The sequence below is a fragment of the Lissotriton helveticus genome, chromosome 1_1 (assembly GCF_964261635.1).
Source record: "Lissotriton helveticus chromosome 1_1, aLisHel1.1, whole genome shotgun sequence".
Lineage (NCBI taxonomy): Eukaryota > Metazoa > Chordata > Amphibia > Caudata > Salamandridae > Lissotriton > Lissotriton helveticus.
This window is the reverse complement of record NC_136057.1, coordinates 75,897,471-75,969,559: the sequence shown is the minus strand read 5'-3', so window position 1 is coordinate 75,969,559 and position 72,089 is coordinate 75,897,471. Positions and strand designations below refer to the sequence as shown.

At 47.6% G+C, this 72,089-nt stretch overlaps 1 protein-coding gene and 1 pseudogene across 1 annotated transcript; one reads left to right on the top strand and one right to left on the bottom strand.

Annotated features, from left to right (window-relative positions):
• Positions 1-30,091: 30,091 nt before the first annotated feature.
• On the bottom strand, positions 30,092-63,058 carry LOC144830573 (uncharacterized). The gene is made up of 2 exons (XM_078688925.1): positions 62,957-63,058; positions 30,092-35,030 (listed from the first exon to the last, which is right to left on the bottom strand). The coding sequence occupies exon 2, from the start codon at positions 34,336-34,338 to the stop codon at positions 32,578-32,580; it is 1,761 nt and encodes a 586-aa protein (XP_078545051.1). The 5' UTR covers positions 34,339-35,030; positions 62,957-63,058; the 3' UTR covers positions 30,092-32,577.
• Positions 63,059-69,213: 6,155 nt separating this feature from the next.
• LOC144758555 (fructose-bisphosphate aldolase B pseudogene) lies at positions 69,214-70,376 on the top strand (annotated as a pseudogene).
• Positions 70,377-72,089: the final 1,713 nt, after the last annotated feature.

Sequence of the window (72,089 nt, the reverse complement as noted above, 5' to 3'; positions counted from 1 at the left end):
CCTCTCTTCCTCTGCACCCCTGGACAAGCCTCGCCTCCTCTGCACCCCTGGACAGACCTCTCCTCCTCTGCACCCCTGGACAGACCTCTCCTCCTCTGCACCCCTGGACCGGCCTCACCTCCTCTGCACTCTAGACAGGCCTCGCCTCCTCTGCACCCCTGGACAGGCCTCACCTCCCCTGTCCCCCTAACAAGCCTCTCATCCTCTGCACCCCTGGACAGGCCTCACCTCCGCTGCACTCTGGACAGGCCTTGCCTCCTCTGCACCCCTTGACAGGCCTCACCTCCTCTGTACCCCTGGACAGGCCTCACCTCCTCTGCACCCCTGGACAGGCCTCTCCTCCTCTGCACCCCTGGACAGGCCTCACCTCCTCTGCACCCTGGACAGGCCTCGCCTCCCCTGCACCCCTGGACAGGCCTCACCTCCTCTGCACCCCTGGACAGGCCTCACCTCCTCTGCACTCCCCTGGACAGGCCTCACCTCCTCTGCACCCCTGGACAGGCCTCACCTCCTCTGCACTCTGGACAGGCCTTGCCTCCTCTGCACCCCTTGACAGGCCTCACCTCCTCTGTACCCCTGGACAGGCCTCACCTCCTCTGCACCCCTGGACAGGCCTCTCTTCCTCTGCACCCCTGGACAGGCCTCACCTCCTCTGCACCCCTGGACAGGCCTCTCTTCCTCTGCACCCCTGGACAGGCCTCTCTTCCTCTGCACCCCTGGACAGGCCTCACCTCCTCTGCACCCCTGGACAGGCCTCTCCTCCTCTGCACCCCTGGACAGGCCTCACCTCCTCTGCACCCTGGACAGGCCTCACCTCCTCTGCACCCCAGGACAGGCCTCACCTCCTCTGACCCCCTGGACAGGCCTCACCTCCTCTGACCCCCTGGACAGGCCTCACCTCCTCTGCACCCCTGGACAGGCCTCTCTTCCTCTGCACCCCTGGACAGGCCTCACCTCCTCTGCACCCTGGACAGGCCTCACCTCCTCTGCACCCCTGGACAGGCCTCACCTCCTCTGACCCCCTGGACAGGCCTCACCTCCTCTGCACCCCTGGACAGGCCTCTCTTCCTCTGCACCCCTGGACAGGGCTCACCTCCTCTGCACCCCTGGACAGGCCTCACCTCCTCTGCACTCTGGACAGCCTCACCACCTCTGCACCCTGGACAGGCCTCGCCTCCTCTGCACCCCTGGATAGGTCTCACCTCCTCTGACCCCCTGGACAGGCCTCGCCTTCTCTGCACCCTGGACAGGCCTCAGCTCCTTTGCACCCGTGGACAGGCCTCACCTCCTCTACACCCCTGGACAGGCTCACCTCCTCTGCACTCCCCTGGACAGGCCTCTCTTCCTCTGTACCCCAGGACAGGCCTCTCCTCCTCTGCACCCCTGGACAGGCCTCACCTCCTCTGCACTCCCCTGGACAGGCCTCACCTCCTCTGCACTCCCCTGGACAGGCCTCACCTCCTCTGCACCCCTGGACAAGCCTCTCCTCCTCTGCACCCCTGGACAGGCCTCACCTGCGCTGACCCCCTGAACAGACCTTTCTTCCTCTGAACCCCTGGACAGGCCTCACCTCCTCTATGTCCCCCTGGACAGGCCTCTCCTCTCCTGCACCCCTGGACAGGCCTCACCTCATCTGCACCCCTGAACAGGAATCTCTTCCTCTGCACCCCTGGACAGGCCTCACCTCCTCTGCACCCCTGGACAGACCTCTCCTCCTCTGCACCCCTGGACAGGCCTCACCTCCTCTGCACTCTGGACAGGCCTCGCCTCCTCTGCACCTCTGGACAGGCCTCACCTCCCCTGTCCCCCTAACAAGCCTCTCATCCTCTGCATCCCTGGACAGGCCTCACCTCCTCTGCACTCTGGACAGGCCTCGCCTCCTCTGCACCCCTGGACAGGCCTCACCTCCTCTGCATCCATTGACAGGCCTCACCTCCTCTGTACCCCTGGACAGGCCTCCCCTCCTCTGCACCCCTGGACAGGCCTCACCTCCTCTGCACCCCTGGACAGGCCTCACCTGCGCTGACCCCCTGAACAGACCTTTCCTCCTCTGAACCCCTGGACAGGCCTCACCTCCTCTATGTCCCCCTGGACAGGCCTCTCCTCCCCTGAACCCCTGGACAGGCCTCACCTCCTCTATGTCCCCCTGGACAGGCCTCTCCTCCCCTGAACCCCTGGACAGGCCTCACCTCATCTGCACCCCTGGACAGACATCTCTTCCTCTGCACCCCTGGACAAAGCCTCACCTCCTCTGCACCCCTGGACAGACCTCTCCTCCTTTGCACCCCTGGACAGGCCTCACCTCCTCTGCACTCTGGGCAGGCCTCACCTCCTCTGCACCTCTTGACAGGCCTCACCTCCCCTGTCCCCCTAACAAGCCTCTCATCCTCTGCACCCCTGGACAGGCCTCACCTCCTCTGCACTCTGGACAGGCCTCGCCTCCTCTGCACCCCTGGACAGGCCTCACATCCTCTGCACCCCTGGACAGGCCTCACCTCCTCTGCACCCCTGGACAGGCCTCACCTCCTCTGCACCCCTGGACAGGCCTCTCCTCCTCTGCACCCCTGGACAGGCATCACCTCCTCTGCACCCTGGACAGGCCTCACCTCCTCTGCACCCCTGGACAGGCCTCACCTCCTCTGCACCCCTGGACAGGCCTCAGCTCCTCTGCACCCCTCACCTCCTCTGCACCCCTGGGCAGGCCCCACCTCCTCTGCACCCCTGGGCATGCCTCGCCTCCTCTGCACTCCCCTGGACAGGCCTCACCTCCTCTGCACCCCTGGACAGGCCTCTCCTCCTCTGCACCTCTGGACAGGCCTCTCCTCCTCCGCTGACCCCCTGAACAGACCTTTACTCCTCTTCACCCCTGGACAGGCCACACCTCCTCTATGTCCCCCTGGACAGGCCTCTCCTCCCCTGCACCCCTGGACAGGCCTCACCTCATCTGCACCCCTGGACAGGCATCTCTTCCTCTGCACCCCTGGACAGGCCTCACCTCCTCTGCACCACTGCACAGACCTCTCCTCCTCTGCACCCCTGGACAGGCCTCACCTCCTCTGCACTCTGGACAGACCTCGCCTCCTCTGCACCTCTGGGCAGGTCTCACCTCCTCTACACCCCTGGGCAGGCCTCTCCTCTTCTGCCTCCCTGGACAGGCCTCACCTCCTCTGCTCCTCTGGACAGGCCTCTCCTCCTCTGCACCTCTGGACAGGCCTCTCCTCCTCCGCTGACCCCCTGAACAGACCTTTACTCCTCTTCACCCCTGGACAGGCCACACCTCCTCTATGTCCCCCTGGACAGGCCTCTCCTCCCCTGCACCCATGGACAGGCCTCACCTCCTCTATATCCCTGGACAGGACTCTCTTCCTCTGTACCCCTGGACAGGCCTCTCTTCCTCTGCACCCCTGGACAGGCCTCACCTCCTCTGCACCCTGGACAGGCCTCGCCTCCTCTGCACCCCTGACAGGCCTCACCTCCTCTGCACCCCTGGACAGGCCTCTCCTCTGCTGCACCCCTGGACAGGCCTCTCCTCTGCTGCACCCCTGGACAGGCCTCACCTCCTCTGCTCCCCACTCAGGCTCAGCAGGAGGAAGATCCATGGATTAATAAATTGCAGCCAAGTGAGTTAGCAGCTCTCCTACCTGAGCAGAAACCGGTCCAGGCTCTCTCCTCCTCCTGGGGATGGGGGCGGGCAGCAGATCTGGGGTCTGAGGGGGGTCTGTGAGGGTCTGAAGATGAAGGTAACTGCACAGACAGACAGGGCTCCTTCCTCCTCTGCAACAGGCTGGACACAGAGCAGAGGGAGGAAGTGATGTCAGCATCCGCTGCTAGTGCTGTCTCTGCCTCCGCTAACCCGGAAAAGTAAACCCTTCTCCTTTTCATACGAAGTGCAGCTCAGTGGGTTTCATCAGCAGGCGAGGACCGCCCTCTGGTGGCCGCTGACGGAACCGCCGCCTCCAGGCTCCAGCAGTGAATACATTTCACACAAACAACCATTGGTGCCTGTAAAGACCTGGGATTTCAGATGTCACAGACGTGAATGTTTTTAACAGTCAGACAGTTCAAGTACAAGGCCTCACACTTGGTTGCAGCTGTAAAAAAGTATTTATAGCTTCACTTCAGATGAGCATCTTCGAAACACTGATGTAAAGGACTAAAGTGTATTTACAGAAAGTTGACAACTGGAAATGAAGGCCTTTATTTCAATGAATATATCTGTATTTCAATGAATATATCTGAGCATATTGGTCTGTTTTCCAATTAAACTGGGCAGCTTATTTATTCTTTTAAATAATTTATTTGCAGTTTTTCAAATCCACAACGTGCTAGATAGAAAAGTAAACAGAGGTAAATACCATGGAGTTTTAAACACCATATCAGTGACAATGAGGCATAAGTCATGTGTCATAGCGACAATTGAAGGAACAGCTTAATTTTAATTTTCCTGTGCCTGTGGCTTATTCCTTATACTTAATAAGGTTTTATATCCTCGAACAAGACTGAATTGTAGGTTCTAATTAGGTTTTGAGATTCTGGTTTAAGAGGACAACTGTCTCCTAAAATATTAAGATATTGGTCTCTTGCAGGCTTTGTTTTTTTGTTTACAGTAACCACCATCCTCTCTCAACAAAGATGCACTGACAAAAATAAAGCAATATATCTTTGAAACAATTAATTCCTAAGATAGTACAGTGATGGTTGCTGTTACGGTGTTAAAGATTAGACTTCCATGTTTATGTTGCACTAGGATGGGTCGACTAACTGTTTGTAATTTATGCTGAGTCTACGGGGTGGGAGGGGGGTGGGTGTGGAAATCGGTTTAGTTTTTCTTTTTTTATTATATAATTGGAAGAAACACGGTCACCAAGAACTGTTATCTTGAACAGGTCTATGACATTAAAAGGTCGACTAAGCTGGGATCATAGCGAACAGCGCTCGAAGAGTAGAGTGCAGATGTGATTACCTCCATTTGTTATATATCACCTGCTGTCCAGTTGTAAACTCGGGCAACTGCTTTGCGATACGCTTCCGCAACTGTTTCTTCTGAGACTCTTCATGCTGCCATATGGCTGGATTGACTAATGTCTTCTGATGTATTGTTTTATGTATATATTCCATTAAAATAAGTTGGTAAAAAAATGGTGGAGTGGCACAGGATCATGATCAGAGGTACTGTTTGGGAGGATCAAGGCGTAAACGTTTACGATGTGCGCAGTAGGGGAAAGTATGGTCTGCGTCCCTCAGGTGCGTCAATCACCATGGATCCATCAAGGCATGATCATCAATAATGTCAGAGAGGATGAACCGGCCTCGGGCTGCCTGGTCGTATGGTTTCTGGACTTGTCAAGGTGCCATATTCCAGCATTCCCCCCCCCCCATGAATGCCCCGGCTGTCCAAAGAGAGCAGGAGTTTGATCAGCAACCGGGGCATAGATAGAGCCCATACACAAAGACTCATTGAGAATCTGAACCTTGACAAAAATATATCTGCCCTGGGGGGTCCCGCCACGTCCACAGTGTGCAAACCCTCAGGGATTTGTGAAATAAGATGTCCAAACCACTCTCCCTATGTTCCAAAGGAGTAGATGGGTGTGTAAGGGTAGTCTGGATCCTGCTGGCATGTAGTACCGTACTCATCCAGTCCCTTCAGAGTTTATCATGTTCAATAGGTGACAGGTGTGTTTCCTGGAGCAATGCTACATCAAGGCGGTGCATCCTCTGAAATGAGAGTATTTTCTGTCTCTTGATAAAATAGGTCAGGCTGTTGTCATTAAGGGGCATATTTACAAGCAAGTCGAGGAGCGCGGCGCTCTCCACTTCTGAAATGCAGGGCTGCACCGTATTTACAAGAATAAGCTGCAGCCCTGCGTTTCTCCCTGTGCTGGTGCTAAATTTAGCTGCCTAGCTCCAATGCAGACAGTCTTGCACCATAGTTCAAGGATTCCTGCGTTGAGGGGAACAGGCCTGACAACTACCACTCATCACAGGTTAGACTAACACATTTCAATGTGGTGTTCCGCATCACCGTACTGAAATGCAAAGTCCCATATTTTTATGGTTTTCTGAGCTGTCAAGTGCTGGAGCGCTGCTATAGAAATTAGAAGGCAAACTGAGAAAAGCTGACAGTGCATGTTTAGGGGCTGGCTCAGCAGGACTTGTTCTGGTTTAGCTACATTCAAGGACAGCACTCCTATCCGTCATGTGAGACTGCAATGATTTGCCCAATGGTCGAGCTGTTTCGGTTTCCTGTTGGGCCGTGGCTCGCTCTGTCACACTAGTGCCTGACACAACCGGTATTCATGTCCTACAGCCCCAATCCTGGGGTCGGGGGCACTTGCATTCTGTTGTTGATTTTACTCTGGTCTGGGTTCTGTTGCAGGCAAAAAAAGTCCTAAATCATGATTAGTAGCCGAGTCAGCCCGTGTCTTATCGGCGTGCATGGCTGCACCTCAAATGTTGATAATGTAACTGCCATCACCTGCGGACAGCGCCAGGCACATGTGGATCCGTGGGGCAGCGCCTTACCTGTTGATATGGTCTGGCAAAGCTTGCCACGCTTATTCATAATTGCCCCGAAGCAGACATTCCAGAACCTCCCCAAAGGGCCATTAGCTTTGCAGATGGTGTGCTCGAGCCTGCCATGGTCAGGTTGAGAGAGCAGTCGGTCTGCTGCATCCTAGCGCCAGATATGAGAGTGACAACTTGGACGACTTCATGTCTGCAGCCAGCAGACTCTCATGCAGGTGGACTTACAGCAGCCCTGAGCTGGAGCCTTAGCACATGCACCACTGCCACGTCACCAGTGAAGCGCTCAGATGGGCAGACACACTCCCCCAGGCAATTGTGAACTGGCCGCCTGGGGGAGTCCGGCACTTAGGGCCCGATTCACAAAGGTAAACTGAGACAAAGGTCTATCTTTGCCACTTCCGGTATTCACAAAGGGCATTTATGAGTAGTAAAGATAGACCTTTGTCTCAGTTTAACTTAAGTTTTGGTCTTAAGTCTAACTGAGTGCAAACTTAAGTTAAAGGGAGAAAATAGTCTAACTTTACTACTGGTAAGCTTCCGACATGACGTACATCCAGGCATTATCAGTTTGAGAACTTTAAATCATATACATCTTCAATGTACACACATTGTTCGATGTGGCTTTTTGTTTTTAATTTTATCGGGAGGTATACAATTTGAATTTGCTTGAATACGATTTTGATTTGCTTGAATTTGAATCTGCTTGAATCACTTTTCCTTGAACTCAAATGGCGGTGGTGCAACTCCACCGCAAAGCCTTCATTTCCCCGCTCCAGTGTTTGACAGTGGGTGGGGCAACTTACTCTTTTCTCTTCTAACGCTTAAGATGTTGAAAGCCAGATGTGCCACTGGTGGACTGAAGGCATGCCTAAGGCATGCCCATCTGCGCCCGACAGCGTCCTGGAAGTAACCAGATTCTAGCACATCAGACAACGTCAATGGGAATAGCAATTGCTCCTGCTGCAGATAATGTCTTACCAATGCCCAGTGCTTCGGGGGCAAAGAAATGCATGTGATAAGAGAGATCTGGGTGTCAAGTGGGACTTAGATCTATCTTTTGAAACTCACATCCACCATGTCTCATCTGTCTGCCTTGGCAAACTGAAAACTTAAAAAAAGATTCCTGCACCTCTTGCCAGAGGACAGTAGGAGGACAATAGTCCATGCAACGGTGACATCTCATCTAGATTATGCCAACAGTCCGTACCTGGGATTACCCAGATATTTAATTCACAGACTTCAGATGATTCAGTACGCGGCAGCAAGATTTATTCACAGAGTGCCTTTCTGTCACCGCATTTCCCCTCTCATCAAGCTCCTTCATTGGCTCCTGGTTGCTAAGCGCATCGAATTGAAGGCCTTGACCCTTGCTTTTAGGGCAATGTATAATATAGGACCTAGATACCTCAGAAAGAAACTCCTCCCGTATCAATCGGCACGCACTCTTACGTCGAACTCCAAGCACCTCCTGTGCATCCCCGGTTTTCCAAGGCCAGAAAGGGAGGTAAGGCCTTCTCAGTCAGGATAGCTATGCTATGGAATGCACTTCCTTTACATCTTCACATACTGGACTCTGAATCTGACTTTCGCAGGTACCTGAAGACGTGGCTCTTCGGCTAGGTCAGCTCTTACCTATTCACCTGACTGCTGCTCAGCGCCCGGACGCCTCTGTGTGCGCTGTAGAAGTAACACTATTACTATTATTATCATCTATAAATGGTCTGCATGTTCAGTTTTTCAGCACAATCTAAAGAGAAAGGATTCTTGACTCTTCATGAAATACACATCAACGGCGAGATAAATAACAACTGAGAAGGGCTCCTCCACCAGGCCCCATGCATGGTCAGGACCGCAAGTTTTCTATTCACTACAGATTGGTTACTATAGATGACTGCATTAAAGAGCTGGTACTGGACATCATTACTGATATAATTGTTTTTCTAGGTTGATACAGTCCCCGTGTTTTGTCTGCATCCCACCTTGGTCCAGGTTGATATCTCTGACTCACGTACGCTGTTGTGAAGTTCCTTTAAATCTATATAGGATCTGCACATTTAGACAACATAAACTGTGGGATTGATGTCCAGACTGATTCCAGACACCCCCACCGGGTATGTTCGCCTGTATACCAGCTAGCTAGCAGTGCCAATATTCTTCAAGGCTTTATTTCGATATAAAAAAAGTATATTAAAAGCACATAGCAATTAATATACAATACATTTTTGATTAAAAAAAAACAATATGCCAATATGAACTCCTCTTACCGAGGAGAGAATAGTTTCTGGCAATTATCGAACATGAAAACTCGGTCCCATCAGGTATCATGAAAACAGTACAGTACTTTTCGCTTAGTCACTCGAACTCACTTTGTCTCAGAGAGATACACAGAATAAACAGTGGGGACATTTCAATAAGCATTTATTGAACAAGCATGGGTGCTAAAACAACCATAATATAGAAACAGATATAAACGATTATAAGCACCAACAGAGTAAATAGATGGTAGATTCCTACCATAGTGCTAAAACAATGAATATATGCAAGCTTATAAATACATAACAATAATAATGCGTACTCCTACGATGCAGACGCTAATTAGATGTGCATTAATGAACCTAGCATGTATGTATGTGTACAGCCAGGAATCCCCCTAAGATAAAACCAACCCTATTACCTGGTGTGAGACAATTAAGTCTCCCGTCTTGGTCTCAAGATGGACACCGCGCGAGGGATGTCAGACCACTGCGTGCAGGAGTATCTGCGTGCAGGTACCTCAGTGTCTCACGTCAGGGTTTCAGCATGGAAGTCTTTCTACTCTGCCCGCCCCGGCAAAGATATGGTGTTCACATACTCAAAAGATACCCTCGGGGGTTCTACCTTGCTGTGTCTTGTCGGCCAAGAATGACGAAAGGGATGACCCTTATACATAGTTATTATGCAAAATATGGTAATCCTGCTGTGATTCTGAGAATCATCATGCATAATAAATGAGGCTAGATTTCTAGGAAAACAACACAACATTTATGCAGCACCTAAATAGGTAAAAGTTCAATACCAAAACCTGTTATGTGGTACAATGACAGGGAAAAGGTAGGTGGAAGGTTAGGTGACTGCCCAGGCCGATATTGGGGTACATTATAAATCATAACACACACCCTTCATCCGACCTAACAATATACTAAAAACTATGAAATGTCGTTCTAATCTATCATAAAAACATTGTTAAAATATTCAGATTAAACATTTCTAAAGTTTATAAAAAGAAAAATGTGTAAAAAAGCTCTATAAATCCTTTAAAATATGTTCACATATAAAGCTTGAACAACTGAGTGAGTCTAAAAGCCATGGTGCTCAGTAATAGTATCAAAGAAAAGAAAAAAAAAGATTTTGTTTAAAATTCCAATTTTGGTTGTTTTGGAAAAAAGTCAAATTCTTCACAGCACACTGAGAGCCAAATGTTTATGTGTCCTGTGTGGGAGATGAACCATCACTGCTGCTTGCTACATATACAAAATCCTCTGCTCACGTTCAAAAGTAAATCCATAAAGTTACTCTAAATATCACAATGATGATGCTGGTCTTTATATTTTCAGATGTCTTTAATTCAAGATATGTAATCCTTAGTGAACACGTGTTCAGCTTCTGTGTCTCCTGCCCTTTTGCTAGGGACCGGTCAAGGAAAAGATTTTTGAGTTGCTCTTTGAATTTTGCGAAAGAGGAGATAGTTCTCATATGAGGGGGTGTAGCGTTCCAGATTTTGGGCGCGTTTCCCGCGAAGGATCGGGCTGCGTTTTTTTGTTTTCGTGCTTTCATTGGGATGAGTAGTAGTGTGTTTGAGCTCCGGAGGGACCTGGTTTGTTCGGCTTTTTTTCGTTTAGAGGCCAAGTATTCGGGTTTGCCTGTGTGAAGGGCTTTGTGGGTGAGGCAGGCTGTTATGAAACTGGCACGCATTTCAACTGGAAGACATTTTAGTTCTCTGAGTGCGGGTGAGATATGGTCAAATTTCTTCACTCCTGTGACCATTTTAGCTGCTGCGTTTAGTGTTGTTTTAAGGTGGGCCAGGTGCGCCTTTGCTGAGCCTGACAGTGTTGCGATCCCATAGTCTAATCTGGATAACACCAGTGATTGGGTAACTTGTTTAAGGTCCTTGGCTGGGATGAAAGGTTTTATTTTGTTCAATAACTTTAAGTTCAGGAAGGCACTCTTTGCCGAGACCTTAATGTGTTTGGTCAGTTTCAGGTCTAAAGTGATGCCTAATGATTTTACAGAATCCGCCAGGGTGATGTTTCTGTCGAGTGTATCGATTGCAGCTAACCATTCTGTAATTTGAGGGTTCTCTTCTTTGTTTGAGATGAGGAGTATTTCAGTCTTGTCTTGATTGAGTTTTAGGTGGTTCCTTGATAGCCAGTGTTGGACTTCTCTGAGCGTGTCATTAAGTCTCTGAATGTCGTCAATGGATGTGGTTTCCAGGTAGATCTGTGTGTCATCGGCATAAAGGTGATGATGCCGGATTGCAGTGAACTGTTAATGATCTTGCACCACAGCGGGGCAAGGGAGAGTTTAAGCTTTTTGGTCAATTGAGGCGGCAGAGGATCTAGAGCGTGTGAGGTAGGCTTAGATGTGGAGATCAGGTTGACTATCTCGTCTTCATGTATAGGGCTGATAGATTTCCACTATTTTGAAGGAGGTTTGTATGGGGCGTCCTTGATCGGGGTGGGGGATCTTGCTGAGGTTATTGATGTTGATCTCAAGTGAAAGTTTGATCTTGTTGATTTTTTCCTCAAAGAAGATTGCAAAGTTATCACATAATTCTTTGGAAGCTTGCATTGCGGAGGTAGCAGGCTTGGAGGTTTGTTGTCTAATGATGCTAAAGAGTTCTCTAGGCCTGTTTTTTGCATTATCTAGTGCAGTGCAAAAAAATGAGGATTTTTCGTTCTCAATGTGTTTTTTGTACTTCCCACGAGCTTCTTTGAGTTGTTCGCGGTGTGTGACTGAGGGGTTGTGTCTCCATAGTCTCTCTGTTGCTCTTAGTTGTCTCCATTCTGAGTTAATGTCGGAGTTAAACCAAGATCTGGATGGAGTACTCCTGCTTTTTTTTTATTTTAGAGGAGCTATTTAATCGAGGATGGATGTCATCCTTGAAGTGTAGTGTGAGGTAAGTTCCGTTGTTGAAAGATGATCAGAGAAGCTAGGGAGGAGTGCACGTATCTTTGTATCTAGGTCTGTTAAAGGAATCGGAGTTAGATTTCTGGACCATTTGGGGGGGGTCTAGCAAGGGAGGCTGAAGAAGAGTTTTTTGGTTGATGTGAAATAGGATGTTGTGATGGTCGGACCAGTCTACGGGAGGACGTGGTCAATCGTCACTGTGTCATTTTGAGCGATAATTGCATCCAAGTTTGCCCCATTCTTGTGTGTTTCTTCAGAGCAGAATTGAGTCAAATTGTTGTCCAGAAGAAGATTGTTGAGGGTCAGAATTTGTGGATTGTTTGCCTCATTCCAGTGTACGTTGAGGTCACAGAGAATTAGGTTATTTGCATCGCCGAGTGAGCAGTGGGCAATCATATCTGACAGTTGTTCCCCGAAAGTGGACGTGTTGCCTGGGGATGGTATAGGAGATGGCAGAGAATTGTTCTATTGTCATTAATCTTGATGGTTGGCGGTGAGACATTCGATGGAGCTGTACTTGAAGGAGTCCTTTTCTGAGATGGCAATGATATTCTTATGTATGATTGCTATGCCTCCGCCTCTTTGGTCATTTTTGTCCTTGTCATTTCTGTCCTTGTTGATGATAGTGAAGCCTGGGGGCACCAACATGTCTAGGATTGGTGTGGAGAATTTGTTTAGCCAAGTCTCAGTTATAAATGCAATGTCTATGTCATGCAAGAGGATGGTTTCCGCAAGTTCTGTTGCGTGTTTGACTACTGATCTACAATTTATGAGCATGCATTTGGTAGTGCGTTCCCCTTTGGGGTGCTTCTTTGTGGGGGAGGTTCTAGGAATGGGAGTGAGGGGGGCCGGAGGTCTTGGAGAATTCGAGGAGTGGTGGTCTCTTCCGAAACCGGTGATCACTTGAATCTTGGCTGTAGGGGTATCTGTGAGGGGAGTGTTGTAGGTTAGGGATAGCTCTATCACCTCCTTAGAGGACATGACTGCTTTGGTTCTTCTAGGTCTCTGATTTCTATGTTCTAGGTCAGTTTTTCTGGGTCTTTGTGTTAGGATCACATGGGTGGGTGGGGGTTCCCAGGGTTTCTGCGTTTGATATTCAGTATCAGCTTCTCTGGATCTTTGTGACAGTGATGCATGGTTGGTTGGGGGTTCACTGGGTCTCTGGATTTGATACCTATTATTGGTTTCCTTCTGTCTATGTTTCGAGCTCGCCAGGGTGGGTGGCAGCTCATTTAGGTGTAGTGATTTGTTCGATCTTGGATGGGGGGAGCTAGTTGAAGTTTGAGATTGAGGCGGAGGCAATCTAGTCGTACAAGCGACAAAAAAATGTGTTGGCTAAGAAAGCTTAAAGATCTTGAATAAAAGACATCTAAAAATATAAAGACCAGCATCATTGTGATATTTAATGTAACTTTATGGACTTACTTTTGAACATGTGCAGAGGATTTGTATATATAGCATTAGTGGTCTGCTGACCACAAACGTGGGGATTTGGTGGTTTTTTCCCTACCTTATGCGCCGTGCCAGATTACCTGCTTTAAGTGATTTGTACTTGTGAAAGACGTTAGAGCACCATCTTCGCTTATTACTGACCACCGACTGTTTAACTAATATCACTGCTGCTGGCGTTCGCGGACAATGGTCCCTGTAACACCTCACAGATCAGGTCGATTCAGCAAAGATGATTTTCTTCAGTTCCCACAGCCAATGCTAGGGAAGTATTCGAAACATCCAAAGCCTGTGTGCCTGTAGTAGAGCCGGTATCCAATCCAACTAGAGCTGAAGCATCCAGTGGTTGCTCTAAGAATGCAGACATCAACATGGGGATATGCTGAGGACACTGCACTACGTAGGCCTTTAACGGGTCCAGCAATACATCCACGTCCCCAAAGGCCAGGTCAGATACGCTTCTTATATGCAATCTATAATGAAATTTGGAAAATCTCTCAACAAGAAGCTGCAGAGCGATTGCATGAAATTGACAGAGTTAACTTAGGAAAAGCTTTAGCTGTGGTTGACAATGGAATGACCACACCGACATCCAGGATTTATTCCCTGGGCAGCGTTGGATCTTCGGCTATAGGCCGGGGAATCAGCTCAGGCTTACCCGCATTTAAAAGGTATTTTCACCCGCACTTGGCGGGATACAGCTAGGCTAGCGGGTCCGACCGCCATCTTGGGTTGGGGTGAAGGCGAGGAGTACTCCGGGCGCCATCTTGCTGAAGGCAAGGGACGCCGGAGGCGGACTTCCGCATTTGGTAAGCTTTTTAAAGGCTGCCTGACCACTGCGCAGGTTAGATCTTGCACCAGCGCGCTTGTAACTGCTGTTGTTTTTACTGTGTTGCTTTTTTAATACTACTAGCGCCGCTGGCATAACGCTACTGAGCCACTAAAGGGCACAATTAACTCTGCTGCTAATTTCTATCGTTTTAGGGGCGCAATCTTAGGCCCGGGAATCAGCTCAGGCTTACCCGCATTTAAAAGGTATTTTCACCCGCACTTGGCGGGATACAGCTAGGCTAGCGGGTCCGACCGCCATCTTGGGTTGGGGTGAAGGCGAGGAGCACTCCGGGCGCCATCTTGCTGAAGGCAAGGGACGCCGGAGGCTGACTTACGCATTTGGTAAGCTTTTTAAAGGCTGCCTGACCACTGCGCAGGTTAGATCTTGCACCAGCGCGCTTGTAACTGCTGTCGTTTTTACTGTGTTGCTTTTTTAACACTAATAGCGCCGCTGGCATTACGCTACTGAGCCACTAAAGGGCACAATTAACTCTGCTGCTAATTTCTATCGTTTTAGGGGCGCAATCTTAGGCCGGGGAATCAGCTCAGGCTTACCCGCATTTAAAAGGTATTTTCACCCGCATTTGGCGGGATACAGCTAGGCTAGCGGGTCCGACCGCCATCTTGGGTTGGGGTGAAGGCGAGGAGCACTCCGGGCGCCATCTTGCTGAAGGCAAGGGACGCCGGAGGCGGACTTCCGCTCGGTTGAATACCTCATAAGGATGGCAGACCAAGCGCGCAGCGGGCGCGACGTAGGCGCGCCGGAGGTGCGCCAGAGGTAAGCCCGTTTGCGCCCGTTCGCGCAACGGGCGCGCATAGGGCCGCTACCTATGGCCATCCGATTTGTTGGAATTAAGACCGTCCCAGGCTCCCGTGACACAGAGGGCCATTGATCCATCTCCGCTCCAATCTCTGTCATGTGGGCTGCTCAACGTTCGGTCGCTTTGCAAGCACCACACGGAGATTGCTTTCCTGATCGATTCTTCTGGGTTGGACGTGCTGTTTCTATCCGAAACGTGGACTCGGGAGGACTGCCTAGTTGAACTGGGTTTGGCCTGTCCCCCAGGTTTTAAAATCATCCACACCCCTCGGCCGAAGAATCGTGGTGGCGGAATTGGTATCATCTATCGCGAAAAGCTGGGTTTTTCCCAGCTTAAAATCAGCGAGGTATCGGGCTTTGAGTTGATGGGATTCTCCCTCAGAAACCTGGAGAGAACACTGATCTCGGGGGTGCTGTGTTATCGGCCGCCGGGCTCGGCTTCCTCTCTTTCAGAGTTCCTTGACTTAGTGTACGATCTATCAAATACCCATTCGAAGTTGTTAGTCCTGGGTGACTTAAACTTATGGCAGGGGGGTCCTTCAGACGGAGCGTTTACATCACTCTGCCAAGCTCTTGCTGACATCCAACTGCAGCAACTGGTCTGCTCGGCGACTCATAGGGGCGGTCATGTTTTGGACTTGATTTTCGCTGGCGCTCATTCGGCAGTGATTAATGACATCTTAGCCCAATGCTGGACCGATCATGCGCTTGTGGCTTTCTCCCTATGTTTAGGGGACCACTCCTCTGAAGCCGCCGGGGTGGGACTTTCGAAATTGGGCAGACCTTGGTCCCGACTACTCAGCTCATCTCCTATGCCCTCCTTAATACCTGCTAACTTCTGCTTGAGTAATTCAGTGGAAGAAAGTTATTCCTCTTTGTGCCGGTCTATCACTGACACGCTTGACAAGATGGTGCCCCTCCGCAGATCTAGAGGGAGAGTGAACCGGGCTTTTCCCTGGTACACGGAGGAGCTACGACAACTGAAGTTGAGCTGTAAACGGGCGGAGAGAGTGTGGAGGAGGGAGTACTCCACCTCGGCTAAAGCCTCGTTTAGGCTTGCACTGAGAGGCTACAAGGTACAGATCAAGCGGGCCAAGGCGGCTTTCTTAGAAGCTTCCCTGACTCAGGCGCCTAATAAATCCCAAGCCCTGTTCAAAATTGTCAAGGACCTGTCACACCCTGCTTGTGCGGCTAATACGGTTCGTGCGTCGCAGGCTCTCTGTGACTCGTTGGCTTTCGAGGAGAAGACTGCTAAGATCCTTGAGGGTTTAACGCACCCCTTACCTGCTGCTTCCGGCCCGGGAGCTCCGGTTGGCTCGCTCAGTCGACCCCAGCCAACTGCTCTCAGCACTGAGTTGGGAGCCCCGACCGAGTCATCCAGTCGACCCCGGTCGACCGTCCCGGCCCTTTTTTTAGGAGCACGTGGCATGGGAGCTCCGGTTGACTTGCCCAGTCGACCCCAGACAAGTGCTGCTGACCTTGGTCTGGGAGCTCCGGGCAGCTCACCCAGTCGACCCCAGCCGATCGGTGTGGGAGCTCCGGCGGAACTGCCCAGTCGACCCCAGACGGGTACTGTTGCCCTTGGTCTGGGAGCTCCGGGCAGCTCACCCAGTCGACTCCAGCCGATCGGTGTGGGAGCTCCGGCGGAACTGCCCAGTCGACCCCAGACGGGTACTGTCGCCCTTGGTCGGGGAGCTCCGGGCAGCTCACCCAGTCGACCCCAACTGAATGCCCCTGACCCCTGTTTGGGAGTTTCGGATATCCCCTCCATTCGACCCCAACTGAGGTTTTTCCCTTCTCCCTCCTTTGAGGAATTTTGTAAGGTGGCAAATTCGGTGTCCTCAGGGTCTCCGCTTGATCCGCTGCCCCCCAAATTCTGGAAGGCTTTCCACGCAGAACTCTTCTTGCCTTTGTTCTCGATCTGTCTCCAATCCTTGGAATCGGCATCGGTGCCAGAGTGCTGGAAGTTAGCAGTAGTGTCACCTCTGCTAAAAAAGCCAACTTTGGACCCGGCCTGCCTCTCCAATTACAGGCCGATCTCCTTGCTCCCTTTCCCGATTAAGATCCTGGAAAAATGGGTGACCCACTCACTCTCAGGCTTCCTGGAGAACATCGGGTGGTTCGATGAGGCCCAGTTTGGCTTCCGCCCCGGACACGGGACGGAGTCCGCGCTGGTGACCGTGTTGGACAATCTCCGCTCGCGTGTCGACAGTGGTCGGGCAGCCTTTTTAGTGCTGCTCGACATGTCGGCCGCGTTCAACACGGTCTGCCATCGGACCCTGGTCAGGAGACTGGAGGAGTGTGGGGTCACTGAGGGGGCTAGAGACTGGCTGATATCCTATCTTGGTGGCAGGCAACAGTTGGTTTCACTTCCGCCATTTAGCTCTGTGCCAAGAAGCGTAGGACAGGGGGTTCCACAGGGCTCGGCCATCAGCCCTAAATTGTTCAACCTGTACCTTCGCCCTTTAGTCCAGCTAATAAAATCTTTCGGTGTCTCGGCATTTAATTATGCCGATGACACCCAGCTGGTCTTTTCTCTGGAAGGGAGCAATGCGGTCTCGCTGGATACTTTCCATCGCTGCATGGCAGCTACAGCGGACTGGTTACGAGCTAACTCCCTTCAATTTAATAGCTCTAAGACGGAGGTGCTCCATTGTTCCATTGACCGGATTCCGCGGGCACTCCCAGGGAACTTTTGGCCCAGTACCTTCCTTGAGCCAGTGTTGGCAGCGGAATCAGCCCGTAACCTGGGGGTGATTTTTGGCCCTAACCTACAACTTGACTTACACATCAATAAAACTACTGCTACGTGTATGATGCTGCTACGCATGCTACGCAAAGTTCTGCCCCTTCTCCCCGCTCAAGCCAGGCCAGAAGTAGTCCGTGGGACCATACTAAGTCGTCTTGACTATTGCAACGGGCTTCTTCTGGAGGCTCCAAAAAACCTGACGGGGAAGCTACAGCGGGTGCAGAACATGGCCGCCAAGCTGGCTCTCTCTCGCCCTAGGTCCAGCTCTTCCACTCTTGCTCTACGAGAACTACATTGGCTCCCGGTAGGTTTGCGGGTACAGTTTAAAGCTGCATGTTTGGTGTTTAGAGCTGTACACCTTCAGGGCCCTATTTCTCTGCAAAACATGTTTACATGGTACTCTGCTCCACGGCCCCTCCGCTCCTCATCGGCTCATCTTCTTGTGGTTCCGAGGTTTCATAGAGTGAGGATGGGTGGCCGCTCTTTTAGCGTGGCAGCGGCCAAATTTTGGAACTCCCTGCCACTCTCTTTGAGGAGTCACAAGGACTATTTTCCATTTAGAAAAGCGTTAAAAACTTACCTATTTCCAAAAACGGCTTGAGTGGTTAAAGTGTACGGCTCCTTGATTAAAGCGCCAGGATGCCCTTTGGGTGACAGGTTCTGCGCTCTATAAATATATTAAATAAATAAATAAATAAATAATGGAACAGGATTTGTCCATCTTACAACACGGACAGTTACGATCCATTCTATTATTAAGCTGACGCTACAATCTTTGCGCTCTGGTCATGTGCCCCGGCAATATATTAACAGTACGTCTCTATTCTCCGCATATAATCTATCAGAGAGACAAATGAGAATGGCACAAAGAGATGCAAAATATACAATGCTGCACATTGAGAAATTAGACCAAGTACCTTTCACTGTGGCAGAGTCAAAATCCACAGAATGGTTAACTCATGGCCATATACCATTGCCAGTTACAAATTTATGTAAAGTCTTAGGAGCAGGATGTTTGGTTAATGGGGGATAAGGGTGGGGAATAATTTAAAAATATCTATTACATTTTTTTTTTTTTTTGAATTTTATGTAAAAAATTTGGAGCAGGATGTTGGGTTTATAGGGGGTAAAAGTGGGAAGTAATTTAAGAATGTTGTTTACAAATACATTTTAATAAAACAATTATAGAAACATAAATATTTTTTTCAAAAATAAATCTTAATTGTAACACGTTCTAAACTTTGGAAGGTTTATTTTTGGGTGCTAATATTTTGATGTAAATTGTATAAAATATTTTATAAATATTTTTTTTAATTGATAAAATATTTAAATAAAAACACAATGTACAAAATATGGCGGTGCCATACCAAAAGAACCAGCGGAAACCAAGTTGCTTGAAGGTTGGTTGGTTTCCTAGCATCAGCTCTAACTGCAGTGGTTTAGGGAACGTGACTCTTCCCCCTTCAAGAGTTTGACACCAGCCTCTGTACTAGTGATACGTGTACGGTCAATAAATTATTGTAAGAGGGCCAAGGGTCATAAGCACTCAACACACATGGGCTGCCTGTCTCCTATAAACACTAAGCATTTCTGGGCAAAAACCGGTGAAGTTTCTGCCCACACATGGGATCGAACTAGCCTTTGTGGATCGCACGCTGGGCCTGCGATCGGGGTCAATCAGCAGCCCTAGTTTTGTTGCATTTGCTTGAAGTGTTCACCCACCCGTCTTCTCCAGGTGTTGTTGAAAAGGGTTGGAATAAGGTGGCGTTGACAGAGGGAGTGTCTGTTGTTCGCTTACAAGTCTTCTACAGGTACTGCTGTAGAGTTTAGAATAGGTTGGGTTTGTGAGAGAGTGCTTAGTGTTCACTCACCAGGCATCTGCAGGTCCTGCTGGAGAGAGTTAAGAATAGGTTGGGTTTGTGAGAGTGCTTAGTGTTCACTCGCCAGGCATCTGCAGGTCATGCTGGAGAGAGTCTACAATAGGTTTAGGTTTATGAGAGAGTGCTTAGTGTTCACTCGCCAGCCGCCGGCAGGTCATGCTGGAGAGAGTCTACAATAGGTTTGGGTTTGTGAGAGAGTGCTTAGTGTTCACTCGCCAGCCATCTGCAGGTTTCTGCTGTAGCGACTAGAATAGGTTGGATTTGTGTGAGAGTTCTTAGTGTTCACTCACCAGCCGTCTACAGGTCCTGCTGGAGAGAGTTTAGAATAGGTTGGGTTTGTGAGAGAGTGCTTAGTGTTCACTCGCTAGCCGTCTGCAGGTCCTGGTCGAGAGAGTCTAGAATAGGTTGGGTTTGTGAGAGAGTGCTTAGTGTTCACTTGCCAGCCGTCTGCAGGTCCTGCTGGAGAGAATTAAGACTAGGTTGGGTTTGTGAGAGAGTGCTTAGTGTTCACTCACCAGCCGTCTACAGGTCCTGCTGGAGAGAGTTTAGAATCGGTTGGGTTTGTGAGAGAGTGCTTAGTGTTCACTCACCAGCCGTCTATGGGTCCTGCTGGAGAGAGTCTAGAATAGGTTGGGTTTGTGAGAGAGTGCTTAGTGTTCACTCGCCAGCCATCTGCAGGTCCTGCTAGAGAGAATTAAGAATAGGTTGGGTTTTTGAGAGAGTGCTTAGTGTTCACTCGCCAGACGTCTGCAGGTCCTGCTGGAGAGAGTCTAGAATAGGTTGGGTTTGTGAGAGAGTGCTTAGTGTACACTCACCAGCCGTCTGCAGGTCCTGCTGGAGAGAGTTTAGAATTGAGAGAGTGCTTAGTGTTCACTCGCCAGCCGTCTGCAGGTCCTGCTGGAGAGAATTAAGACTAGGTTGGGTTTGTGAGAGAGTGCTTAGTGTTCACTCGCCAGCCGTCTGCAGGTCCTGCTGGAGAGAGTCTAGAATAGGTTGGGTTTGACAGGGAGAGAGTCACGGTATGGCTGACCTTTTCCATGGTGGGGCACTGTTAGCAGATAAATGTACACACTCTTGCTAGTAGTACTAACTGTGTTGATCAAGACTTGGCATTGCTCTCACCATGCCTTTGTAAAGTTTACATGTTTCCATTACTACAATGTTTTACATCACAAACCTTGATTTACATACCTGTGCTGAATATACCCAGCTGGCAGCGCATCAGGACATAGTAGGATGGGGCCTGATCTAGTCACTTATTGTGATCAGTGAGGATGATTAAGTGGTGATGAACAGGTTCGACATTGAAATCCATGCGCTTTGAGTCTCTGTGCCCTCCCCTTTAAGATTTGACCAACCAACAGTGTTACATCAGGCCCCTCACACCTCTCCGATGAGGAACACCCCAGACCAGTGGTCTTAAAACTTTTTTATACTGCACCTCCCCTTCCTCCAGCAATCATAGGGCGCCCCTTAGAATCTTGGGAATTTTGGGATACAAGTTCATTAAGTATCTGCGTGTATTATCATCCAATATTGTTTCATCAAATCCTTTTTGTAAAATATCCTTCAGGATATTTTGAAATGCCATCGTAGGATCTTGTTCCAGGAAAATGTATGTGTTCTCGTCTCTTACATGTTCATTCACACTCTGTTGGTAATATTCCGTGTCTAAAATCACAAAATTCCCAAGATACATGTGCCCGAAGATACATAAGGACAAACAACATCCTCCATTTCGTCCGATTGTAGCAGGATCTATACATGGGGCATTGGGCTACTTTTTGGATCACCATCTCCAACCGCTAGTACAATCCTGGGTGATGTATGTAAAGGATACCACAGACTGTCTACTTAAACTGGAAGCCATCAAAGATCATTTCTTGGAAGACATCTTGTTATGTACCATAGAAGTAGTAGCATTATACATGTCAATATCCCACAATGAGGGACTAGAGGCAGTAGAATGGAGACTCTTACAGTCGGACATACCTCAGGATAAAAGTGTATTTCTTCTAGAGCTGCTACATTTTCCACTGTATCATAGTTATTTCCAGTGGCAGGAAGACTATTTTGTTCAGAAGACAGGCACGTCCATGGGATTTCCGGGGGCGCCTGCCTACGCGAATATTTTCATGGCCTATTTTGAGGAACAATTTATCCTAAAGAACCCGGATTGGAAACAAAATGCTGTGATGTTTGTACGACATATTGATGATATCCTACTGGTGTGGAGAGGATCAAGAGAGCTACTAGAATCTAGTATAATTGATCGCAATAAATGCAACTCACGCATACAGTTTACTCACGAAATAAATACACATCAGATTCACTTTTTGGACATTGAAATAACAAAAACCAACGAAGGACTATTGACCAAAGTATACACAAAACCTACTGATGTGAACAACGTGTTACACTACTCAAATGCCCATCCTATTTCATTGAAAAAACACCTACCTGTCTCTCAATTTATGAGGATTAAGAGAATAACATCAAACATGGATACATGTAAGGATTTGATAAAAGAACAATCCGCCAAATACAAAGAAAGAGGCTACCCAGATTCAACTTTGGAAGAAGTGGAGCACTCAGTTTATAACAAAAAAAGATAAGACTTACTGAAAAAACAGATCAAACAATCAACAAAAAGGGAAGTCTTTGTATTAAAACACTCGGCGCAATCTTCCAAAATAAAAGTTATCGGATGTATGTCATTACATCGCATTCTAATACCACGCATACCATTACAACGCGGGTATTACAACGTGATGACAATGACATCGCATGCCATTACATCGCATACTTTTACCACGAGTATGATTTTACCACGCATGCCATTACAACGCAAAGGCATGCGTGGTAAAGCTATACTTATGGTAAAAGTATGCAAGGTAAGTTACATCTCTATCCCTACACCTACACAACAAACTACTCCCACCCTTACACTACCCCAACCCAAAAACACTACTACACTACTACACTACCCACACTACCCACACTACTCCCACTCTTACACTACCCTAAACCCTAAAACACTACTATGCTACCCACACTACTCCCACCCCTACACTACCCTAAACCCTAAAACACTAGTACGCTACCCACACTACTCCCACCCTTACACTACCCTAAACCCTTAAACACTACAACGCTACCCACACTACTCCCACCCCTACACTACCCTAAACCCTAAAACACTACTACGCTACCCACAATACTCCCACCCCTACACTACCCTAAACCCTAAACCACTACTACGCTACCCACACCCCTACACTACCCTAAACCACTACTAGGCTACCCACACTACTCCCACCCTTACACTACCCTAAACCCTAAAACACTACTACGCTACCCACACTACTCCCACCCCTACACTACCCTAAACCCTAAAACATTACTACGCTACCCACACTACTCCCACCCCTACACTACCCTAAACCCTAAAACACTACTACGCTACCCACACTACTCCCACCCTTACACTACCCTAAACCCTAAAACACTACTACGCTACCCACACTACTCACACCCCTACACTACCCTAAACCCTAAAACACTACTACGCTACCCACACTACTCCCACCCCTACCCTACCCTAAACCCTAAAACACTACTACGCTACCCACACTACTCCCACTCCTACACTACCCTAAACCCTAAAACACTACTACGCTACCCACACTACTCCCACCCTTACACTACCCTAAACCCTAAAACACTACTACGCTACCCACACTACTCCCACCCTTACACTACCCTAAACCCTAAAACACTACTACGCTACCCACACTACTCCCACCCCTACACTACCCTAAACCCTAAAACACTACTACGCTACCCACACTACTCCCAACCTTACACTACCCTAAACCCTAAAACACTACTACGCTACCCACACTACTCCCACCCTTACACTACCCTAAACCCTAAAACACTACTACGCTACCCACACTACACCCACCATTACACTACCCTAAACCCTAAAACGCTACTACGCTACCCACACTACTCCCACCCTTACACTACCCTAAACCACTACTACGCTACCCACACTACTCCCACCCCTACACTACCTAAACCCTAAAACACTACTACGCTACCCACACTACTCCCACCCCTACACTACCCTAAACCCTAATACACTACAATAAACATACACTACAACACTACACTACCCTAAAACCTAAATCACTACACTACATAAACACTACACTACCCTCCCTAATACACTACACTAAATAAACACAACACCACAACACACACTAAAACGTTTTAAAAAACACAAACAAACATTATCACAGCTTTACAGGTAAATCGCAACTCTTGAAAATGATAACCAACTTGCAGAAATTGGTGGAGATATGATTCCATATATTTTAAAAGTGATGTTATAGTATTTGCACGCCGTAGAGCTGGTATTGCATCTTCCAATTAGCAAGCGGAAGTCCCGCTGCCCTTGTAATTAGAGCCTCCTTTCTGTTTCGGGGCCACATTTTGACAACCGAAAGAAAGTGCCTTTTTTATTTACACTATTTTACCCAATTTCGAGTGTTTTAGATGCCGCCCCCGCCGCCATTACACATTACATCGCATGCGTTGTAAAAGCGCATGCGATGTAATGGTATATGCGATGTAATGGTATGCGTGGTTTTACCACGCGTTGTAACATCACATGCGTTGTAATACATGCGATGTAAAAGCAACGCGTGGTAAAACCCGCGTTGTAATGGTTGTTCCCCAAGCTATCATTCGAAAAAGATGGGGATTGGTGGAAAATGAGCAAGACTTCAAGGGTATCCTTGTTGGTCCACCACTATTTGCACATACACGTTCACAAAACTTACGTGAGTTATTGAAATCACCAAAAAAACTATGAAAATCAACAACAAAGGCATGAGAAAATGCTACTATTGTGGTCAATGTGGCAATGTCATGGTGGGCAACGAATTTAGACATCCACACAAAGGCAAAGCTATTACTCTGAGACACACATCGGATTGCACAACGGAAGTGGTAATATATGCAATCAAATGTCCGTGCGGATTAATATATGTGGGGAGAACGAGTAGAATGATAAAAACAAGAATTGTGGAACACAAGAGTTGTATCCGTAATAAGAATATGAGCTCATCTCTAGCTGCACATTGGACAACTACTCCTCATATAATACCACAATTGCGCTTTACTATTCTTGAACACATTAGCAAGCGTACTGACACTGACATTAATACAATGCTTGCGCGCGGGGAGACTTTCTGGATAAAATACTTAGGGACTCTAATCCCTGGGGGTCTCAATGACCATTATGAATTATTGTGTTTTTTGTAATTTTGTAATTGACTGTGATACACTTAGATTGTAAGGGAGCTTGCTGTTGCATGTAACACTCTTGTCACTAAGATCGAGTTTGCCTCTTTCCTTCGTTTTTTGTCTCTTTTCTGTCTCCAATTGCATTTGGTTTATACACATTTGGATTTCCCCTGCTTTGTCCTCAAAAGAAACCCATACATAATGCTGTAACATTGGGTTATGGATTTGAGATAGTCCCATGCAGTGGTTTCGATTCCCGAGTGGGGTACAATAAAGTTATTTTGCATGTCCTGGAACATATAGTCCCTTCTTGAGCATTACGCAGTTCGGGAGTTGTAGTCAGTTTTTTATTTCTTGGAATAGTTTTAAACGTACCTGATTGGATAACCAGACTCATGTGACCTCCGGGATTACGTTTGATGGCGGTATTATCCAGTGCTTCATTAGAAGATCGAGCGGTATGTTTTTGTCAGGATTCTGTTGACATAAACGTTTTGCGTTCCATTTGGGAACCTTTGTTCATTAGAATCCATCTTCTTTTAGATACTTGAACGAGGTAGACAGCTTTGCGAGGTAGACAGCTTTGGGTGAACACGAACGATTCTTACGCTTATCTACAAGGCAAACTGGTAAGACTCTTTGCCTGTTTAACAAATGTATAATCATTCAATAAGATTATGAAATAGTAATTATGGTTTGTCATGCTCCTGGTAGGATATAACTGGTTTCGGTATCGTGTCTACATTGTATCACGGAAGGTAGGAGCGGATACTACTTGGCATGGTTTAACCATGATTACTTTTTCTCTTTATAATACACCACGTTTCTTTGGATATCGGGCATTTACACTGAATGAGACAAGCGTATGACATGGGGACGTTTTTTAAGGTTTTTCAAAGTCACTTGTCTTTTACTTGGTTATCACTCTGGTTGTATTTGTACACTTTTTTATTCCCACCTTGAGGTGAAATAAACATCTTATATCCTTGACCTTTTCTCCTTCCTTGAGCTTAATTCACATACACTTTTTCATTTGAGGCTTCTATTCTATCTCACTTGCAAGCTATTATACTAATCATAGAAACACAATGTACAGAACCACCAGGTATTAAGAATATTATTTTGTGTTGTAGATTCGGACGAGAACTACTTCGGAATCTTCTTTTCATGAATTGTATATAAATGTTGTAATTCGCTAATCCCCTGACGAAGGGTTCAGTTTGAACCCGAAATGCATTGGGAATGACCACATTTTTTCACCTTTAAGAAATTGTTATAGGATTGAATTGCTTTGATTTATTTTTGGATTGTCTTTCATTGATTCAATTTTATGTTTCTACTCAAGGAATTAATTTTTGCAGATTAAAAGTGATTAGTACTGCAATATAAATGAAAATATGATGAAGAATCATTTTTGAGTACGTTTGAAATACTTTATGATATAGAACTTGAGTACATTTACTACAGGTTAATTAGGCCTAGTTTGGGCCTGTGGAGCTGTGCGACACGTAGCCTTTGGTTTCCAAAGACTCATCCTAAAAATGTTACAGCATGGCCAGTCCCAATTACGTTCTTTTGTACAATTAGGCTGGACGTCGCAAAATCTCCGTTCAGGATATGTGCCCTGGCGCCTGATTAAGACAACGTCATTATTTTCTATCTTTAACTTACAGATAAACACATCTCTTTGCCACAGAGAGGAGCAGACTATACGGTGCTGAGCATTGAAAAACTCGAGAGATTACCACTGACAGTTTCCGAGAAACCTGTTATTGAGTGGATAATACACGGAACAACAACAATACCAATTACATTTCAGTTTCAATATTGCCTAAAGCACATACCAGCAGGCCTGTATGAAAGGTTGGGTAATGGGTACATCAAGTCAACCTGGAGCTTACCTTATACACATCAATGTAGAAATGGGGTAAATAAAGAGGTATTTCTTAGTGGGAGAAATTGTGAAAACTCACTGAGCGGTACACTCCTGTGTCAAGAAATTAACTTACATGGAGCCTGCGAAGGTTCATCTAATGACCTTTCTTGCCACCTGCACGGCACCCCGGCCTTACAGATAGAGCCCTTTTTCAGAAAACCTTCCAACGGTAGTTACGTTATGTTAAGTGACCACAGCTGATGTGGCATGGTGCCAGGAAAAGCCTACCTCGTCAGTGTTACATCCAGGGTCACTTGTTGTATGCAAGTATTGTATCCAAACATTAAGCCAGACAAGGAGGCAACGATATGGCCTTAATTGAATATCTCTTCTATTCGAATTGATACTTTAAGCGGAATGAAATCCATTCTTTTGCAAAAGACTGTGCCTTTGACCTCGTCTAAAGAAATGTATGACCTGCAAGTAGCAAGGACTTCTGCAGAGATATATGCATTATTATCAACAAATTGCCCCGTACATTTTGTAGAAATGGTTAGCCAAATTTTAAACATGTCTGATACCAACGGCATCGCACATGTATTGAAGACAATTTTTTCGGGACTATTATCACCCTTTGAAGCAGTCCTGAGCATCTTCCCGAATGCTGTGTTCGGCGGCCTGCCTCTCATCTTGAGACTCGTAGCAGGAATCTTATTTTTGTTCCTTCTACTCCGATATAGCAAGTCCAGGCAAAACTCAGGCTACAATGGAAGAAACGCTCCTTGCGATGCGGTACAGAGATAGAATTTCCAAAGTACTCGGATTGGCTCGGCTGAGAGATCTGAATACCACCTGGTTCCTTTTATTCAGACCAATCTGGCAAGATTGCATCTTACCTGTTCTACGATGCCTCCTCTGCGGAGAAGAATGCGTGTTAGATATCTGTCTCACACTCCCATCAGCAGTACCAAAGGATGTCAATACTTTGCTTGGTTCGGTAACGGCTCATGCAACGTGTTGCTCCCAGCGGCTACCTATTCTGATGACAGCATTCGTTGAGACCTCACAGCAACAAGCTGGCAGTGAGGTACGAGATGAAAGCGGCACACAGGTACAACCTTCAGTTACCATTGCTGATCTAGACAACGATGACGGCAATGCATTGCATATATGCACTATTTCTACTTTTTCAGACATGGCCGAACTTTTACCTACTGTTGTAGAGGAATTCTTTAACAGCCTATCTGAGGTAATGTTCTCCCCTAACAACGAGAATAACTTTTAGAACAAGAGCACACAGCGTTCCCTGAACTCTAAATTTGGCCTTCAATTAGGATAAACAGAACTTCCAAACCTGCTTTTGAAAATGTTTTCTTTTTTAAACACACAGAGATTATTTTTCCCCGTTCCCAAAATATTTACCTTTTTGGCACATGATACTCTGCTTAAAGTAGAACTATTCTTAGAGAACAAGATTTATATTTTCACTTAGCCTCTAGCACATGTACAGTCTTGTATAAATATGTGATGAACTGGTCTCAACCTTCTCTTCTGTATTTAGAGCCATTTCATAAATGTAAAATTTTGTGAATCATTTAAGATACAATATATGCGTTATTTTGAATGACACCACTGCTTAAAAAACGCACAGTACAACACTCATGTTTTTCGTGTACATACCATTTCAAATGCAGTTCATGTATTTTGGGGTGGGATGGAAAACACACGCATAGATATGTTTAAATTGCTTAGTATTTAGTAATGATGGACATTAGACGTGGAGTGGGTGTTGTGGACGAATCTAGGACCCTAGTCTAATATTCCCGATTTATGCCCTTATGTAGTTATATTAAATCATATCCTTTTATAGGCATGATAATCATACCCATATTAAGACATAGCCAATGCAGTCCAAATACAGCAAGGCTACTTCCACAGACTCCTAGAAAGCACAACGTGTTCTTAGAGAAACCAAGCCTCCAGCAGCCCGAGACTTCACCCTGCTTCTGTATTGATTTGTCCTAGAACTCCTGGAGTCCTGAAAGAACTGCGAGTTCTTAGTGACGTCTTATATCCAACCTTACGTCAAACTCTGCACCTTCCAGGAATTAATATACCAGCATCTGCCCTAGCAAAATATACGGTGGTTTGGAGCAGATCGACTATCTACTTGCCCCACGCCCTGTTGAAGCAAGTGCCGAAGGAAACCGACCCTCCCGCTGACGCACTGAGAGAGACGCTGTCTTTTCTCTTGCTGAGAAATCCAGCTCCAGTGTTTCCCAGCTACCCTTGCGGGTTGCTGGGAGATCGAGTCCTGAGAGAGAGATACAAGACCTCCTACATTCTAAACAAGGTACGGAGCTGATTAGACCCTTAGAGAATTCTTGGTTTAGATTCTTGGCAGTAACTATTTTAACTTTAAGCTGCTCCTCCCTTACTTCTTTCCCCGTACTAGGCTTAGGTTAGGTACACCGGGGTAGGCGTATCTTAGAAGCACCAGTTGAATACGTTTAGTCATTGTTTTATCGTTGTATGTATTTTATCCATTTTAAACACTGGATGTCTTAGAAACCATACCATGCTTTTACAGTATTATTTTATAATACTCTTTTCACTAAACACTCTTTACTTTATGACAAGTATTGCGATTGTAGCAATTCACTTCTCTTGCATGAGAAAGAAGACTGTTCAATAAACAACTTCTTTTATTGAAAATGCCCGTCTCTCTGTTTCTCTGCACTTCTGGTGAAACTAAGCATGCACAAGTGACTGAGTAAAATAGCTATCTATTGTTTCCGCGACTCTGGAGATATCCGCCTTGTTATTGGGGAGCAAAGTTGTCATGTTTATGCGGTCGGAAACTAATCCCTTCTTGTGAATTCGAGAAAGTTTCTAGTGACCTCTGAGCTAGCTGACATTCATAATTAAGTCTAACATATTCAATAGAGACCTAGTCGACCTCAGTCCCACGTCTACACTATTGTTTATGTTATTCCAATGCGCTGAGCCTATTGGGAATATAGGAACTACACTACAATTCTATTCAATTGGCAATGTTTAAATATGTCTAGACTTATTTAAGCTTTGCAGTTAAGTTCTGTTTTAAACATGCAATCAAATGCATGATTTCCCAAAGTACTGTTCTAGTCAGGCAGGCCTTACTAGAGCTTAATAGCCTGCTGCAAAGGGCCTGCGGCTCGGGGCTAAAACACAGGTTCAGGGCCTTTACCAACCGGTATATCCTGAGGCAGAAAGGCTATACGGCTATTAGGCTTTGGTTTTGGTCGTGTACTGCCTCTGTTAGCTTCCTGAAGTTTTCTAATTATGCCCGTGCTCTTGGGAATCACTCACCGCCTGGAGTGTAATCAAAAATCTAGTAGGTAGCAGTCCTATGGTTCATACGACTGTCTCTCAAGGCACTGGATTGTTGCTGTAATATCCAGCTAGTATTTCAATGAATGAACTTCCACTCGATATTCACTGTAAAATGCTCATTTATTTCAAATCACATATAATTTGGTGTTATCGTAACACAACATTCCTGCTATGCATCATGAATATTCCCATCATTCCAATGCATTTCGGCGATCGGTCGCCTTCATCAGGGAAATGTTCTAAAAAAATAAACATAATATGTTGTACTCCTTAATATCAAGAAGTGCCCATGTTTCAATTACATTAAATGCTTACTGGTGATAAACTCTGTGGTTTGACTAGTGTGCTGATCGCTCATATATTACGCGCCGTGTCTTCAGCTGTCCATGTCTGAGTCTCAGTTCTCTATTGCTCTGCAGCGCTCTGGAAACGGTCTTCGTGCGGGAGATCAACATGTGTGCTCAGCGCGCGCTTTTCGACTATGTGTTTCTGTCTTTCGTGTTCGTTTTCAGCCCCGTTGTGCATGGTTACTGGTGGCATGTATTTTATTGAATACGAGGTCTGTAGTGTATGTTTCCTCAACTCGGTAGCGATTTTGTTTATTTTGGAATGGTATACTGCGATTACTATAAACGTTAGCCCATCTTCAATGCCTCTTTACTGTCTTACTGCATTAATTAATAGCGCTGCTGTTCATGCCTACGTTTATATTGCAAAGCTTCCCCCATACGTTCTAACTGACCGCAATGTTCTTATCCTGCTGCTCGCGTGTTCGCTCACCTTCGTTCTGTGTGTTTCTGCTCCCAAACGCCCCTCGCTGTTTCTTCCTGTTGGCGTCTAAGCGATGTCAGTTAACCGCGGCTCTTACGCTGCGTGACATTAGGCGCATGTTCATTGCTGCTTTAACGAAAACTATTGGATTTACCATTTAAATTCCCTCAAGCCGCACGGCCTTAATGACAGGGTTGAATTTACTTGTTACTTGTAATGCATGGACGCAACGAACAAAGTTCTGTTATTTATTATGAAAACCTGAATCTTTATATTGAAATGAGGCAATCATATCTATTTATATCATGGTGTCAGGCCAGCCCTACATGTATCAACATTGCACACTAAAAGAACAATAAACACGCCATTTCCACACAGCGCGAAGCGTATTAATAAAGTTTTCTCAAAGCAAGAAAACCTGATTTTCGTTAAAACAGCAATGCGCATGCGCGCAATGTCACGCAGTGTAAGAGCCGCGGTTAACTGATATCGCTTAGACGCCAACTCTTCCAGCAAAATACTGGCATAGTATTTAGATTCAATGTCGAGGAGAGCTATCATTCGGAAGTCATTTTTCTTTCCACTTTTATAGATTGGGTGGATAATAGCGCCTTTCCAGGACTCTGGGATGTTGTGGTTTAGCCTACAGTATGAAAACAGGGGGGCCAAGAGGTCCGACCACAAACCTACGTATGATTTAAACAGGGCCTGAGGAAGACTGTTAGCCCCAGGAGCTCCTTCTGACCTTGCTTCCCTGGTTGTACGGGCAATGTTGTTTCTTAACACTTCTGGTGTTGTCAAGGTCTCCGTCAAGGGGTCTTTGCTTTGCTCCATTCCGTCAAATGTTTTTGCTTCCAGGACATGATTAGCTAAGTTGTTAGGCTCGGTCTTATCAATGCGTTGGGCTTCAAAAGGTAATAACTCTAAATTAGTTGATAGGGGGCTAGAATGACCGTCCCTGTTTGAGTGGTCGCAGAATTTTTAGGTACAAACTGAGTCCATTCTTCTGAGGTTATATTTGCGCTACCATGCCCACTTTTACCTAAAGGACCCCTGTTAACTAGAGACCAGAATAACTTTGTGTTGGAGTTCTTGTTTGCTTGAACCAGCTTCAGCCAGAACTGATCCGATGTGATTTGTTTGTCCTTGTATATAGATGATTTGAAGGTTTTTCGTGCTCGCTTGTAGTTGTAAATTAGCTTGTGTTTCCTGGGGTTTTCCTAGCCAGGCGTAGAGCCAAGTTTCTTTGAGATTTTAACTTTTTTGTTGCTAATGAAATGCGAGGTTGTGTAATGTGCTGACGAGTACGGCTCGTAGATGGAAATTCGGACATTGATCATCAATTGTTCCAGATCAGAGCTTCAGAGGTAAATGTCATGCACTGCAAGGGTTAACCCAGAGAGACGCCGCTCACATTCTCCTGCTTTCACTTCTAGTTTTCTACACAGCTATCTGGCCGCTGTCACATAACTATCAATGATGCATAAAATGACCAAAACCACAGCCAGCTCTGAAGAATCTTCATTTTGTGCTTGTTAAATAGTTTTGAGTGTGTTGGGTTTATATGTTTTATTACTAATCTCTAAAATTAGCTGAACATACCCTTTTTAATCCAAGCATTGTTCATGGTGTTGATTTTACAGGTAGCATGGTCAGGTGTGCTTGGATTTCTTTTTTTATAACTCTCTCACAGAATAAAAACCAACAATGTTTCTTTACTTTTAGTCCACTTTGTGCTAGTCTCCCAATGGGTTTCCTGATATTTCATGTTTTTCCTAACTGTAGGGAAATAAACAATAGCAGAGAATAGACACTTTCATTGATGGTGGAGTGCTCGCTGATTTATTTTTAGGTTTGAAGATTGACAAAAGCTTTTTGCACGTTCACTGTCATGATACGGTTTTTCTCCTGTGTGTCTTTGCTGATGAATCCTTAATGTTGAAGATTGACTAAAACTACTTCCACATTCACTGCACTTGAATGGTTTTTCCCCAGTGTGTGTTCTCTGGTGCCGTTTTAGGTCTGATAAACATATAAAGCTCTTCCCACATTCATTGCACTTGAATGGTTTTTCCCCAGTGTGTGTTCTCTGATGCTGTTTTAGGCTTGATAATCGACTAAAGCTCCTCACACATTCACTGCACTTGAATGGTTTTTCCCCAGTGTGTGTTTTCTGATGCCGTTTTAGGTCTGATAAACCTATAAAGCTCTTCCCACATTCATTGCACTTGAATGGTTTTTCCCCAGTGTGTGTTCGCTGATGCAGTTTTAGGTTTGATAATAGACTAAAGCTCTTCACACATTCATTGCACTTGAATGGTTTTTCCCCAGTGTGTGTTTTCTGATGCTGTTTTAGGTTTGATAATAGACTAAAGCTTTTCACACATTCACTGCACTGGAATGGTTTTTCTCCAGTGTGTGTTCGCTGATGCATCCTTAATGTTGAAGATTGACTAAAACTACTTCCACATTCACTGCAAAGGTATGGTTTTTCTCCAGTGTGTGTTTTGTGATGCACTTTTAGGGTTGATAATAGACAAAAGCTCTTCAGGCATTCACTGCACTTGAATGTTTTTTCTCCAGTGTGTGTTCTCTGGTGCTGTTTTAGGCTTGATAAACATATAAAGCTCTTCCCACATTCATTGCAATTGAATGGTTTTTCCCCAGTGTGTGTTCTCTGATGCTGTTTTAGCTGCGATAATAGACTAAAACTCTTCACACATTCATTGCACTTGAATGGTTTTTCCCCAGTGTGTGTTTTCTGATGCTGTTTTAGGTTTGATAATAGACTAAAGCTTTTCACACATTCACTGCACTGGAATGGTTTTTCTCCAGTGTGTGTTCGCTGATGAATCCTTAATGTTGAAGATTGACTAAAACTACTTCCACATTCACTGCAATGGTATGGTTTTTCCGCAGTGTGTGCTCGCTGATGTGTATGTAGGACTGATAAGCTACAAAATCTCTTCACACAATCACTGCACTGGAATGGTTTTTCTCCAGTGTGTGTTCGCCGATGAATCCTTAATGTTGAAGATTCACTAAAACTACTTCCACATTCACTGCACTTGAATGATTTTTCCCCTTTGTGAGTTTCCTCGTGCCGTTTTAGGTTTGATAATTGACTAAGCCTCTTCCCACATTCATTGCACTTGAATGGTTTTTCCCCAGTGTGTGCTCGCTGATGCCGTTTTAGGTTTGATAATTGACAAAAGCTTTTCCCACATTCATTGCACTTGAATGGTTTTTCCCCAGTGTGTGTTTTGTGATGCTCTTTCAGGGTTGATAATTGACAAAAGCTCTTCCCACATTCATTGCACTTGAATGGTTTCCCCCCAGTGTGTGTTTTCTGATGGCGTTTTAGGGTTGATAATTGACAAAAGCTATTCCCACATTCATTGCACTTGAATGGCTTTTCCCCTGTGTGTGTTCGCTGATGACTCATGAGTTTAGATGATTCGGAAAAACTACTTCCACATTCACTGCAAGTGTATGCTTTTTCTTTCTTGGTTAGTGTCTCTGAGTCTGGTATGTATTTTTCTACATCTCTTGACTGTGCTTTCTGAAGGGCCAACATGACTGGTAAAGCACTTGTGTTTTTCTCACACTCCCTGTATGTGTGTGGTATTTTGCTCGTTTGCTTTCCGATTAAACACTAAAATGAAAAGGTCACCAAATACTCACCACACTCATAACGTGTATAAGGCTGCTTTATGGGTGATTGTGTCTTTAGACTGGATAATGGTTCGGCAAGCTTGCGGGTAAAGATCCATCTTCCTTCTGGTCAGTGCACACTGGGACAGTACTCTTTGTTTTATATAGCAGAACCCTCATTTCTTTTCACTTTCAGTTAACTGTGCTTTTCGCTGGTTGTTGTGGAATGGCCTGAAAGAGTTTACAATACACCCCCAGCATTGAATGGTGGCCTGATATCACTTTAGGAAGCAGAGTACTGCTGTAACCACCTCATGATCGGAGCTGGTATTGGACATGGTTACATTAGAAGTGGTTGATCAGTTTTGCCTTCCTTTTCTAGAGGTCATTTTTTCATCTTCAGGCACGGAGGTGCACAACTGAGACTGGTAGAACCACCGAATTGCCCTTGACGGTACTTCCCAAGATCTGTCCGTTTATGTTCAGGTTCGACTGCCTTTGTCGGCACTTACGTTTTCCTGAATACTGGAACTCCATGTTTCGGACTTTGCTTTTGCAGAGTTACAGTACTATCTTCATTATTCTTAAACATTTTGTGCAATCAAGGATTGTTTGCTGTAGGATGTAAAGAGATTTAAATTACTTAAATGGAAAATACCTGAATGTGCATATACAATTTTTAATTGATTGTAAAAGCATCTCATTTATTACTATTGTTGAAACTTATGAAGACATATTTAAGACTCATTCAACCATACAGAGATATTTGCATAAAAGTTCTTTTAACCCTTTGCAGGTCTTGGACAGTTCCCGGCCGTCCGACGTCACGATGGTCGTGTGCGGAGGACGGCTGGGGGCTGTCCTGACCACGCTCAGTCATAAACCACCCGCACCGCGGCGAAATTTGTGCTGCAGTCAACAGGTTAAACATGCCACATCTTATTTATTTCAGCAAAGGTGTTCATAGAGTAACTTTGTAAAAAAAGGGCGCTCACACAGCACACATATAATAGTTACAGCTTTAGGTAGATGCATATGGTCACGGTTTTGTTAAAACAAGAACGGCTCTTGGAGTAAGAGATGGATCAGGAAGACTCAAGACAGCAAGGTGGACATCAGGATGTTGTACCACACATCAAATCTTATTGTTCATGGAGGTGACTGGTTTCATTCACTACTAACTCAATTTTTCGGGAGGATTCCCCTCGCTGTTATCTCAAGGCCTGATTACAGGAGCCTTTTGTGCGCTGATTGGGTTTGGGGCGCTTGTGGCGTAAAGGGGCTCTATCTGGGCCTTGCAGATCAGTTGACTGGGGGTGAGTGCTTGTATTGTCAACGCTCCGTCCATCATTTCCTTTGGTTATTCCTTGTAGGCCCTGCATCATGTATCGACCCTTTCCCCATATAAGGTCCCTGCCCAATCTAAAATGGTGGTGCCTCTAAGACTCTAGGAATCTAGCTATTGATATAGTCCTTCTTTCAAGAAGGACATGCAAAGTCCTATCATGTTCTATAGCTTCTAAGTATTTCCACGGTGGCGGCCATCTTAGAATGATGTTGTTTACTAATTCTACTTAGAATTCCAGACTGGCTCGGTCTATCGAATTTTTAAGTGCGTCCTAGGCCACTGTTCATCCTATACCCACTATCCCTCTAATCTGGATTCTAGCTTCCTAATTGCAAAATCTAGTTTAACCTAATGTATTTCAACTTCCCTTTGTTATATTCACAGCTGGGCCCTCTCTTCAGGATTTGCCGATTTCCACATAGTAATCGCATGCATATAACGCTGGGAATCCAAAAACAGAAAGAGTATCTTCTTCTCTCTTCTGTCATCATGCTGCTGTTTAATGGGCTGTCTTTGTAGAACGTTGTCATGGAACTTTCCTCCAGCCACCCCATGATTTGCTCCATCCCTTCCTTCCTTCATCTGACCATCCCCCCTTCTCTTCCACTCCCCTCAGCTTCCCCCCACATGAGCTTGTAGTACTCCGGTCCCTCCCATCTTTCCACTCTGGAAATTTGGAGCCCTTAGCCATGGATTCCCTTTCTCAAAGATCACTAGACTCCAAACTACACTATCATATATCCTCATAGACTATCTGAAAGCGCATTCAAGAACTGAAAACACAGGCTTCTCAAATGTCTCCCAGAAACCCTTATTTCCACCCCCTATGTCTGCACAAATAAAGGAGCTACCATAAGTGACCTTATCTTCTACACTAAAAGACCAGAACAATGAAGGAAAGCCCTTTGCTCTCTGCTCCGGATCACTGAATCCACGAAAACTCCCCAAGGTCTCAGACTCTCGGTAACTCCCTCTATTGTTTGCCGAGCAGAGGCAACCATCTCCCTTTATAACAATGGGATTATCCTCATCCAAGCATCTGAACGCAGCCTAGAATTACTTGATGACATTTTCCTCACTCATCAAACTCTATGTGATGAATATGTTTCCTCCCTGACCCAAGCTCACCCTAGCCCTTTAGTCATCCCACGGGTACCTCGTACTGTATCCTCCGCTCTCCCCACTACTTGCATTGCTCCACCCCCTTCCCTTCTTCCCTATCCACCTTCAGCATTCATTTACCATTACCCTTGCAGCTTGTTTCAACCAACATTTTTCATCATAATAGCCTGAACCCTCATCACACCCCCTAGAGCAGCAACCACTCAAATACCCTGACTCGATACTAACACCGTCACCTCATTAGTTATTAAACAGTAGATGGTTGAGGTAGTAAACATACATTCGGTAATCCCCATTCAGTACAAAAGAGGTAGATAGCAGTGTATGGATAGCATAAGTGACTAGTAGTCAACAACAAATGATCCACGAGGGAATCAGAATGTTTCACAAAACACATTTATTAAACAGTAGGTGGTTGAAGAAGTAAACACACATTTGGTATTCGCCTTCAATATAAAATATGTAGGCAATATTATAATATATGGATTACATAGGTGACTAGAGGTCAACATAGAATTAAAGTCTTAGGATGTGAATTTGTTCATTAGAAGCATTTATACTTCTTTTTTGAAGGAGGTAAAGGAAGAGATTCCACGTATCACTGGAGGTAGGGAGTTTCAAACCTTCGGTGAAATCCCTGAGAATGCTCTGCAACCAGTTCTTTTTTTATGGAAGGATTGTGGTTTCAGTAGTGAACTCGCACTTCGCAGTTGTCTGAATCCTCCCGAGCGCTCAAACTTTAGAGCGAAGTAACTGGAGGTATTATTATGCAGGGCAATATGGGTCATGCAAGCTATCTTTAGGTGCATTCTTGCCTCGTAGGGCAGCCAGTTCAGAACTTTCAAGGACGTAAAGATGTAGTTATTTCTTTTAGTTCCTGATAACAGTTTGGCCGCAACGTTAAGCGATGCCAACCCTACTACACTATACTCCAACAAATCCTCTCTATGGCACTCTACTCCCCCACTCCGCTCTACGACACTGTGATCCTTCACTCCACACAATAACACTGTACTCCAACAAATCTTCTCTACGGCACTCTACTCTCCCACTCCAATCCCACTCCACTCTACGACACTGTGATCCTTCAGTCCACACTATGACACTGTACTCCAACAAATCCTCTATGGCACTCTACTCCCCCACTCCACTCTACGACACTGTGATCCTACACTCCAATCTACGACACTATACTCCAACAAATCCTCTCTACAGCACTCTACTCCCCACTCCACTCTACGACACTGTGATACTTCACTCCACTCTACAACACTGTACTCCAACAAATCCTCTCTTCAGCACTCTACACCCCACTCTACTCTACGACACTGTGATCCTTCGCTCCACTCTACAACACTGTACTCCAACAAATCCTCTCTACAGCACTCTACGACACTGTGATACTTCACTCCACTCTACAACACTGTACTCCAACAAATCCTCTCATCAGCACTCTACACCCCACTCTACTCTACGACACTGTGATCCTTCGCTCCACTCTACAACACTGTACTCCAACAAATCCTCTCTACAGCACTCTACTCCCCCACTCTACTCTGCAACGCTATAATCCTTCACTCTACACTATGACACTGTGCTCCATAATTATAAGGGACGTAAACCCCTTGTGTTCAAGGCTTTACGTAATTTGATAACAGGTCATGGCTTAGTAGATACTTGGAGTAACATGAATCCCAAATTACCAGGCTATACTTATTACTCGTTTCCACATAGGAAAATGGCACGTTTAGATGATTTTTTTGCTCCCTTATCGATATTAACGGACGCTCAGGTTGAATTATTTCCTAAAGTTACATCTGACCATGCACCAATCATCTTAAGTATACCTGACTTGAAGATTGCCTATGCGGGGAGAACTTTTACTTTTGATAGAAAACTTTGTCTAGATGAAGAGTTTCAGACAGTTATGTCAAAATGGATAAAGGAATTTATTAAAGTGAATTTGTGCTCGGCCAGTATAGACATAGTATGGGATACATTTAAAGCTTGCTTCAGAGGGGAGGTGATGAGTTTTGGTTATTATCGTCAGAAAAAGTTAAGGGCGGAAATGCAAGATCTGCATACTGCTTTAAAAAATTTGGAGGAGAATCTAATAAAAGAATTACAAAAAACTGATAGTCAAAGGGATATAAGAGAAGCGGAGGATAAGGTAGCTAGAAGTCGGGCTAAGATTTCAGGGATCTGGAGTAAGGAAAATGCAAGAAAGTATTTGGTACGTAAGAGACAATTGCATGAATATGGCGAGGCAATTAGTAGATCCCTCGCTATATGGTTAAAGATGCAATCAACATCAAGATCTATTTCTAAACTGCAGGATCAATATGGTAATGTTCAACAAGATCCAGATAAAATTCTAGATATTTTTCAGCAATTCTATACGGAATTATACACGCAACAAATAGTTGACAGAGTAGATTCAAGATTTGATTTGGGGGATTTTATACAACTAAGTGATAATGATAAGGAGTGGTTGGAAAGACCTTTTTCTCTGGAAGAGTTAGAATTGGCGGTAGAAAGTCTGGCGAATGGTAAGGCTGCAGGACCATATTACATTTCTGGTGAAGTCTACAAATTATTTTTTGAGCAACTAAAATATATTATGCTGGATACTTTTAGAATGGCACAAAATGGTAAAGCACCATTGTCATGGAATGATGCTACCATTGTGGTTTTCAGTAAAAGCCGATTTCTTTACTCAACTGTGACAGCAAATTGTACTCAAAAGTTATAGCTAACCGCATCTCTAAAGTTATCACCCCGCTAGTCTCCTTAAACCAACATGGATTTATTCCTAATAGAGGTACAGTGACACATATAAATAAAGTTATAACTCTTTTTGATATCGCTCAGGCAGAAAACCGTGCATTGGCTTTAATATTACTCGACGCTGAGAAAGCGTTTGATCGCGTAGAATGGCACTATTTGTGGGAGGTAATGCGAAGATCAGGTTTTGGAGATACATTTCTGACTGCAGTTCAAGTGTTATACTCTGCCCCTAATGCTAGAATTGCAGCAATGGGCAGGAAATCATCATTGATAAAAATCACAAGAGTGACTCGGCAAGGATGCCCGTGTTCGCCATTATTGTTTGCCTTATTTATTAATCCTTTATTAAAGAGACTATCCAACACCCCATCAATTACACCATTTATAGCGCAAAACATATCACACACAGTATTTGCTCATGCAGACGATGTTGCGGTGGCTACGGTTAATCCAGACGAGGCGCTAATAGAGATTGAGCGGTTGGCCCTTGAATTTGGTTTATTATCAGGATACAAATTAAACTCTGCAAAGACACAAGTTTTATGTACCGGTAATATTCAAACTAGCGACCCTAGAGTTGTATCTGAAGTAACGTACCTTGGTATCATAATCAAGACTTCTATGAAAGATATTGTTGAAACCAATTGGGTCAGCACACTTCAACATATCAAGCATTCGCTAGAAAGATGGGGACGCTTGCAATTAACAATTATTGGCAGGGGGAACATCATTAAAATGAGTATTTTATCAAAAGTTCTATATCTCTTTAGAGCTATACCTCTAGAGATTCCACCACATTACATTCAACAGTTGCAAACTGTATGTGCAAGATTTCTTTGGGCTCCGGGAAAATCCCGTCGGGCAATGAGACTCGAGAGAGGTGGTCGGGCTAACCCCGATTTCTTGCTATATTTCTATGTATGCTTTTTACAAAGATTGCGACTGTTACTAACCGGGGAATTGGTAGAGGATATGGCAGAGGCACCATCCATATTTTATTTATTGCTAGGGACTCACGCTAGACGCAGCTTATTTAAAGAACTTGAAGGCAATTATTATAGGAGAACACGATATAAGGTTCTGGAATCCGCCTATGCAGTTTGGAGGAAGGTCTCCAGAATGATAAATTTAGGGAAACTGACACATTACACACTGTTCGATGCAGAGAAAATACTACCCTCTATCTTTTGGGACCAGGTTGCTAAAGAATGGATGCAAAGCGGGGTAACGCAAATTGGGGATGTTTGAATCAGATGGGTCGATTGCAACTTATGAGAGCTTGACATCAAAATATCAATTAACTAAATCATCCTTCTTTAAATATCTGCAAGTAAGGGATTTTGTAAATCGAAGGCATATTCTACCTGATACTGTTCCTATAGTAGAGGCTATTCGTACACGGAAAAAAATTGGACTTCTGTATAATATATTAATGGATCATAGACCTGATGACTTACAGAAGTTCAACGTGTACTGGCAGCATCAGCTGGGGGAACCTGGTCTAAGTATAGAAGATGCAATAGTGATGTCCAGGGAAGCGTTCTTATCGGCTAACTTGAAGGCTCAGTTTTTTAAGACTGTGTTTAGATTATATTACACTCCAGAGCGGATGAAGAAGTGGGGCTCACAATATGATGGGAAATGGTTCCGTTGTAAAAATGATAATGCTGATAGTATTCATATATTTTTCAGCTGTACTAAACTGCACCCATTGTTGACTCATATTGAAAATGTTCTCACTATGATTACAAAGACTACTGTGAAGATTTCTCCAGCACTTTTGCTACTCGGAATAGGGGATAACGTGAAGAAGGGAACTGTTTTATACAAATATAGGTATTTGTTATTTGTGGCTATGACTGCCGCACGTCTTTGTATCGCCTCTGATTGGTTACACGAGGAACCTCCAGCATTTGAATTTTGGAGAGCTAAATTATATAATCTTTACGAGTTGGAGTGGAGTCTGTATGCTTTAAAGGGGGCAAAGAAACAGAGACTTGGTATGTTAATTTGGGATGCAATTCATGAACATTTAGCGCTGCAAAATGTTGATTGGTTAATCGGCTGTATAAATGTTCTCATATTGAATTTTATGATTTGTTACATATATGTTTTGTATGTGCTGATGACTTGTCCCCTCATGAGAACAATAAAAAATTTAAAAATGAAAGACACTGTGCTCCAACAAATCCTCACTTTGGCACTCTACTCCCACACTCCACTCTAGGACACTGTGATCCTTCACTCCACACTATGACACTGTACTCCAATAAATCCTCTCTACGGCACTCTACTCCCTCACTCCACACTATGGCACTGTGATCCTTCATTACACACTATGACACTGTAATCCAATAAATTCTATCTACGGCACTTAACGCCCCCACTCCACTCTGCGACACTGTGATCTTTCATTACACACTATGGCACTGTACTCCACTAAATCCTCCCTAAGGCGCTCTACTCCCCCACTGCACTCTAAGACACTGTGATCCTTTGCTCCACACTACGACACTATACTCCAATAAATCCACTCTATGACACTGTACTCCAACAAATACTCTCTATGGCACTCTACTCCCCCTACAACACTGTGATCCTTCACTCCACTCTATGGCACTGTACTCCAACAAATCCTCTCTATGGCACTCTACTCCCACACTCCACTCTACGACACTGTGATCCTTCACTCCACACTATGACACTGTGCTCCAATAAATCCTCTCTACGGAACTATACGCTCCCACTCCACTCTATGGCCATGTCTGAACTGGGGTGGCAGAGTTGGCTAAAGAACGGTGATGGATTAAACCCAGATCTGTTGATTGGGTGTGAGTGTTTGATTGGTTCAGATGCTCTGTCCATCACCACCCCCTTTTGTACCGCTTTTTTTACCATAAGTTGGCAGGGTATGCTCAGACGTGAGTCCCTCGCTCACTTTGCCACTGGATTCAAACAAGCCGAGCTGAAGACGGCTGAAATGCCAGAAACAGGTCCTCAGAAGCTTGTTTCCGGTCCAGGGAAGGCATGGCTTGGCAGTTCAGGCTGGACTGTTCCCATGAGGCACAGGGTCAGACTGATTTGCATATGGCCATGTCTGAACTGGGGTGGCAGAGTGGGCTAACGAACGGTGATGGATTAAACCCAGATCTGTTGACTGGGTGTGAGTGTTTGATTGGTTCAGATGCTCCGTCCATCACCACCCCCTTTTGTACCGCCCACTCCACTCTAAGACACAGTGATTCTTCACTACACACTATGACACTACACTCCAAGAAATCCTCTCTACGGCACTCTACTCCCCCACTCCACTTGACGACCCGGTGATCCTTCACTTCACACTATGATGCAGTACTCCAACAAATTCTCTCTACGGCACTCTACTCCCTCACTCCACTCTATGACACTGTGATCCTTCACTTCACTCTACGACACTGTACTCCAACAAATACTCTCTACAGCACTCTACTCCCCCACTCCACTCTACGACACTGTACTCCAACAAATCCTCTCTAGCGCACTCTACTCCCCCACTCCACTTTACGACACTTTGAATCCTTCACTCCAGTCTATGGCACTGTACTCCAACAAATCCTCTCGTCGGCACGCTACTCCCCCACTGCACAACACTGTGATCCTTCACTCCACACTATGACACTGTACTCCAACTAATCCACTCTACGACACTCTACTGCCCGACTCCACTCTACGACACTGTGATCCTTCTCTCCACACTAGGACACTGTACTCCAACAAATTCTCTCGTCTGCACTCTACTCCCCCACTCTACTCTATGACACTGTGATCCTTCCCTCCACACTATGACACTGTACTCCAACAAATTCTCTCTATGCCACTCTATTCCCCCACTCCACTCTACGGCACTGAGATCCTTCACTTTAGTCTACGACACTGTACTCCAACAAATCCTCTCTACCGCACTCTACTCCCCCACTCCACTCTATGACGCAATGATCCTTCACTCCACACTATGACACTGTACTCCACCAAATCCTCCCTAAAGCGCTCTACTCCCCCACTGTACTCTAAGACACTGTGATCCTTCACTCCACTCTACGACACTGTACTCCAACAAATACTCTATAGCTCTGTACTCCCCCACTCCACTCTACCACACTGTGATCCTTCGCTCCACTCTACAACACTGTACTCCAACAAATCCGCTCTGCGGCACTCTACTCCCCCACTCCACTCTACAACACTATAATCCTTCACTCTACACTATGACACTGTACTCCAACAAACCCCCTCTATGGCACTCTACTCCCCCACTCCAATCTATGATACTGTGATCCTTCACTCCACACTATGACATTGTACTCCAATAAATCCTCTCTATGGAACTATATGCCCCCACTCCACAAAGACACAGTGATCCTTCACTACACACTATGACACTATACTCCAACAAATCCTCTCTACGGCACTCTACTCCCTCACTCCACTCTCCGACACTGTGATCCTTCTCTTCACTCTACGACACTGTACTCCAATATATCCTCTCTACGGCACTCTACTCCCCCACACCACTCTACGACACTGTGTTCCTTCACTCCACTCTATGACACCATACTCCAACATATCCTCTATACAGCACTCTACTTGCCAATTCCACTCTGCGACACTGTGATCCTTCGCTCCACTATACGATACTGTGATCCTTCACTCCAGACTATGACACGGTACTCCAACAAATCCTCTCTACGGCACTCTACTGCCCGACTCAACACTACGACACTGTGATCCTTCACTCCACTCTAGGACACTGTACTCCAACAATTCTTCTCTACAGCACTCTACTCCCCTACTCCACTCTACAACACTGTGTTCCTTCACTCCACTCTACGACACTGTACTCCAACAATCCTTCTCTATGACACTCTACTCCCCCACTCCACTCTACGACACTGTGTTCCTTCACTCCACTCTACGACACTGTACTCCAACAAATCCACTCTACGACACTGTACTCCAACAAATACTCTCTATGGCACTCTACTCCCCCACTCCACTCTACGACACTGTGATCCTTCACTCCACTCTAAGATACTGTACTCCAACAAATCCTCACGTCTGCACTCTACTCCCCCACTCCACACTACAACACTGTGATCCTTAGCTCCACACTATGACACTTTTCTCCAACAAATCCTCTCGATGGCACTCTACTACCCCACTCTACGGCACTGTGATCCTTCACTCCACTCTACAACACTGTACTCCAACAAATCCTCTCTACGGTACTCTACTGCCCCACTCCCCGACACTGTGATCCTCCGGTCCACTCTACGACACTATACTCCAACAAATCGTCTCTACGGCACACTTGTCTCCCACTCCACGCTATGACACTGTGATCCTACCCTTCACACTATGACACTGTACTCAACAAATCCTCTCTACGGCACTCTACTACCTCACTCCACTCTATGACGCTATGATCTTCACTCCCCACTATGACACTGTACTCCAATAAATCCTCTCTACAGCACTCCACTCCACCAATCCACTCTAAGACACGGTTATATTTCACTCCACAATACGACACTGTGATCCTTCGCTCCACTCTAGGACACTGTACTCCAACAAATCCTCTCTACGGCACTCTACTCCCCCACTCCACTCTATGACGCTATGATCTTCACTCCCCACTATGACACTGTACTCCAACAAATCCTCTCTACGGCACTCTACTCCCCCACTCCACTCTACGACACTGATAATTCAATCCACACTATATAACTGTACTCCAATAAATCCTCTCTACAGCACTCCACTCCCCCAATCCACTCTAAGACACGGTTATATTTCACTCCACACTACGACACTGTGATCCTTCGCTCCACTCTAGGACACTGTACTCCAACAAATTCTCTCTAAGGCACTCTAGTGCCCGACTCCACTCTACGACACTGTGTTCCTTCCCGCCACACTATGACACTGATCTCTAACAATTCATCTCTACGGCACTGTACTTCTTCACTCCACTTTATGACATTGTACTCCTAGACTTCACTCTAAGACACTGTCCTCCAACAAATCCTCTCTACGGCACTCTACTCCCCCACTCCACTCTACGACACTGTGATAATTCAATCCACACTATATAACTGTACTCCAATAAATCCTCTCTACGGCACTCTGCGCCCCTCTCCACTCTACGACACTGTGATCCTTCACTACACACTATGACACTGCACTCCAGCATATCCTCTCTTCGGCCCCCTACTCCCCCATTCCAATATGGGAACTATGATCCTTAACTTCATATACAACCCTCTACTCCAACAAATCCTCTCTACGCCGCTCCTCTCCCCCACTCCACTCTACAACACTGTGATCCTTCACTCCACTCTATGGCACTGTACTCCAACAAATCCTCTCTACAGCACACTAATCTGCCACTCCACTCTACGACACTGTGATCCTTCGCTCCAGTCTACGACACTGTACTCCAACAAATCCTCTCTACGGTACTCTATTCCCCACTCCACTCTACGACACTGTGATCCTGCACTAAACTCTACGACACTGTACTCCAACAAATCTTCTCTACGGCACTCGACTCCCCCACTCCACTCTAAGACACTCTAATATTTCACTCCACACAATGACACTGCACTCCAACAAACCCTCTCTACGGCGCTCTACTCACCCACTCCACTCTACGACACTGTGATCCTTCCATCCACACTATGACACTGTACTCCAACAAATCCTCTCTACGGCACTCTACTTCCCCACTCCACTCTATGACACTGTACTCCAACAAATCCTCTCTACTCCACTCTACGACACTTTGTTACTTCATTCCAGTCTACGGTAATGTACTCCAACAAATCCTATAGTCGGCACTCTACTTCCCCACTCCACTCTACGACGCTATGATCCTTCACTGCACACTATGACACTGTGCTCCAACAAATCCTCTCTATGGCACTCTACTTCCCCACTCTACTCTACAACACTGTGATCCTTTACTCCACACTATGACACTGTACTCCAATAAATCCTCTTGACGGCACTCTATGCCCCCACTCCACGACACTGCGATCCTTCTCTCCACTATATGACACTGTACTCCAACAAATCTTCTCTACGGCACTCCACTCCCCCACTCCACTCTAAGACACTCTTATATTTCACTCCACACAATGACACTGCACTCCAACAAACCCTCTCTACGGCACTCTACTATCCCACTCCACTCTACGACACTGTGATCCTTCCATCCACACTACGACATTGTACTCCAACAAATCCTCTCTACGGCACTCTACTCCCCATTCCACTCTACGACACTGTGCTCCAACAAATCCTCTCTATGGCACTCTACTCCCCCACTCCACTCTACAACACAGTGATCCTTTACTCCACACGATGACACTGTACTCCAATAAATCCTCTCGACGGCACTCTACGCCCCCACTCCACTCTACAACACTGTGATCCTTCACTACGACACTGTACTCCAACAAATCCTCTATACGGCACTCTACTCCCCCACTCCACTCCATGACACTGTACTCCAACAAATCCTCTCTACGGCACTCTACTCTTCCACTCCACTCTACGACACTGTGATCCTTCTCTCCGCTATATGACACTGTACTCCAACAAATCCTCTCTATGGCACTTTACTGCCCGACTCCACCCTATGACACTGTGATCAACCCCTTCACACTACGACACTGTATTCCAACATATCCTCACTAGGACACTTTACTCCCCCATTCCGCTCTGTGACACTGTGATCCTTCACTCCACTCTATGACACTGTACTCCAACAAATCCTCTATACAGCACTCTACTCCCCCACTACACTCTACGACAAAGTGATCATTCATTCTACTATGCCCCCACTCCACGACACTGTGATCCTTCTCTCCACTATATGACACTGTACTCCAACAAATCTTCTCTACGGCACTCCACTCCCCCACTATGGCACTCTACTGCCCGACTCCACCCTATGACACTGTGATCAACCTCTTTACACTACGACACTGTATTCCAACTAATGCTCTCTAAGGCACTCTATTCCCCACCCCACTCTACGACACTATGATCCTTCACTCCACTCTAAGACACTGTACTCCAACAAATCCTCTTTACAGCACCTTACTCCCCTACTCCACTCTACAACACTGTGATTCTTCACTAAACTCTAGGACACTGTACTCCAACAAATCCTCTCTACGATACTCCACTCCCCAACTCCACTCCAAGACACTGTTATATTTTACTCCACACAATGATAATGCACTCCAACAAACCCTCTTTACGGCACTCTACTCTCCCACTCCACTCTACGACACTGTGATCCTTCCCTCCACACTGTACTCCACCAAATCCTCCCTTCAGCACCCTACTCCCCAACTACACTCCAAGACACTGTGATCCATCACTCCACACTACGACACTGTACTTCAACAATTACTCTCTACGGCTCTCTACTCCCTCACTCCACTCTACGACACTGTGATCCTTCACTAAACTCCAGGACACTGTACTCCAACAAATCCTCTCTACGGCACTCCACTCCCCCACTCCACTCTAAGACACTGTTATATTTCACTCCACACAATGACACTCCACTCCAACAAACCCTCTCTACGGCACTCTACTACCCCACTCCACGACACTGTGATCCTTCACTGTGGACCGCGCCCAGCGCCAGAACCCCTGGCCCCCGCAAAAGCCACAATGCCAAACTCTGATATGACGCCAGCACCCTCAACACACTCCTCGCACTCAACGCTGGCCGAGACTGCAGCTGCTTCCAGGCCACTATGAAAGGCACCCACGGACCTTTCTCCTGCCGCACCAGCAGCTTCACCTGCAACAGAGCCACCATACCACCAAGGACCGGACCCAACCACCTCTGCTGCATACTGCTAAACACCCGCTCTGCACGCAAACACGCCGTCGAGCTCTGGGACCTGCTCGACTCCTCCACCCCAGACGTTGCCTTCTTGACCGAGACCTGGTGGAATGACTCCTCGGCGCCTGACATCGCCATAGCCACCCCGGACGGCTACAAAATCACCCGCAGGGATCGCACTAACTGAATCGGAGGAGGAATAGCCATCGTTCACTCGTCCACCCTCAAGGTCACCACTCACGCAGACAACACCCTCAACACCGCAGAACACCTGTACTTCCGGAACCACACCGACCCCAACACCACCCTCAGAGGAGCACTCATCTACAGACCCACCGGGCTCAGTTCAGAGACTCCATCGCCGACCTCGCCAGCACACAAACCCTCGCCTCCACGGACTACATCCTCCTCGGGGACCTGAACTTCCACCTCGAGAACAACAACGATGCCAACTCCGCCACCCTGATCGCGAACCTCGGCCTCAGACAACTCGTCACCGCTCCCACCCACGCCGCCGGCCACACTCTGGACCCAGTCTTCTTCAGGCACCCATGTCGCCTTTGACCACACCACCGAACTCCACTGGACCGACCACCGCTGCATCCATTTCACCTTCAAGAAACCCACCACGCACCACCGCACCCAACAGCAGCCTCGCCGCTGCTGGAGCAAAGTCACCGAAGACCAGCTGATTACCACACTCGCCCAAAACCCACCCACCGACCCCACCAACCCACACGCCGCAGCCCGCAACCTCAGACAGTGGATCGACGACTGCACCATCACCATCGCTCCGCTCAAGAGACCCTGCAACAGCCACACCAGCAAGAGAGCCACCTGGTTCACCGACGAACTCCAGACCTCCAAACGCGCATTCCGGAAACTGGAGAAGATATGGCTCCACAAACGCACACCGGACAACCACGCAGCCCACAAGGACGCCACCCGCAGACATCACCACCTCATCAGATTAGCCAAGAGATCCTCCTACAAAGACCGCCTGGAGAACAACGCACATGACAGCAAAGAGCTCTTCAGCATCGTAAAGGAACTCTCCAACCTCAGCGCCAACACCAACGACATCCCGCCCTCACAAGAACTGTGCGACTCACTAGCCATCTTCTTCCACCGCAAGATCGATGACATCCACAACAGCTTCAACACCACGACCGCCCCGACTACGCCAGACTCCACCTCTTCTGTGAACACCACCAGCGCCAACCGCCTGACCTCCTGGTCCAACGCCAACGACGACAAGACATGCAAGGTCATGAACTCCATCCACTCAGGATCTCTGTGAGACCCGTGCCCACACCACATAGTCAACAAAGCAGATGCAGCCATCGCACCCCAACTACGGAAGGTCATCAATATCTCCTTCAAAACAGAGACATTCCCGGAAAGCTGGAAGCACGCGGAAATAAACGCCCTCCTCAAGTAGCCCAAGGCGGACCCCAAAGACCTCAAGAACTTCCGACCCATCTCCCTGCTCCCGTTTCCAGCGAAGGTCGTCGAGAAAATCGTCAACATGCAATTGGCCCGCCACCTCGAAGACAACAACATCTTGGACCCGTCCCAGTCCGGATTCAGATAAAACCACAGGACCGAGACAGCCCTCATCGCCGCCACAGACGACATCAGGCGCCAACTAGACAACGGCGAAACATCAGACCTCATCCTCCTGGACCAGTCAGCCGCCTTCGACACGGTCTGCCATCACACTCTAAAGACACGCCTCCTAGAAGCCAGAATCCAAGAGAAAGCCCTTGACTGGACCACGTCCTTCCTCTCTGGCAGAACCCAGAGCGACCGCCTCCCACCCTTCCGATCCGAAGCCACCGACATCATCTGCGGCATCCCCCAGGGCTCATCCCTCAGCCCGACGCTGTTCAAAATCTACATGGCCCCCCTCGCACATGTGGCCCGCCATCACGACCTCAACATCATCTCCTACGCCGACGACACCCCGCTCATCCTCTCCCTCACCAAGCATCCACACGCCGTCAAAACCAAACTCCACGAGGAAATGAAGGCCGTCGCCGACTGGATGAGGAGCAGCCGTCTGAAGCTGAACTCGGACAAGACGGAGGTCCTCATCCTCGGACCCACCCCTCAGCTTGGGACAACTCCTGGTGGCCAACCACACTGAGAACAGCACCGACACCCACCGACCATGCACGCAACCTAGGATTCATCCTCGAATCCACCCTCTCCATGTCTAAGCAGGTCAACGCCGTCTCCTACTCCTGCTACAACACCCGCCGCATGCTCCTCACCCACGCACACAAAGCACTCCACAACGCCCGACCAGCCTACCTGAACAGCAGACTCAGCTTCTACACCCCCACCCGCCAGCTCCGCTACGCCAGCCTCGCCCTCGCCGCTGTCCCCCGCATCCAAGGAATGACCTCCGGCGGCAGATCCTTCTCCTACCTCGCCAAGACCTGGAACACCCTCCCTACCCACCTACGGCAGACCCAAGACCTACTCACCTTCAGAAGACTCCTCAAGACCAGGCTCTTTCAGCAGTAGCGGCAGCCCCCCTCAGCGCCTTGAGACCCTCACGGGTAAGTAGCGCGCATTACAAGTACTCTGATTGATTGTTTAGAACAAGACTGACAGTGGAACCTTCATTACAAATGCACCTAACCAAAATGACCCTCCATGTAAATATAACCTTCAATAAAAAATTACAGAAATAAAAAAATAAAAAAACTGTAAGAATCCCTTTAAATTACAAATATGGACTTGTGTGCACACCGATGAGCACACACCCTCACAGTGCCAGTTCCATGCAGAACTCAACGTAATACAATACAAAAGCACAGGGGCACCACATTAGCAGATTACAACACTGGATCAAATCCTTGATATAATGATAACAGGAAATAGCGTCCAATGTTTTTGATCTTTTTTTTATTTATTTTATAATTCCGATATGTAAGAAAGAACAGTCAACGCGTTTCGTCCTTGGTGGGACTTCTTCAGGGCAAGGTAAAAAATGACTGTTCAGGACCGGTTAATTTTCCGCTTCGAGTTGGCCATTACAGGAGAGGTAATACTCTTATACGAAGCAGGCTGGTGCTGCAGTAAATTGACGTTTTAGGACTAAGAGGTATACTACGGATTAGTAAGTGCGTGGTACCACCTTATGAATTCTCAAGCATTGGGACTGTCTGGGACTGCCTATAACCTCTTTTGGGTGCCTAGCCCGCATTCCTCACTGTATCCTGATCATGTGCTGACTCTTCTATAAATCTTCGATGAATACACGATACTGAGGGATCACGCGTATATGAGCAAATACATCTTTATGACTTAAGGACGTCAAGGTGCAGATTAGCATCTAGTACTACGTCATCCACTCCCATACGAGCTGCCGATTCAACCAGAAATTCATTTTTTACCTTGCCCTGAAGAAGTCCAATGAGGGACGAAACGCGTCGGCTGTTCTTTCTTACATATCGGAATTATAAAATAAATTAAAAAAAAGATCAAAAACATTGGACGCTATTTCCTGTTATCATTATATCAAGGATTTGATCCAGTGCTGTAGTCTGCTAATGTGGTGCACCTGTGCTTTTGTATTGTATTACTCTGATTGATTGATTGATTGATTGATTCCCTCCACACCATGACACTGTACTCCAACAAATCCTCTCTACGGCACTCTCCTCCCCCACTCCACTCTACGACACTTTGTTCCTTCATTTCAGTCTACGGCACTGTACTACAACAAATCCTCTCGTCGGCACTCTACTCCCCCACTCCACTCTACAACACTGTGATCCTTTACTCCACACTATGATACTGTACTCCAATAAATCCTCTCGACAGCACTCTATGCCCCCACTCCACTCTGACACTGTGATCCTTCACTACCCACTATGACACTGTACTTCACCATATCCTCTCTATGGCACTCTACTCCCCCACTACACTCTAAGTTAGACCTGGCACCTTGGCGTGAGTCTCCCTTCCACTTTTTGCTGATGTGCCTCAGATGTTTTGCTGGTATTCGCTGCTCAGGGTACTGAGCCACGGCCAATCCGTGCCGCAGTGCAAGTACTCCCAATGTAAAGTGTATCCGTAATTGACTTCCATGATTGGCTTATTTGGGTTACAGTCAGTCCCCATTAACGTGCACTACGCATGCTGCTAGAGGGCTTGCAGCGCTGGTTGCGCCACCCACAAAAGCGGCCTCGTAAAATGTGTCTAGGGTCTGCCATTGCAGAACCTGCGTACAGTTTGGTACTGTCACGCTGACGGCGAAGTGCACACACTTGCCCGTCCCTTAACCTTCCCTTAACTTCATATCAGTCACCCCTATGGTAGGCCCACGGGCAGGGTACACTGTACGTATAAGGTAGGACACGCCTGGATGTGTGTGCCATGTCCTAATAGTGAATTACCGTCCTTTTCGTTCTTCACTATTGAAGGGCTACCTGTTCTCATAGGCCAGAATGAGCTGCCAGAACTATTACACGCTATAGTCCCGACAGGCTAAGGGAACACGGTGGCACGTCAAGTTTAGTATGCCTAAACTCAGAATAATAATACTTCCGTTAGCAAGGTTTGTTTTAATATCCTGGGTTTGAAAATGCTACTTTTAGAAAGTTAGCCTATGCTCGCCTAACTATTTCAGCCCGCCTCTGCCAGGATGTGTATCTGCTGTCTGGGTTGTGTGAGTGACAGGGCTGGGGGATTCCAGGGGACAGTCTGAGCTACCAGGTGGTGAATAGAGTGCTTACACCAGGATGGGTGGGCGGAGCAGTCCATGACTGAATAGGGTTGTGCTCCACCACCACAATGCTGGCTGCACCTCCTGCGGAGCGTCTGATGTCCCTGCCCTGCAACCTGAAAGAAGACGGCAGCCTCCTGTCAACAGGGTACTCCAAAACTGGGCTGAACCAGGCTCTGTCCCCTGGCCTGCAAAGACATAAGAAACTGTGTATAAAAGTAGGAGCCCCGCTCCTAACAAATCAGATCCTGTTTTGACCACGACAAACCTCTGCCTGACTAGAAGGACCAAGAGAAAGCTGAAGGAAGGAAACCTGTCCCTGACCTTGGGGACTGGCCTGCAGTGGTGCCTTGCTGAGAACGGAGAGGAAAAGACCAGAGAGGACTTTGAAGACTTGTGCCTGAAACGATCTCCAAGGGCTTGATCTCGAGCTTGCCCACTGAACTGAACCCCAGGACCAGTGGGTTCAATTCTGCCTGTGCCTGTTGAGGGCCTTAAGTTCTATTCCCTCGCCAGAGTTAGGACTCGGGTGCCTTCGCCCCTCCTAAGGTCGTGACAGCTCGGAGCCTGGTCTCCCCACCGTAGAGAGCCCCGCTCATGCTTGAGTCGCTCTCCGCTTCAGTGTCGGGCCGCCCGCTCTCCTGTCACCTCGCCTGCTACGGAGCGCGTCGTGCGCCTCTCATCTTCTCCAGCCCGAATCTGCACAGAGCGCATCTGATAGCCTCGGACGGTCCCTACGTCGATACGTACACGACTGTCTCGCTTTGCCCTCCTGCATACCAAGACCGTGCCGCACCTCAAGAAGGCCTTCCGTCCTGGAGGCCCGGTGCTGCACCTGTCTGCTTAAGAACGCAATGCCCCACACAGATCCACAAGTACGATCCTGGGTGCTAAAAAGTAGTATGCCCCGCAGGCCTGAACGGCGCCTCGCCCCGTGAGCTGCTCAAGACCCCGGATCGCCAACCCTCCACACCGTCCCGTTCACCCGCCTCGCACCTAGAGGGGGCTCCGAGCTAGATACATCTTCGGAGAACCGTCGGCATTGTCACGGGTACGCCCTCACCAGTGGTCGCGCCTGCAACGCCTCAGACGCTCAACACAAGGTACACTTGAACTCGATCCCGAGTTCACATCGGATCCAGGGTCCGCAACGTTTGTTTTCCCTGTCGTCTGACATTTCATCAACGGGTCGCCTCACCAGCGCGCAGCACGCCTCGACCCTCAACGTACCTTGTTGACCAACGAACACTTAAGAACTATTGCCTATTTAAATCTGGTGGCCTCAATCGCTAAACGTTATATGGTCTTGTGATAATCCTGCATATGAAATATTTTTATATAAAGTCTACGTATTTTTTATACAACCTTACGACTGGTGTCCGTCTGTGGTGAGTCATTGGGGTTTGCTGTATGTGATCATAAATGCTTAACTAACTAACGCCCTGAGGATTAGCCTTGTCTGCTCGCGCCACGCAACCTAGAGGGTGAGCAGGGGTTATCCGTATGGAGTAGTTCCCTTGCCTTGACTAGAGGATAGGGTCCCTGCTTGTCACAAGTGCATACCTGTGCCAACCACAGACCCCTGATTCTAACATTGGACGCAGCGGTAAGGATTTCGGATTTGCATTTATGATCTATGTACAGTAAATTACTGATCACCACATAGTGAGAGCAGACCTATAACGAAGCCACAGATTGATTGTCTTTTATTCTTGTCAAGAGATCTCGCATCACCGAATCATGCCTGGTTCACTTCCCGCAAGAGCAGCTTCTGTCATCTCTGGAGTAGATGATGTCGATTGGGAAGGGCTTGAAAGCTACAAGATGGAGCAACTGAAAAGGTACTGCCTAAAGTTCCGAGTCGCCCAGACAGGGTGCAAAAGTAAAGCCCAACTCGCGAAGGCACTGAGAGACTGGAAAGAATCGCGAGAACCAGGGAATCAGCTGGCGGTGGATCCACCAGATAGCCTTGTCGAGGTGCACGGAGTCCTGTCGTCGGAGGAGATGGCGTACAGGGCTGCAACCAGAGCGCATGAGGTAGAGATGGCAAGATTACATGGACAGATGGAGATGGAGAAGCAACGATTAGCCATGGAGGAAAATAAACTCCAGTTAGATCACGACATGAGATTAAAGGAGTTGGAACTGAAAGCGAAAAGTTTGGAGACAACTCCCTCTGGTGGCAGCACATCGCCGGTGCAGGTAGAGTCAAGGGTCTACCTACCGAAAGATGTGGTTAAGGAATACTTTAAGGGGGATGACATAGGGCAATGGTTTCGGGCCTACGAGGTAGCCATGTCCTCCCACCGGGTCCCTGAGAAAGATTGGGAGCGGGGTAGTGGGGACGGTTCCTTACTGAAGGGCGGGACACCCTACTAGATCATCCCTCCCAAGCCTATAATTCCTATCCCCACATGAAAGAGGCCCTAGTAACCAGGTTTGGGTTAACCCCGGAAATGTATCGACAGAGGTTTAGGGGTTGTACTAAGATTCCTGGGGGTACGTATGTGGAGTATGTGGACTTTTTCTGCAGAGCGCTGGATGGTTGGGTGAAGGGTAGCAAAGTGGATAATTTGCAAGGGCTTCTTGTTTAATGGCGTGGGAGCACTTGTCCAGTAATTGTTTTCCTGAGCTACGCCAGCACCTGATTATTAGCAAGCTGTCCAACCCGAGGAAGCTTGCTGAGGCGGCGGACCGCTGGCTCAGCACCAGGGTCCACAAGGGTCCAGTGGGAGACTCAAACAAAGGTGGGCAGGGTCCCCAGCAGAAGAGTGGGGGGCCAGGGGTAATCAGAAAGGGTTCCACAAAGGCCCCCAAAGTAATTCCCAAGGGAACCAAGGGAAAGGTTCTCAGCCTCCCCCACACCGAAGTACACCGGGGGCCCGACAGGTAAACCTGCTCAGAGAGGGGCCCCTCACCTGTTTTAGGTGTGGTGACCTGGGTCATGTTGCCAGTTATCCTAAGTGTCGCCTATTTGGTAAACTAGCACCCACAGGTGCTCCACCCCGGCAAATGGCTAGTGTTAATTTTGGGGAGGAAGTAGCAATCCCTGGGGGTGGAGATCTCGTTCAGATGACCCTAGTCTCGCTAGGAGACAGTGAGATGGTCCCTGAGAACTACCTGCCCTCTAACACTAAGAAATATGGGCAGGTGGTGACCATCAATGGTAAGAAAGCGGAGGCTCTTAGAGACACAGGAGCCAGTGTGACTGCAGTGCGGCAGCACCTGGTGTCTCAGGAGCAAGTCGTACCCCATGCCTACTCTCGTGTTGTCAATGCTGACAACACCGAGAGCCGTTGTCCAATGGCACAGGTTCCCTTTGAGTGGGGGTGGGGGGGGTCTCTGGTACTCTGCAGGTTGCTGTGAGAACTGCCATGCCTGTTGACTGTTTGCTAGGGAACGATCTGGAGGACTCCCCTTGGGAAAAGGCGAAGAAGAAGACTCACCTGCTGATGGTAAAAAAAAATTGTAAATTGATACTTGTATAGCGCACTACTCACCCGCAAGGGTCTCAAGGCGCTTGTACGAATACCGCGAGAGTCTCCCTTCCACTTTTTGCTGATGTGCCTCAGATGTTTTGCTGGTATTCGCTGCTCAGGGCAGTGCGCCATGGCCAATCCGTGCCGCAGTGCAAGTGCTCCCAATGTAAAGTGTATCCGTAATTGACTTCCATGATTGGCTTATTTGGGTTACTGTCAGTCCCCAGTAATGTGCTTTACGCGTGCCAGGGCTTGTAACTACAAATGCTGCTAGCAGGCCTGCAGCGCTGGTTGCCCCACCCACAAAAGCGGCCTAGTAAAATGTGTCTAGGGTCTGCCATTGCAGAACCTGCGTACAGTCTGGTACTGTCATGCTGACGGCGCAAGTGCACACACTTGCCTGTCCCTTAACCTTCCCTTAACTTCATTCAGTCACCCCTCTGGTAGGCCCACGGGCAGGGTGCATTGTAAGCATAAGGTAGGACAAGCCCGGATGAGTGTGGCATGTCCTAATAGTGAATTATTGCCCTTTTCGTTCTTCACTATTGAAGGGCTACCTGTTCTCATAGGCCAGAGCGAGCTGCCAGAACTAGTACACGCTATAGTCCCGACAGGCTCAGGGAACACTGTGGCACGTCAAGTTTAGTATGCCTGAACTCAGAATAATAAAATACTTCCTTTAGCAAGGTTTGTTTTAATATCCTGGGTTTGCAAATGCTACTTTTAGAAAGTTAGCCTTTGCTCGCCTAACTATTTCAGCCCGCCTCTGCCAGGATGTGTATCTGCTGTCTGGGTTGTGTGATTGACAGGGCTGGGGGATTCCAGGGGACAGTCTGGACCACCAGGTGGTTAATAGAGTGCTTACACCAGGATGGGTGGGCGGAGTAGTCCTTGACTCTGAATAGGGTTGTGCACCACCACCACAATGCTGGCTCCACCTCCTGCGGAGCGTCTGATATTCCTGCCCTGCAACCTGAAAGAAGAGGGCAGCCTCCTGTCAACAGGGTACTCCAAAACTGGGCTGAACCAGTCTCTGTTCCCTGGCCTGCAAAGACATAAGAAACTGTGTATAAAAGTAGGAGCCCCGCTCCTAACAAATCAGATCCTGTTTTGACCACGACGAACCTCTGCCTGACTAGAAGGACCAGGAGAAAGCTGAAGGAAGGAAACCAGACCCTGACCTTGGGGACTGGCCTGCAGTGGTGCCTTGCTGAGAACTGAGAGGAAAATACCACAGAGGACTTTGAAGACTTGTGCCTGAGACGATCTCCAAGGGCTTGATCTCGAGCTTGCCCCTGAACTGAACCCCAGGACCAGTGGGTTCAATTCTGCCTGTGCCCATTTGCTGTTGGGCCTTAAGTTCTATTCCCTCGCCAGAGTTGTGACTCGGGTGCATTCGCCCCTCCTAAGGTCGTGACAGCTCGGAGCCTGGTCGCCCTGCCGTAGAGAGCCCCGCTCAAGCTTGAGTCGCTCTCCACTTCAGTGCCGGGCTGCCCGCTCTCCTGTCACCTCGCCTGCTACGGAGCACATCGTGCGCCTCTCATCTTCTCCAGCCCGAATCTGCAAGGAGCGCATCTGATAGCCTCGGACAGTCCGTACGTCGATACGTACACGACTGTCTCGCTTTGCCCTCCTGCATACCAAGACAGTGCCGCACCTCAAGAAGGCCTTCCCTCCTGGAGGCCCGGTGCTGCACCTGTCTTCTTAAGAACGCGACGCTCCACACAGATCCACAGGTACGATCCTGCGTGCTAAAAAGTAGTACGCCCGCAGGCCTGAACGGCGCCTCGCCCCGTGAGCTGCTCAAGACCCCGGATCGCCGCAACCCTCCACACCGTCCCGCTGACCCGCCTCGCATCTCGAGGGGCTCTGAGCCGGACATATATTCGGAGAACCGTCGGCCTCCTCCCGGGTACGCCCTCACCAGTGGTAGCGCCTGCAACTCCTCGGATGCTCAACGCAAGGTACATTTGAACTTGATCCAGAGTTCACATCGGATCCAGGGTCCGCAACGTTTGTTTTCCCTGTCGTCCGACATTTCATCAACGGGTCGCCTCACCAGCGCGCAGCGCGCCTCGACCCTCAACGTACCTTGTTGACCAACGAACACTTAAGAACTATTGCCTATTTAAATCTGGGGATTAGCCTTGTCTGCTCGTGCCACGCAACCTAGAGGGTGAGCAGGGGTTATCCGTACAGAGTAGTTCCCTTGCCCTGACTAGAGGAGAGGGTCCCTGCTTGTCACAAGTGCATACCTGTGCCAACCAGAGACCCCCGATTCTAACACTCTACAACACTGTACTCCAACAAATCCTCTCTACGGCACTCTACTCGCCCACTCCACTCTACGACACTGTGATCCTTCTCTCCACTGTATGACACTGTACTCCAACAAATCCTCTCTATGGCACTCTACTGCCCGACTCCACTCAACGACGCTTCACACTACGACACTGTATTCCAACATATCCTCTATAGGGAACTCTACTCCCACACTCCACTCTACGACACTGTACTTCAACAAATCCTCTCTAAGGCACTCTACTCCCCCAATCCACTCTACGACATTGTGATCCTTCACTCCACACTACGACACTGTGATCCAACAAATCCTCTCTATGGCACTCTACTCTACGAAACTATGATCCTTCACTCTACACTATGACACTGTGCTCCAACAAATCCTCTCTATGGCACTCTACTACCCCACTCCACTCTACGGCACTGTGATCCTTCACTCCACACTATGACACTGTACTCCAATAAATCCTCTTTACGGCACTCTACGCCCACACTCCACTATACGACACTGTGATCCTTCACTCCACACTACGACACTGTACTCCAACAAATCCTTGTAGTGTGGGCTAGGCGTTGTTTGAACACCTGTTACCGTGGCTTGTTAGAAATTTAAACAACATTTTGCCTTTTGCTGCTTTTACACACAACACTGCATATACCTATTTTTGTAAGTTAGGCTGCGCGAATGTCTTCACACGAGAAATGCTGGTTTTCGACATCCCTAGACTTACATCGTGACCCTAGAGGGCACAGTGAGTGCCCAAGCCTTCAAGGTTATCATAACAAGGTAACTGTTGTTCGAACTGATCAGCTCACGTTTTTAGACACAACACTGGCAGCTGCGAGCTAACTGAAATTCTGGTGCCTTTATTATTGCACTGTAGCCATGATTACACACACTTGGAAGATTTTCCGTTTCCAGTGATGCAGAGAGCTTTTGCTGATGACTGACTGAAGTTTTTATTAAGCGCTCGAATGCCGCGGCGTCTTGGCGCTGTAGAATAAAAGCTGATCCTGATGTGATTCCCTCTTGCTGAGCTGAGAGGTAATGGGGTCCCCCAAACAAGCCTAAGAGACCTTCTATAGTTTATAAAACAGTTCCTAGATAGGGCAGGTGTTATAACTAGGCGCTATATGACCTACCCATGGCATAGTTTGCGTAGCAGCACTACAAGTAGCTTCATGTAGTATACTTTGAACTACACGTAGCACACGTAGTACTGTGTAGCGTAGCTGATGGCACTGTGTACTTGAAATAATTGCAAATGGCATCCTGCACAGTGCCATTTATGATAAAATAAGTATCTCTATATGCTAAAGAGCATATAGTACTTTCACAAAAGTGAAATTGAAAAATTAGCAAGCAGCATATATGTTATTTGGCAGAACTCTTTTTCTTCTGTTGCCCTTTCGTACACTACATAGCCAGCTCCTGTCTTCGGTGGCCCTTTGTCCTCCCACAGCACACCACACTTTATATGTAACTTTTGTGACCGTGCAGTGCCCTCACCCCACCACCACCTGCATCGCATGCCACTCTTTATATAGATTCACCCAAAAATTCAATCTGCTTCTTAAAAAAGTCAAGGAATTGAAAACTGCCTTATGCAACAAAACGACTTCCAACCTCATGCATTATTTGACTTAAATGTAGGTTAACGCTCTAGTTTTTCCATTAGAGCTCTGTCACATGACCTGAAAGTATGGCGGTGCTCTATGCTACAGTGCTAGATGGATCTTTGGCTTACTGGTCAAAGATGCAGTCTATTTGTGAGAATGCCTTAATCTCTGCTACTGCCGATCTGTGTAAACAATAAACCAAGGTAAGAGAGTAACATGGGCAGAACAGACCAGGCATCCTGAGTGTAGAATACAAGGAGGAGTGTTTTTTTCAGGACAGAAGGGGGATAAGACATCAGATTCCTGCGTGCACAGAGGCGGGGTAAGCAGCATGTGATTATAGCCAACAGGGTACACAGAAAACAAAGCGAGTTGAAAGAATTAGGATGCATATAATATATCTTATATTTGAGTTGAATTCTATCCACTGCTTGTTACCTGCTGCATTTTTATCTGTTGCCTTGACCTGCCATGAGGGGAGCGGCCACAATCAGATTTGCTTCGCTGGAATCCCATTGCCGATTGCACCAGCGCAGCCAGGGCTGGACTGGGAACCAAACCCGGCCCTGGCAAAGTCCTCGGCCGGCTCCCCCTCCTCCCCCTGGGGGATGCCACCAAGCTCTTTACCAGGGCCGCTTTTCCGCCGAATTTGTTACAGGGCCGATTTTGCAGCTTTGCTGCAAAAACGGCCCTGTCACAAAAACGGCCCCCAGGGGCCCAAAAACGGCCCCCACCCTTGCGGCCGACCGGGGAATTGCCCGGTGCCCGCAACGGCCAGTCCGGGCCTGAGCGCGGCCCTTAAGGACTCCATTTCCCAGAAGGTCTGGTGGGGTGCAGAGCTAGTGACCCTGCGTGAGGGCACCGGATGCTCTTAAAATCGGTACGGCCCTCCCGCGGCTCGGGACGTGCGCGGGCGAAGCCCGGGCTCAAGGGTGGTCCCGTCCGCAGCAGGCATCAGCAGGGCTGGGCAATCCCCCTAACATCTTGTTTCTGGTCTTATAGTAAGCTGGATGATTAATCTTGATTTTTAATTTCAGGGGGACTCTGTTAACACAGTATTATGTTATACCATTGACCCAATTATTGCATCTAGTGGGTAATTTTTATTGTACCTATAAAACCACCTTAATTATTGTATATTAGGTCCTCTGTCAAAGTATAGCTACCTTCACTCTTATACGATTACTCTTTGGATGCTTGGTTATTCTGGTGGCTTGTCACTTCAATTCCAACAGTAGTTCAACTTAGGGGGTGTGTGCCACTCAGAATCTGCTACCTCGCTGTACAGGGTCCAGCAAATAATTATATTCAGCATGAATAAAGATAAGGGAAAGACCGTGGTGGGGACGCTTGATGCATTTTTGGTGAGTCTGTCCTTGTTCGAGAAATTCAACTTACCGAACGTAGGCTGTCACTAGAACCGTCACGCCCTCAGAGCAGACTCTCCCTGACTCCTAATCGCATGGCTTCGAATATAGACGCTATTAATGCGTCCCCATTAGCATCTGAATTGATTACCTGTCCCCCTCCACTAACCTTAACAGATTCTCCTGAGAATTCTGTCTCCCTAATATCCACAGAACATAGCCCGATTAGACACACTGTTACAACGAGGGGTCAAAAGGCCAATTTCAAGCGTCATCATAAACACAATCCGGAACTCCCCACTACCTCTGCTAGGGCCACAAGAAAAAATACCCCCAAGCAGAATAAGAATGCCACTTAATCGAAGAGGAAGAAAAGGAAACTGGCAGAGGGTGCATGTGAATTGGGCAGTCCAACTAAACTAAGAGAAATCGCTAATACCACAAATTTAACACAGGACAACACTTTCTGGGATAAACTGAAGTCTGTCCTGGTATCTGCTGTGGAACCCATTTATTTAAAAATCGCCAACATCGAATCACGGTTATTAAAGATTGAGGAACTGGCACAGGGTACTCATCAAAAGGCCCAATCTGCCTCTTCTAATTCAGCAGTTCATCTGTAACCCAGCACTGGGATAGAGCCTATGGTGGGCCCATCCTATAATATGGTAACTTTATAGCAAACAAGAAACAACCGCGCATGCGCTCAAGAGTGACGCCCTAATGCAGCTGAGAAACCTGCAGCCAGGCTTAAAATAGTCAGTCTCACGCGCCGTCTAACTGCGCATGCGCGGAAAACAGACACCGTCTTAAACATGCGCAAAGAGTACAGTACCAATAAAGCTTGGAAACTGGGATTAGAGTGCCTCACCTCTCCTTGTGCTCCGGTCAGTAAAGGCTGCAGGGCCTGGGAGAGAGGTGGGACACGCGGGGGGCTCGGATGCCTGTGAGGAGTGGGGCCCGGAGTGTTATATGCCCTCGGGGTGACGCACGCGCTCACGACGCTGCACGAGCCACCATCGCGCACGAAAAACCAATCGTCTCACAGCTGCGCATGCGCAGTACCGCGCGTCCCGGCGGCGCATGTGCGGAGCGAAGACACTACTTCCTATCGCCGAGTTAGGACCTTGCACGGAGTGCAGCCTGTGAACAGCCCTGGACAGAGGACGCGCAGCCTCACTGCGCGTGCGTAAAGGAGAGACACTCCCCCCTCCCTCAAAGGAGCCGAACCGGGGAGCTTTGCACTGAAATACATCTCAGCGCGTGCTGTGGCACGAGGCGGCTGGTGCTCCGCGGCGGGAGGCAGTTGTATCTCAGTCATTGTGGCCCCGCGCGGACCCCGTCCCCCATGTCCTGGCCCTGAGCTGGAGCCCTTCACAGCGCTCCGTGCTGTAAACTATAGAAAGAAATCTTTCATGCATCGATTTCTGGAGTGGGATTGTAGTAATAGCGGTGTCTGTCCTCAGCGCATGCGCAGTTGTCCATCTCCGGTCCTCTTTTAACCTGCGCCCATAGTTCAGTCCTGGGGTTACTCAAAGGCCTCAGAAAGCTCAGCACGACCCACAGCAGGGACCACAGCACCCGCATGAAACCCCAGGTGAGGCCAGACCCACAGCAGGGAGCCAGACCCACATGAAACCCCAGGTGAGGTCAAGAGATACAAAGATTGTCTGCTGCTGGAGGGTCTCGAGCCTGCTCTCCGGGATTCATCTGTTGTTGTTGCATCGATCGATGATTATTTTGTCTCAACAATGCTCCTTGGCCCTCACTGCTGGAGTTGGGTCGCTCTTTTCAAGGCCTCAGCAAACGGTGACATTTTTTTCACCTTAAAAGTCTGTGATGAGAAGATTGACTTGAATCCTGTTTGTGTCTTTCACCAGAGTGAAGGGGGGCAGCCCCGTCAACTGAAAGTGAAAGAACACACTCCCAGGCAGCACCGACTGCGCCTCATTGTACCTGGGCCTGGGCGTGCACAGCATCATCTGATGAGGATAAAACTCCCCCAAATATGACTCAACCTCACTAGGGCCTCAGTGACCAGGCAGCGGTCACCCAATGCCCATCAGGTAAACAAGCATTGGCATTGCCAGTAGGTCTCGCCTCGGGGACCTTATACGTGTTTATTTATCCAGCCCAATATCCTGGGGCAACAACATCAACTGTTGCATGGCTAAACACTTATAAGGCCCCAAAGGCAAGACCTATTGGCAATGCCAATGCTTGTTATCATTGGTTCCTGTTTGAGCCTTTTAGAGATGCATGCTTCTGTTTCGTCCTCTTGTCTAACTACTTCCGCCTTTTGTTGATCTAGGTCACGGGTACTCACAAACATTTTCGCAAAGTTTGGTCTATGGTGTCACCGATGGCCGCACTGATGCCAGCGGGGTGTAAAGTCGCAGTAGGGAAACAAAGCATGTATATCTAGTGGCTGCCTTTAAGAATGAAGGTGTTCCTAAATTGAAAGTCCTAGTTACCTCCTTTTCCTAACTGCAATTAACCTTTAAATAAGTGTTTGCTGTTTTGGTGCGTTTCTTTTTCATGTTAGTTCTGAGTCGAGTAAACAGCAGTCCAGTGCTGCTGCTGCCCAGGGGTCCGCATGTAAAGTCCTGGAGGGCCTTATGCGGCTCCCGGGCCGTACTTTGAGTATCACTGATCTAGATCCTCCCGGCGACCACCCCAGCTACATGTGTATTTCATTGTTCTTCAAAAAGGGGTCGGGGTTGAGCCGGGGCTGCTGTATCTCCTTTGCTCTCGGTGATCCCATGGGAGTAAAAGCTGCTCATTCTGCTAATCCTTCCCTAATTTCCAGAAGTGTCAGAGCAGACAGGCTCGCTCAGTCATTCTTGGTTACTGAGTGAGTCTGTTACATTTTTACAACATTTATTCAACGAGTCGGTTTATTCCTAATGTATGGTGACAAGAGGCTCAGATCAGATTCTTCCTGTTTCTCTTGCTAAGCCATAGCGCGTCCATTGGGGGGAGTGGGAGGGGTAGAGCTGGGGCTGCCCTTCCAGATGCTCACACCCTGCACAGCTCAAGAAGCTGCCATGGCTTAACAAGAGAAACAGGAAGAATCAGAGAAACTGACACAGGTCAGACACCCGGTACCAGAGAGTAGTAACTGAGAACTTGCTTGTTTGCACAGTCTTTTTAAGGCAGAGTATTTTGAATGATTGAATGTATCGCTTTTAAAATTACTCTGAATGCTTTGAAGACAATCGCATTTTAAATTTAAAGCTTTTTGAAACAAATGTTTTTTTAAAACTGAAATTGAATTGAATGCTTACTCACTGTGGGGAAGCCTCACCTACGTCGAACAGTAGAACAGGAGCTGGGCGGGGCAGTACCAGTGAGCACAGCTGAGAGGACTCGCCCTCGTGGGGAGCGAGGGACAGGTCAGCGCACTAATAGTTAAGCAAAAGCCTACTTATGGTGCCCGCAGCACCGACACGCAGCGGCACGCTGCTGGCGCGCCTAAGGCTAGCCCGCCTGCGTCCGGACACGGTCAAGGGCAAGGAACCATGCCGGATTCGTCCCAGAAAACGGTAAGCTCATCACATATGATAGAGCAGTATTACTCTCATTGAGATACTCGGGTAGAGCCCATTGTGAGATGACTCTAGCACCAACAAGCTTGATAGGGAAGAAGATGTCATGCCCTCTCTGCGGGACTAAGTTTAACTCAGGCAAGATTGAAGGGCCACTACAACTAGATAGGCCCACAAGGAATGAGATATGACGGACGTCACTTCTCTGCAAATTGCAGAAAATAAGTTTTTTAGATTCATCCTATCTGCCCCCAAAACTTCCTCTGTTTACGCCTGCCACTTAGAATTAGGGGCACCATACATTGAAGATCTTGCCAGAATACAACCCCTCCTACTTTGGCGACGTATTTGGGTGTCAGACAAAAATGACCTCACAAAATCAATATTGGCGGATGCAATGTCTCTGGACTACGCTTTAAAAATCAAATGGCTGGCTTATATCCGGACCTTTCTTAGCGATCTTGGAATGGAAGAATATTATCTAAATCCCGAAAAAATTGGAGAACTCGCAAACGACAATTTAAAAAAGCGAGCGTTGGATCATCTGACAAAATTGAGACTTCAGACAGAAGCCGGAAAACAGTCGGTGCAGCATGCTATACTGGTCCAATCTTCCCTTTCAATGCAGCCCTATCTAAAACTTGACATTGGCACCTTTGAACGATTTCTCCTGATAAGATTCAGACTGAACATATTCCATAAATTGGTGGTTTTCCCAATACCAAATGTTTGGGATTCAAACGTACCACCATGTCCTTGTGATGGGATATCAGGTCAATCCACCATTCATACAGTTCTGTTCTGTAAATTTTATCAGGACCACCGTAAACTTTGGCTATTGACCCTTCTAAAAACTTGGGGTCTTAGACAATGCAGAGCAGCCATGTTGAGTTTGCAGCTTTTGGACACCGAAGCCACATGTTACCATGTCCTGAATTTTCTAAAATGTATATATAGACATCGGAAAAACCTTTAAATTATAATAGCACTGTAATTTCTTTTTGCTGTCGTTAAATTAATTGGTAAATCAGATCTCACTGAAGATTTTTAACTGTAATGCTTTTATGGATTGTAATAATCCGAATAAAGTTTATATTATTATGGGACTTATTAACAGTAGATACTTGCCAGCACACACCACAGAAATCATAATGCTAATAGAGAATGAAGAACTTGACATTCTCTTTGTTACTGAAACGTGGTTGAAAGACTGGTCCAACCCTGACATAATCCAAAGACTAACCCCAGATTTCCTTATCCAAAGACAAGGTAGGATGGGAAAAACGGGAGGCGGGGTAGCAATCGTTTACAAAAACGACTATGAATGCATGATATCGTCCGTTGCCACCACCAACAGTGAAACTGTACAATTCAGGCTAATAACTCGTTTTCAGGCACACTGCTCTATAGACCACCAGGACCCCCCACTCCATTCCTAGAGGAATTTCCCAGCTTAATAGCAGACATGGTGGCCAGCAAGAGCTCCATTACATTATTGGGGGACTTTAACTTCCATTTGGATGAACCTGATAATACCACAGCAGTTAGATTAATTCATGACATGGAGGCCATGCAACTGAAACAGCTGATAAACACAAGCACCCATGTAGGGGGTACCATACTTGATGCCATTTTTAGGTCTTGCATATGCAGTGTGCATGTGCTGCATAGGAGGACCTTTAGCCGTTGCTCTGCTCTTTTTGGAAGCACATACCCATGCTTGTGGCGGCATCCGCCTTGCGGGAGCAAGCAAGGGCGCGCCACAATCATAAGTATGTGCTTCCAAAAAGAGCTGACTGCGCACACACGCACGCTGACATTCTAACGTGCCACAAGTGCACGCATGCACTACTTGCATCTTCGAATAGCACTTGCTTTAACAAATCTCATCAAAGAGCGCTCCTACCACTGATGCACGCACATCTACAGGGAGAATATTTGAATGTGCTTTACTAAACAAAACCTGTTCATTCAACGATGGCTCCGTGGATGCGCAAGCATCGCTCGCTTTGAGTACAGTTTTGAATAGTTAACAAAACTAAATCTCGGACCACAGCCCCTGAGCTTTCCCAAACAGCAAGATCTCGGACATGCTGACGTTAAGCTGGAAGCAGTTCATCGCCATCCAGTCCGCAATCACAGAGAGGTCCTCTTTAAACTTAATCAAGTTGGTACAGCTTTTCTTGGAAAAAGCGATCACTAGCTGAATATCATTAGCGTATGATACCAGTGACAAACCCCTTCCCTTCGCCAACACTGCCAGTGGCTGGACGTAGGGGGCTTAACACTGAACCCCACGGTACACCCTGGCGCAAGGCGAGCTCTTGAGAATGGAAAGGAGGGAAGTGAACTTGGAAGGACCTTCCCTCCCGAAAAGACCGTAGCCACTCCAGAGCCATGTCCCTGATGACAATTTCCTGCAGGCGGTTTAAGAGTATCGCATGGGAGATGGTGCCGAAAGCGGCACTTAGGTCCAAAAGGACCAAGGCCGCTGAGTCTCCGACATCCAGGTTCGCCCAAATGGCCTCCGTGACTACCAATAATGCAGACTCAATGCTATGGCGGGCACGGAAGCCATGTTGGGATGGGTCAAAGATGGCATTCTGCTTCGCAAACTTGGATAAAATGGAATTCACCTGCGATTCTGCCACCTTTGCCAAGAATGGCAGTTGGGAGATCGGGCGATAGTTAGCTGACTCTGCAGGGTCCAACGAGGGTTTTTTGAGCAGAGGAATAACCATGGCATGTTTCCAGGCCCTTGGAACAGACGCTGAGGTCAAAGAGAGATTAACCAGGTTGAGGTTCAGCGGAAAAAGAAGAGAATGGAACTGACGAAAGTGAGCAGGCGTCAGTGGATCCGCTGGTGAACCTGATTTGATCTTTGAGCAGAGAGCCTCAAACTCCTGCTGAGACAGCGGAGGTGAAGATGACAGGGTGTTAACCCCCATGAAACCCAAAGTCCCCGGGTCCCCCACCACCTGGGGCGAAATAGGGGTGGGTAAACCCTGATAAATCTTATCGACTTTATTCACAAAGTACAGGGCCAACTCAGTACACTGCTGATCGGACGAGATCGAAGAAAGTCCCCGTGGTGCCTCCGCTCTTCATTCTCTTCAGCACAGCGAAGATCGTTTTAGCAGGGTTAGTACTGGCCAGAATTTTATTGGCCACAAACTTGGCTCGAGCTTGCTGAATAAGCTTATGATGCTGATTAATTGTGGCACAATATTTCCTTTTTGCCGCCTGGTCATAGGAGCGCCTCCAGGCACGTTCCAACTGCTTGCAGCCCTTTTTGGCCGTGACTAATGAGTCACTATACCAAGGGTTCGATGGCCCACGAAATTTCCCTCCCAGCCTCGCCGGAATACAACTATCCAGGCCTGAGGTTACCCACTCATTAAAGAAGGAATTTGCTGTTTCCATATCCGGCGGCAACTGGGGCCTATGGCTCAACAGCCATGTAAAGAGACAGCCAGAGTCGAGCTTGTGCCAAGGGTGCTTTAGAACAGGAGCTGGGCAGATCAAGTCGCCTTTTACCTAAAGTCGCATGTTAAAAGGGACCAAGAAATAGTCGGTCTGTTTCGCCTGCAGGAGACAAGACAGCAAGATCTGACTCAGCCACTGCCCAGGATCCGCCCCAGCCCAACCGCTTGCCATCATGACTCACCAGTTTCCAGCCCTCACCGTGGAGAGGAAGAAGGAGCTCTCAGACAATGCTCGGCGCATCGTGGATGCTGGGAAGGGGATCTTGGCAGCCGACGAGTCTGTAGGCACCATGGGAAGCAGACTCAAGAAGATCAATGTGGAGAACACAGAGGAGAATCGGCGCTACTTCCGCGACCTCCTTTTCTCCGTTGACCCGTCCATCAGCCAAAGCATCGGAGGGGTCATCCTCTTCCACGAGACCATGTACCAGAAATCCAGCAACGGCAAGCTGTTTCCAGAAGTCATCAAAGAGAAGGGGATCGTTGTGGGGATTAAGGTGGATAAAGGCACAGCAGCGTTGGCGGTGACAGATGGTGAGACCACTGTGCAAGGACTGGATGGGCTGTCGGAACGCTGTGCCAGTACAAGAAGGATGGGGCCGACTTCGCGAAGTGGCGTTGTGTGTTAAAGATCTCAGATTCCTGCCCCTCACAGCTGTCCATCCAGGAGAACGCCAACGTGCTGGCACGCTATGCCAGTATCTGCCAACAGAACGGGTTGGTGCCAATCGTGGAGCCTGAGATTCTGCCCGACGGGGACCACGACCTCCAGCGATACCAGTATGCCACCGAAAAGGTGTTGGCTGCAGTTTACAAAGCTCTGAACGACCACCACTTCTACCTGGAGGGGACTCTGCTGAAACCCAACATGGTAACAGCCGGCCAGGCCTGCCCCAAGAGGTACACCCCCGAAGAGGTTGCGATGGCAACAGTCACCGCCCTCAGTCGCACTGTCCCAGCGGCGGTGCCAGGGATCACTTTCCTGTCCGGAGGTCAGAGTGAAGAGGAAGCCTCCCTGAACCTGAACGCCATCAATCGTGCCCCTCTCCCCAAGCCCTCGAAGCTCTCCTTCTCCTTCGGACGGGCCCTACAGGCGTCTGCGCTTGGTGCCTGGTTGGGGAAACCCGAGAACCTCAAGGCTTCTCAGGAGGCCTTCGTCAAGAGAGCAAAGATGAACAGCCTGGCCTCCAAAGGTGAATATGTCGCGTCCGGAACAACGAATGCTGCTGAAGCCCAGTCTCTTTTCACATCCAGGTAGGAAAGGATGGTCTTCCTTTTATTGGGATTGTTGTGACCTCTCGCATTGAGAGTGGGAATTTTCAGTGTGGGCTGGGAAATAGCATGTTGTAGTGAGTTCACCAGCTTTGGCCAGTATTTGAGTCCCTGTGATCCCTCTTCCCCCTGAGGTCCCAACGTCTGCCCGGCTTCCATTGCCCTTTGATCCTCTCTTCAACGCCTTTAACCTGCATCCCAGTTCTCCTCCCTCCCCTCCCTAACCCCAACTTAGAAACCCATTAACCTCAAATTGCCCACGGCCCGCCATTCTTGTGTGCGCGTCTTTGGAAGTCGGAATAGTTGGGAACGTGTGTGGCCAGTTCCCCGTGTCTCTAAACTCCCCGTGTCTCTACGCTCCCCGCAGACTTCTTCGCCGCCCACCCAGCCTTGCAAATGTCACTTATCTGTCCCTCAGTCGTTCACTGTGTCATCATGGGGGAATGTCTCCTTCGACAGTGTCTCCAGCACTGCCAGTCTTTCTTGTGCCATGGTCTTGGGGTCCAGTCTCGTCGCTCGCTCTGTGCTTCACCTCCCGTAGACCTTATGCCATCTTCCTCGAGGAGTTTTGGTCTGTGGGCCCTCTGTCTCCTCCTGGATTGGATTCTCGATGCCCAGCACCTGGCAAGTGTCCTGCATGGATCTGAGCTGGAGGAGTTTGCCCTGCCATATGGAAATCAGCCGGAAAGGGTGACCCAAAGAATACGGTATTCCTTGATTTCGAAGACGTGTGGTTGCCACTCGGAACCCCCAACACTTTTGAAGGGGTATTAGAACCAGGTCCTGGTACAAAGCTATGGAGTGGGCCTGATATCTTAGTGGTTGGTTGTCCCTGGCAGCACGTAGTATACACTCTTTTAGTTGAAAGTCTGGAATGTAAGCCAAAATATCCGGTGGGGGCGCCCAGTATGCTCCTGAAGAGACCCTTCAGGTATTGTGTGATGTCTGGCCCTTCTTCTTTAGGTGGAACTCCCTTAACACGGACGTTGTTTCGCCAAGACAGATTCTCCAGGTCTTCTGTGTGTGCCTGGAGATCGCTCTGTTGAGCCTTGAGCTGAAGTATCTCTTGCTGTAGATGCTCCACCTCCTCTTCCCAGGCTTGCTCCTGATCCTCGATGGAGGCCACACGGTCCCCAACGGCATCGACGACCCGCCTTATCATAAGGCGGGACGTCAATGCAGTTTGGGAACTTTTTGCCTCCATCGGTTATCTCCTCATCTCCCCCGCTATTTCCCTTTTCAGCGTCGGCAAGTCGCCTCGTAATGCACCGAATAGCGACTCTCAATAGGCGTGGGTAACTGGGGCTTCAGAGGTGTCCGCATCTTGGCTGATTTGTGTCGTTGGGGAGAGCCTCCCTACTCCGCTGCCGGTCATCTGGAGCTTGGTCAGCATCTTTTTTAGATTCTGATCCTTCTTGCTTCTCGCTGAGGACATGGCTGCTATATCTCTTACCACATCACCAGACCGGCCTGCCTTGTCGTGGGGTCCCAGCCCCAGTGGGTGGCTGTCACCGGGTTGTCCTCCTGCTGAGCTCCACTACGCTATTGCATGATGGACAGGGCCAGAGGTGTCACTCCCTTTCAGTCTCGTCCGGGCCTTACTGCCTTCGACCGTCTGCTATTGCCCTGCTGGGCATCTGCTGCTTGTTCTCAGTACTCTAAGCACTTTGTGCCCGAACCTGCCGAGAATCCCCCTGTA

Bases quoted from the DNA above. Each gene is read 5' to 3' on its own strand.
- LOC144830573 (XM_078688925.1), bottom strand. From the start codon at position 34,338: ATGTTGGCCCTTCAGAAAGCACAGTCAAGAGATGTAGAAAAATACATA.